This window comes from Lynx canadensis, chromosome D1 (assembly GCF_007474595.2).
Source record: "Lynx canadensis isolate LIC74 chromosome D1, mLynCan4.pri.v2, whole genome shotgun sequence".
Lineage (NCBI taxonomy): Eukaryota > Metazoa > Chordata > Mammalia > Carnivora > Felidae > Lynx > Lynx canadensis.
This window is the reverse complement of record NC_044312.2, coordinates 63438617-63497772: the sequence shown is the minus strand read 5'-3', so window position 1 is coordinate 63497772 and position 59156 is coordinate 63438617. Positions and strand designations below refer to the sequence as shown.

Genomic DNA, 59156 nt, shown 5'->3' with positions numbered 1-59156 from the left:
GCATGGAAACCCAGACAATTCACAATGGAAATTTACTGGCGCAAGGATATACACGAACATCCATGCGGAAGAGTCCTCTCAGCAGCAGCAAAATATTCTAGGTCCCCATTCCCCCCATCTTGGAATTGTTACATTTACAAGTGGTTTCACCTGCACTTGTACTTTTCGAGGACAGAATTCTATTGAGTAGACATGAAGCCACTCAGTAGGGAAGTTCCTGGTCAGCAACTTCTACATTCCTAACAAAACCTTCTGTTCAAACTATAGCAGCTAAAGAGGCAAAAAGCTGTTTGGAGCCACTTTTCTCAAGAAGTAATTATGTATAAGATGGGGTTCTGGTACATTCTGGATTCTTGCTTCTTCATCCATTAAATGGGAATAATACCTCTTGTAGTTTTGCTATAGAGATTAAGACATATCAGTATCAGAACCCATACGAATTGGGTGGTTTAATGGATATTTTGAGGCAGCCTGGTGTAGTAAAAAGAACATGGATTTTAAAGTCAGATCTAGGGGCACCTGGGTGGATCAGTCGGTTAAGCATCTGACTCTTAATCTTGGCTCAGGTCATGATCTCATGGTTTGAGAGTTTGAGTCCCACATCAGGCTCTGCACCGACAGCACAGAGCCTGCTTGGGATTCTCTCCCTGTCTCTCTGCCCCTTCCCAACTTGTGCTCTCAAATATAAACAAACATTAAAAAAAAAAAAAAAAGGTTAGGTCTATATTTTAAAATAGGGTCTGCTACTAAAGAATTTCAACTTCCTGATCCACACAGGGGAGAAAAATGTCTCTTTTGTGCATGGTTATAAAGAGTTTAATTATTGTGGGAGCCAATGTCTAAGAGCTTCCATTTCCTCTGTAAAAAATAGAACATGGTCACCTGATGGGGGGTAGTTGAGGGTGAAATGGGGGATGAGAGCAGTGAAGGTGTAAAATAATTGCCATGGTAATTATAGGAGATGAAGGGCACCTGGGTGGCTCAGTCGGTTAAGCCTCCAACTTCAGCTCAGATCATGATTTCATGGCTTGTGAGTTCAAGCCCCACATGGGGCCCTGTGCTGACCCTCAGAGCCTGAAGCTTGCTTTGGATTCTGCATCCCTCTCTCACTCTGCTCCGTGTCTCTCTCTCTCTCTCAAGAATAAATAAACATTAAAAAATTTCTTTAAAAAAAAAAGAGAGAGATGAAACACACCACGAACTGAGAAAGGATTGATTGCCTGCTGGTAGTGAGGGCTTGGTTGAGGTTGGAGACCTTGAATATTTAGTGGCATGCATTACACAGCCGTGTTTTTCTCTAGCAGTCTGAATAGAGGACCAGAAAAGATAAAACAGCTGGAATGATACAACAAGGACACAGAGGAGGCAAGAAAATGTGGTGACAGAGTGATAGGCCATTCAGGCTGGTGAATACAGAATAAATTCCATAAGGAGGGCAATAATGAGGGAAAAATGGAGAGGCTCAACATGGAAATAACAGAACAGAGACAGTGGAAACAATGTGGGATAGAGGATAGAAGAGCTGGAATTAGATTATAGACATGCAGGTAACATTAAAGAGGTCCCAAACATTTGCATTATCCCCTTTGCCCCCCATAACTACCATCATCTACTTCTCCCTTGGGTTCTCTCCCTCAGATCTGGCTGTATTGCAGAATACGGTCCCTCAAGTTTCCCCTTTCTGACCGCTCCTGAAGACAAGCACACAGACCTTCTCTATTTAAACACTGTACTGCTTATCCTGGGGAAGAGGGAAAATCGTAAAAAAGTAACAACTTGGGGAAATGGTTGAAGTTCCACAACACCCCAAAATTCATATAGGTTTCATCTCTGTTCTGGGACTACTGACTTCCCAAGAGGCAGTCCCTAGAAGCCCTGTGATTTCTTGATCTGTTGTCCTTAGAGATCTCCTCTTTTCCCTAAATTTAGCAGAATTTCTTCTTGAAAGATAGAGTCCATGAAAAAATAGTTATGAATGAATGCATACCTGGCTCACAAATGAGCCATTTAAGTCAGACAGACTTAAGTGAAGGACAGCTAGAAAGAGCTCTCATTTTCTCTGTCATTTGGGCAGGAACCAGCTTCCTGTTGCTATTACCAACATTAAAATTGTACCCACAGACCTTGCTTTAACCAGGCACCGGGGAATCTTCTACACATAGAAGGCAATTTCTCCACTGCCAGGGCTGAGGCCAGCAGATATGCAATAACTGACAGAATAAAGGATGTTGCCAACAAAGTGGGCAAAGCTTCCTGCCCAGAACATAAACCAAACAGAGTAAAAGCGGGTTTATTGGCTCCAGGAAAAGGAGCAATAGTACCCAGCTCTCAGGCAATCCCTCACTCTACATACAGGCTGCATTCAGCCCAAGGTCCACTGGCTCCTTCAATTTGAGGGTCCATCCAGTGCCTCCCTTCCTGGGGTTGAGGAGGGCTAGCTGCCTGATGGTGAGGTTCCGGGCTGTTCAGCAGCAACACCTGGCCCAGCTGAGGCAGCCTCGTAGTCTGCGATGCGGCGCTGTACCAGGGCAGGCATGAGCTGCACGTAAGCGGCCATGAGGCGGTGGTTGGAATGGATCAGCTTTCCAGCACAGCTGTGCAAACAGGCCTCCTGGAAGGAAGACAGGGTGAAGCAGAGGCCAAAGGTGTCCTGTCGGGTCCGCCTCCTTCTTTCCCATCCCTAACCTAAGGGTGAGGGTCGTAGAAAGGCCAGGGCCAGAGGCAGGGGGAGTGGCGGTTGGGAAGGATCTACGGCGCACCTCCCTACTGAGTTTCCCGCCTAACCTCCTCAGCATCCAGAGCTCGGTGGTGCAAGCTGGGCACGCAGCGCTGGAAGCAGAGTTCCGTCATCCGATTGTAGACCAACAGGAAGTCCCGCAACTAAGAGAAAAGGGGACAAAGAACTCAGCGGGAAGGGGGCAACTCAAGGCCGCATCGCCCGAGATTTCCCAGGACCCTGTGCCACAGCCCGACATTCCCAGCCCTCAGATCTCCAACCAAACGGACAAGGATGCTAGCTGAACTTATGGCCCTGCAGCGACTTAGCGCGCACTCACGTTTCTCAGCTGCTGCTGCTGCTGCTGCGGCTGCTGCGGCTGCTGTGGCTGCTGCGGCTCCATCGCACCACCCGCGCACCCTACGTCACTTCCCCACAGCTTCTTGGTAACGCCCCGGAAGTGATCTCTCCTCCCTCCCCAGAGAATGAGGGGTTGGCTCAAGGATCGCCCTGCCCCGGGCTTTAACGTCATCTCCGCCCTTATAATCTGCGACGTGGCCGGCTTCTTCTGCCCGGGAGGGGACGTCACTTCCGCCGAATCCCTGACCTGCTGCTAGGATCGCGACGGGAACTGGAGCCCGAGGTCCCCGCGCGGCCCGGGCCTGGCGCCCTGAGGGGAAGAGCGGCCCGGCCCGAGGTGAGGAGGACAGACTTGGGCGAGGGGAAGTTGAACGCACGAACCTGCCCTGAGGGAAAGATGCCACTGAGCTTTGGGGAAGGATGAGGACACACCTGATGCCCAGGTGTGAGGGGTGGGGGGGGGGGCGGGGACTCACACACCTGGGGGACATAACTGACTTTGGAAGGGATCACCTATGTCTTGGGAAAAAGAGGCTTTACTCAGAGGCCGGGAATATACACCAACTGATTCAACTAAGGCCGGGGGGGGGGGGGGGGGAAGAGGAGGTGCATGAGATGGAGGAGAGGGAGACCCCTGAAGAAAAGGGGAAGAAACACTACAGGAGTGTGAAAGGCCAAGCAGCAATGGAGAACATACCTGAATGGGAGGAGTAGGCTCCTGAGCCTTGGAAAGGGGTTAATCGGATGGGGGGAAACAGCTGCATGGGGATAAGCTTCAAGACAGCACAGACTTTATCTCTCTTGGTCACTGCTGTGACCTCAAATAATGCATGAGACATAGTAGGCACTCATTAAATATCTGTCAAATGACTGAATGCATGAATGATCACCGGGGCCCTGGTGGGATTGAGGGTTCACAAGAAGACACCTGGGGCCCGGGTGTGCATGTGTAAAAATAATGCACCTTGGAGAGGAGAAATACATATCTGTGAGAAGAAAGGAGTCGTGGCCAAACCCCAGAATACTCAAGTCCTAGGACAGCCTCCAAAACTTCTGAAATGGTGGGGAAACCTTTCTTTCTGGAGTACTGGCCAGTTTCCAGAATTGTCTGTGTTGGGCTTTGCAGGGCGCTGGGGTGGAGACTTTGACTCCAATCCCTTCCCTAGCCATGACGGACGGGATCCTAGGGAAGGCAGCCACAATGGAGATCCCCATCCACGGGAACGGTGAAGCGGGGCAGCTTCCTGAGGATGATGGGCTGGAGCAGGTGCTTCTGTTTGATTCTTCTCCATATTGTTTCAATTTAGGAATCCCAAATCATAAGCCCTGGCCTTTCACCCCATTCTAGTAGACTTCCCCTAATTTACCTAACTCCCTCCAATCTTTTTACAAATCTTCGTTCTGATTCTATGCAGACTTCCCTTGTGTGCTCTCTCTGTGATGCTTCAAGCTTGTTCTCACCCCCCAAATGCTTCAGCTGCCCCTATGTTCCTGAAGCCCCCCTCTTCTCTGGCCTATAGGACCTCCAGCAGGTGATGGTGTCAGGACCCAACCTCAATGAAACCAGCATTGTGTCTGGTGGCTATGGGGGCTCTGGTGATGGACTCATCCCCACAGGTATGAATGATCAGAACAGGACAGGAAGCTTGAGTGGAGAGAGGGAGAGGAATGGTTCTGGGGAGTATAGGATGTGTCAAAGAAAGCTTGAATTATGACTGGAGATCTTGGGAACTTCTGCTAGTATGAACCTTATGGACTGTCCTCAGCCCAGGGTTGTCCAGTTGCTCCCACTTGCCATTTAGCCCCTGAGATGTGTCCATTTGCTCTTTCTCTGCTGCCACCACCCAAATCATGTTAAGAACTCTGTTTCACAGAAGCTCTCCCTGCCCTAGAGCTTGAGCCTGATTTGGAACTCTGAAGCTTCGTAGAGTTTTACTTTAGACTCTAAAGCTTAGAGGAGCAAACAGCCCTGAATCTCACACTAAGATTCCACATGGGAATGTTAGTGAGGTTTCTTGCTATCAGGATCCACCATCCTTGACCTGCCACCCTATATTCAGTGTATTTTTTTCTGTTTCCTCTGTCCCCGTACACCAGCAACTCTCTCCCCCACTCCAGCCCCCATCACCACCTCAAAAGGAGGCCAGATGTATATTGGGATATGGGTCTTAGGGCATAAGGTATGAGTTCTTCCTAGTGAGTAGGAGAATCTCATTGTCCCTAGTTTCTGCTACTTCAGGGAAGCAATTTTCATATGCTGGGTGGGAGGTACGGGTGGAGCCACAGAGACATCTGATTATGTCTGAGAGAGGCTGGTGTCAGAGAACTTGGTCCTTTAGGGTCTGGCCGCCATCCATCTCACAGTACCACTCCTGCTGGCCCCGGAGATGAGGTGGCTCGGGGCATCGCCGGAGAGAAGTTTGACATCGTCAAGAAATGGGGCATCAATACGTATAAGGTGGGATTTAAATACCTTTCCCTTCCCCCAGACTCCCCCTGGGTACCTTTTCCCCATTTCTGAATTCCACTATCCCATCTACGGCTGAGACTAGGAGCCTGGGGATGCTAGGGTAGATACCTGTTTGGAGGGGCGGCAGGGGGCAGGGTGCTAGGGCTCTGACTTATTCTCCCACTTCCCAATCAGTGCACAAAGCAGCTGTTGTCAGAAAGATTCGGCCGAGGCTCCCGGACTGTGGACCTGGAGCTAGAGCTGCAGATTGAGTTGCTGCGTGAGACGAAGCGCAAGTATGAGAGTGTCCTGCAGCTGGGCCGGGCACTGACAGCCCACCTCTACAGCCTGCTGCAGACCCAGCATGCACTAGGTGACGCCTTTGCTGACCTCAGCCAGAAGTCCCCAGAGCTTCAGGTGCCTTGGTCAGGCCAAAGAGGGTGGGGAGACTGGGCCCGGGCCCTCCCAGGCAGTCAGCCCTCAGCCTCCCTCCCTCCCTCCCTCCTGCAGCCCAGAGGGAGAACCCCTCCAGGGTGGGCTCAGCCCTACCCCCAGCAGCACTCACCTGTGGAGGCAGCCTAAGGGTTTGTACAGAGGTTCAGAAGTTGGAGGGGTGGGGGAGATGGCACACTAGATGCCTCACAAGTAACCCTTCTCTGCATCAGTGCTCGGCCTAATCAGAGCCCCTCCCTTGCCTGCTGCACTAGCTTTCCCTATTCCAGTCCTGTGAACTTATCTGAGAACCCCACTCCCACATTCCTACCCTAGGCATTTCTGGGTGGTCCCACTAACTTTCTGGCTAAGAGAGCCTTGCTGGAGGCAGTCCTTGGTTGTTCCAGTTTCAATGGCTGTTTCCTTCCTGGGGAGGAGGGGAATGAGGGCCCTACAGCTTGATTCAGGTAGGAACTGTTACTCAAGGCCTGTCCTCCCCTTCTGCCTTCAGGAGGAATTTGGCTACAATGCAGAGACACAGAAGCTGCTGTGCAAGAATGGAGAGACACTGCTAGGGGCTGTGAACTTCTTTGTCTCTAGCATCAATACATTGGTCACCAAGACCATGGAAGACACGCTCATGACTGTCAAACAGTATGAGGCTGCCAGGTGTGGGCACCAGCAGGGCCCAGGGTTTTGGGAGTTGGCTGGCATGGGTGGAAGTTTGAGCTTTGGGGTCGTAAGAATTGAGGAAGGAAAGGAAAGTATATGTGGACACAGGGGTGGAGACCAGCCTGTATTACCCTTCCCCAGGCTGGAATATGATGCCTACCGAACAGACTTAGAGGAGCTGAGCCTAGGCCCCCGGGATGCAGGGACGCGTGGTCGACTCGAGAGTGCCCAGGCCACTTTCCAGGCCCATCGGGACAAATATGAGAAGCTGCGGGGAGATGTGGCCATCAAGCTCAAGTTCCTGGAAGAAAACAAGGTGCCAACCCCACCCCTTTGACCCCAGTCCACTTTCCCATCTATAACACTGACCTTCTACCCCTAAGACCCTCCCCATCACTGGATGGGGAAATGCAGCCTGGCTAAGAAGTGGGATCTTTCCTCCAGCCCCTTCAACTTCTGAACCTTTCCAGTCACCTACCCTCCAATCCCTGGCCCTTTTCTATTGGAGGATTTGGTTGCTGATCCCAGGAACATAACTGGGAAAAATCGCCCCACCCTGGGCTGGGGTACCAGAATGCCAGATCCAGCAAATCAAGTCAGGTTTCTCCCATCAGATTGCCCTTATCCTTTGACTCCATTAGTGGCGGTCAACCCCCACCCTGAAAGCACCATCAGAGCAGAATCCATGTACCCCTGGTCTGGGCTCAGGCTCAAGAAGGGCATCTGAGTCCAGTCTCAGCTGACCCTGCTGGACCCCCAGATCAAGGTGATGCACAAGCAGCTGCTGCTCTTCCACAATGCCGTGTCAGCCTACTTTGCTGGGAACCAGAAACAACTGGAGCAGACCCTGCAGCAGTTCAACATCAAGCTGCGGCCTCCAGGAGCCGAGAAGCCCTCCTGGCTGGAGGAGCAGTGAGCTGCTCCTAGCCAAACCTGGCTATCAAGAAGGACATTGGGAGAGGCAGTCCCAGGGTGGGAGAGATTGGACATGGGACATCCCTTGCCACCTGCCCTCTGGCTTGGGTTCCCTTTCCCTTGCTGGGGCCTCATACCAGTTTTGCCCACACTGCTGTGGTAGGGAGGGGGCCTGCAGGCCCAGCAGCTGCTGCCCTGTCCTTTATCTTCCTGGCCACTGGGCTTCATTCCCAGATCTTTTCCTTCCACTCCACAGCCAAAGGCTATGACAAAACCACTCCCTGGCCAATGGCATTACTCCTCAGGCCTATCCCCAGCTCCTGGGGTGTGCCCCCTGACCAATGGCAGAGTCTCAAAAGGCCCTGTCAGCCAATGGCAGCTCTTCTTGGGCTCCCCTGAGCCAATGATGTTGCCTCCAATACCCTTTGTCCCTCCTCTATGCGTCCCCATTGCAGAGAAGGGGACTGGGACCAAAGGGGTGGGGATAATGGGGAGCCCCATTTCTGGCCCTGCATCTGAATGGGCTTCCCCTCACCAACCCACCCAGTTTAATTGTGCTTAGAGCCCTGGAAGATTGGGAACTAGCACTAGGAATAAACCTTTCATAAAAGCAGGCCCAGTGAGGTCAATTTGTGGGGGGGACTCTAGGAGGGTGGGCTGGGTGGAGAAATACTCAGTCTAATCATACACCAAAATCCTATCAAGTCAGAAGAGCAGAGGCCAGATAGCTGAAGTCACAGGTTTCAGGAACAGTCTGAGATCCTACTCTTCCCCCAGCCCCAGCTGGAGCTGAAGCTTTATTTGCTCTTTAGGCCAGCACTGAGATAGCTATGGTCTTCAGAGCATGGGGCCTAGAGGGGGTTGGGCCCGCTGACCTTCATCATCCATTCATTCATACAGCAAATATTTACTGAGTGCTTTTATTTGCCAGGCACTGCACTAGACCCTGGGGAAACATCAGTGAATAAAACACAGTCCCTGCCCACAGCGCTCATGGCCTAGTGGGGGATAGAGACAAGTAACCAGGCAACTACAATACAGTAATGAGTACTAGGATACAGAAGTTCAGGGAGCTATGGGAGTGCAGAGGAGGGGTGTCTAGCCCAGTCTGCAGCGGAGATGGGATGTCAACTTGAAAACTAGGAACTGAACAGCAAGTAGGCACAGCCAGGCAAGCAATAGGGAGAAGAGCAACCTAGGCAGAGAGGCCAGCATATGTGTAAGCCCCGATGGGACCAGGGTGCAATTCACTTTGGAATGAAAAGTGGAAGGGGAGTGGCTAGAGGAGGGCTAGGGAAGTGAGGCAGCAAGGAGTCACACTGGGCCTGTTCAGGCTCATTAAGGACTTTTGCCTTTAGAGGAGACAGGTAGCTGTGCTTTTTCAAGCGCAAGTTTGATGGGATGGGAGAAATCTAAGGTTGAGGAAAGTAGTCCTCATGAAGCTTGAAATAGTGTTATAGAGACCCTGGCTCCCTTACATTGGATAGTCTAGTGGCCCTGGCCCAAAACCCCAAAGCAAGCATGAATGCTGAGGCTCATTCACAAACATTGGAGCACCTGTGCTGGGTGCCAGACCTCATCAGGTGGATGAGAGGTTGAGGGTGCACCCAGGTGTTGAGCCCTTATCAACTTTGTGTGGGGCAAGAAAGTACCCCCAACAGCACTTTGATTCAGTCAGGGCCTTGGTACCATCACTTCTGTGCTTCTTGGCCAAGGAGAGCTCCAGAATTTTTCAACATTCTCCCCTACCTCTCTCAAGAGCTGGAAGAAGGGGACAACCCAGTCAGCAGATTGTCATAGCACTGAGATCCATGCAGCCTGATTTTGCTCTTTGTCACTGACTCTGCAGCTTCCAGGCAGCCTTTCTGGGTTTTGGTCAGCCTACAGTCATCTGACTGGAGCTTGATTATTAGGTTGGGTGGTCCACATACAACCCCCCCACTTTATGGGCCACTGGGGACTTCCAACATGAAATGTGCTGAATCTCTAGGTGATTGGGAGCAAGATCTAAAGCAGAGCTCAAACCATAGCTACACCACTTTCTAAGTGAGTTAGCTGATCAGGGTTAACGTCTGGGGAGCCAAGGGCCCTCAGTTTCTTCCGCTGTAAAACACATCTAATAAAAGAGGATACCTATTAAGATTATGAGTATTAAGGAGATAATATATGTAAAGTGATTCGTTATGTGTCTGGCACATAATAAGCACTCAGTCCCTGTTAACTGTTATTATAATTTTTATTATTTACCACCGGGGCTGCTTTTCCACAATGTGATGATTCTGAATTGCTCTGGTTTTTTGGAGTGTGGAAGGGAGTCGCTGGATGGTCTGAACCATAATCTCCTCGCGAGGGGTCTCCTCACCTACAGCCAAATCAAGTCCCCCACCTTTCACCACCCCGTCCGCCCCTTCTCCTAGCGCTTTGGGTGCTGTGCTTCCACCTGGAGGCCCTTCCGTCGCCCAGAGATCCATGCCGAGGTACGGACTATCCCGTATCCCCCTGCCGCAGCAGAGAGCACACTAGCATATTCCCAAGGAGCCCCCGAAGAAAGCTGGGAAGTGCACCTCCTGGAGGGCCCGGACCGGCTCCCAGAGTCCGAAATCTCTGCTGCCCAGCTGCGTTTCCTTGACGGAGCCTCAGCCCAGTTCCTGAGACCTGCCCCGGAGCGGTCGGGAGCCAGAGGCAGCTGGCAGAGATCGTGGATCCGGGATCCGGCTCACGCGTTCCCCAACCCGCCGGCTGAGGCAGCTCCCGTAGGAGCCTCGAGGGGGTTGGGGGAGCCCGGCGGGTGGGGTAAAAGGGGGCGGGGCCTCCGCGGCGGCGGGCGGGCCGTGGGTGGGTCTTCAGCACCCGAGCCGCCCCCTCCCCCGGCGGGTCTGCAGCCCCGCCCCGGCCCCTCCCTCCGGCCTGTGCGGCGGGTCCGGCGGCGGCGCCGGCGCGGGGACAGGCGGAGGCGCGGGACGTGGGGCGGCGCCGCGGGCAGGGCCGGGCGGACGGGCGCTGGCAGCGGGGGCAGCGCCGCGGGCCGCTCCGAGTGGCCGCAGTCTGGGCCTTGGCCCTCCCATCCTGCTCCGCCGCGGTGAGTGCGACGGGCGGCCCCCAGGGGTGCGTTTGTGTCCCTGTTTGCTCGGGTCCGCGTCCAGGTCCGAGCCGCGGTGTGTCTGTCCGAGTGTCTGTGGGTGGGGGCACAGATGCTTTTCAAAAGCTGTGCCTGTCTCTGTCCACGTGAGGCGTGTCCGTGTCTGTGAGAGCAGTGGGGGGATTCTTCGGGCTGTGGCTGCTCACGTGAGGTCCATGTTTGAGGGGGGAGGCGCGGGTGGATGGGTGATGGTTCCTTGGAGGAGCGCGGGGTTTGGGAGCTTGTGTATGTTGGCGGAGGGTGTCGAACGCTGCGGCCGAGGGTGGTGGTGGTTTGGCGGGTGGGGTTGCTGAATGGAACTCTGGATTCTTGTGGCCCAGCTTGTCTGAAGGGTTCCTTTCTCCCTGGGTGCAGACACTTCCACCCCTAGCTTCCCCCACCATCCTCCTCAGCCACCCAGAAGCCCACCAGCCAGGGTGGAGGACACTCTTTCCTCCTCTAGAGCTGCTCCTTTGACAGGAAGCCTGATCCGGAGGCTGCTTGTTGTAGGAAAAGACCCCTCTGGTTCCCCTTCAGCCTGGGCCCTGCCTGGAGGACCCCAGGCCCCTCCCTGGTTCCAGCCTCCTCCCTTCTGGACTTGGCTTCAGATCCTGGGCTGCAAACCTGCAGGGACAGATGGTTGCAGGTTGGAGGGGCAGGCTGCACCCCAGAGAGGTCGGTCTGACTGAAGGCAGGTCCTGGGCTTGTTCCTGGTGTGGGGGTCTCTGATGTGGATAGCATACGCCCAGGACTAGCCCCAGTAGGAAGATGAAATCTGGAAGGTTGGAGTCGGTGCAGAGGTCTTTTTCACAGGTCTCTCCCCCTGTTTGTGTGTCCAGCTCACCAGTGCCCATTCATCCCCTAAGTAGGGCTCTGGTTTGCTGCAGAATTGGAATCAGAGCTGCAGGCCTGACAGGTGCCCTGCCTCTCTTGGCTTACATGCCACCAGTGACAGAGCACTTACTACCTTATGCTGTGGGGAGGTTTTTGTATGTTAAGTAGAGGTCTTTTTCCTTGGAACTTTGTTCACTTGTCTTGTTATTGCCTTTGCTTTTGAGTCTCTGTCTGGTGAGAGGGAACTGCAGTGATTTAAACATGGCTCTCCTGTCACCAACATATACTGAGCACCCTCTGTGCCAGGTGCTGCCTCAGCCACTTAGGGGACAATGGCATTCTTGCTGAGAGAAGAGCTTGAGCAAAGGCCCATGGTTGTGATAGTACAGCCTGTGTTCAGAAAAACAGAGCAAAACCATATGGCTAGAGAGAGGGTGTCCAGAGGGAGTGTCATGGGTGCCCTAAACTTAGCAAATGTTTATTCTGGAAGGGTGGTGGAAGCAGCTGCACACCTAGCCTTACCGTGGAAAGCAATCAAATCCTCAAGGTGGTACAAGATAGGATTTAATCATGGCACATATTAGAGTCTGTAGGGACCTTTGGCTGGAAAGAGAACCCAGGGGATTGCAGATTTGGAGAACAAAAAGACCCTCCCCATCCCAATTTACAAGTAAGGGGCTGGAGTAGAAACTTGCCCAGTGTCTTACCTTGCCTTAGTGAGATTAGTGTCAGAGTCAGGATTGGCTCCTAAATCTCCTGACCTTTTAACTTTGACACATTTTAGAAGCAGAATATAGGATATAGTCATAGCTGGTATCTGAAAGGTGAAAGAACAGGAAGAATTGAGAAGATTCCCAGGGTTCTGGCTGGTGTGGCCAGGTGGATGATGGTACCTTTTGTTGAGATAAGAAACGCCAGCAGGAAGAGTAGGTTAGGGGGAAAATCAGTTTTAGACTAATCTCTATGCATCATCCGCGTAGAGATGTTCAAGATATAGCTGGGTATATGGGTCTGGTGTGCAAGTAAGTTTTCTGCACAGGAGATAAGGCTTTGAGAGTCAAGTGGATGGTTACTGAAGCCATGGGAGTTGATGAGATTTCCCAGGCAGAGTATGAAACTAAGAGAAGAGGTCCTGGATCAAAGACCTTAGGAACTAAACATTTAAGGAATGGGCAGTGAAGGCACAGCTAGAGAGGCAGGTGGAGAGCCCTCCTTGAGTGGGTTGTGAAAACATCTAGGACAACCTCTGCCCTTTCAAGTCTTGCTCTCTCAGTCTTGCTCTCTTGCCCCAACTGGTCCATGTTTCTTAATTTTTCATGCTTCTGTTCCTTTACTCACTGTTTTCCCAATGTACCTGTCAAACTCCGTCAAGAGTCAGCTCATATATCTCTTCCTCTGGAAGCCTTCTTTATTCTCCCCCACCACCTTCAGAGTTAGATACTTCCTCCTCTTTTTGTCCATAATAGTTACAGTATATCAGTATCATGACACGTACCACATTATAGTACTGTATTTCCGTGTCTCTTTCCCACGCTAGTCTGAGAATTGGTGAAAGACCGGGAGTGCAGCTGTTTCAGCTCTGTGTCTCCAGTTCCAAGTTTAAGAGCCTGGTCCAGGGTATGCCCAGGGAAGTTTGATTGTTTGATAGGTTAATCAGCTGATTAAATGGTTCATCCACCTGCTCATTCTGGCAGTGATGGGGGAGATGGCACTGTGAATTGCATCACTTTCCTTCCCTGCCAATCTTATTGAAAGGATTCCTTTGCTTTCAGGACTCTATCCTTCCAAGGCTTCATCTGTCCCAGAGAAGCCCCAAAACTGTAACCTGTAGTCATTTGTCACTTTTCTGAGGCCTCCAATGATCAAATACCCTTAGGGGCTAGTGGACGGGAACGAGTCATTTTAGGAAGCAAGTGAGCCTAGATGACCTCTTGCATTGTTTTTTAACAATGCCGTGGTCACCTACCTCCAGTCACAGCTGTGTGAAGCATGTATACTGGGACTCTCGTAAGTCTGTAGGAGGAAGTCATGGGGGAAATTGGATGCTGTTTGAGAATTTGGAGAAACTGAAAAGCCTTGAGACATATCCTTTGCAGATGCCAAGGATCTAGTGGAGTCAGCACTGGCTTTCTTCATCTGCTCAAAATCAACTTCCTCCTCACCCTCTGGATCTGGCTTCCTTTCCTCCAGCCCCTGGAAACCATACTCCCTAAAGTTAGTGACAGCTTCTTTTTGGCTTTAGATCCTGGGGATTCTCTGCAGTGTTTCACAATGAAGATTGTTCCCTTATCCATGAAGCTTCTTCTTCCTTGGTCTTCATGATATCTCTCTTTCCTGTTTCTCCTGCCTCTCTGGCCATAACCTTTTCAATTCCTTTGCAAGCTTTGTTTCCTGGACCTATCCGTTGAATGATGAAGTTCCTCAGAGCACAGTCACAGTCTCTCCTTTCTCTCCTTATGCTCTGTCTGGGTGATGTCAGCCAATACCATGGCTTCGGGCATCATGTCTACACCAGTAACTCCCAAATCCCTATCTCCAGGCCGCTGTCTTTCCTAGGCTCCAGCCTAACTTTCCCACTGCCAGCTGGAGCTCTCCACTCAAAATGCCCAATAGGCTTCTCAGATCTGTCTTATTAAAACCCTGAACTTATCCTCTCATCCAGCTGCTCCTCTCCTAGAGTTTCCAAGCCAGAAAACAAGGAATCATCTCCAGTTCTTTCTTCTCCATCTACTGTTCACATCACACCAACCAGTCATCAATTTCTGTTGATTCCTCCCTGTGAAATCTACTTCTCTCCACCTCCCCTTTGCTTCTCCCCTAGTCAAGGCCATCATCACCTCTCCTGTGGAATATCATGCAGTCTCACTTTTCCCCTGGTAACTTCTCTAAACAGTTTTTCACACAGCAGTCAAAAAGCTACTCTTTTGACTCTATTACTTTCTACTTAAACCCTCTTTGCCCGCCTAAACCCCCCACCCCCCCACCCTACCCAAGGTTTCCTTTGCTCTTTGGATGATGACTTAATTCCCAAGCAGGGAAGAGTAAAGTCTAAACTCTTTAATAAGGCCAATAAAGCATTGTATGATCTAGGTCCTGCCTATCACTCCATCTCATTTCTTAGCCCACCTCTGTCACAGTGTGTGATTCAGTCTCCTGATGCAGAAGGCACCATGCTTTGTAACTCTTACACATCCTGGAGCTCTCAGCATGAAAGGCACTTTCTTAGGAGAACTCCTTTGACCCCCAACCTCTAGTAACCCCCCTCCCCTGCCCCAGCTCTAAGTTAGGTGACCTCTGTGCTCCTGGAGCAACCTGTGCTTCCCCACAAAGCCTTCCATATTACATTGCAGTCATCTATTTGTTAGACTGGAATCCATGAAGGCTGCACTGTGACTATTTATGTTTGTGTTCCCAGTTCTAACAGAGGTGTTGAGTGAATGCTGATTGGGGAAATGAAGTACCTTTAGAACTGAGCTATAAAAGATGGGTAGGATAAGGGATGCAGGGATGGCAGTGGCAGCCTGAGGAAGGAGGGTTGAATCTCAGGTTTAAGTTCAAGATCCTCCAAGTTTCTGCTGTGATAAACAGTCCACTTAAACCATTGCCTAGAGGACTTTGGGGGCAGATCTGTAGGACACGGTGGGATGGGAGAGGTGGGAGTAAGAGCCCAAGAGAAGAAGGGATTCTTAGTGATTCAGTCTGGGGTATGGCCTCAGCAGTTGCATGCCTGGCAAGTCTGGGTGGGGAACTGAAGCAGGAAGGGGAAGGGAGGGAGGAGCTGTCCGTCCTGGATGTAGCCCAGTCCCCGCCCCTGTGTGACAGGCTGGGAGAGCCCCTTGGGCTTGGAGAGAGGCGGAGCCTGACATCCAGCTGCCTTAGCAGGGCCCAGTAGACCACTCCTACTCTTCTTCCCAGCCCTCCCCTTCATCAGACAGAAGCTTCAGCTTGGCTCCCACCTCCTGTTCCTTCCTCCAACCCTCAATCTGTCCTCTTCCTGCTATGTTGTCCTGGTGTTAAGTCTCTCTGGAGAGAGAACCTCTGAGTCCCAGTGCCCACATCAGGAGAGGATGCTCTCAGGGATGCCCTTCCTATCCTGTTCCTACTCATTCCCACCCTTCTACAAATATAAGACACATGCATTTCAGCCCCCTGTTCCTCCTCAAACCTGGAGAGGGCTCTGGACTGGCCCCACTGCATGCATGTATTCATTCATTCATTCATTCATTCATTCATTGTCTTTACAGAAGCCCATGATACATCTAGCTGGGCACAGATAGTTGTTACCTGATTCTAGTCATCTCCTATTTTGAAGTAGTCCAGCTATTTTTCTGCCTTCCTTCGTGGCCACATTTCTGTCATGAATTGTCTATGCCACTGTGTTAATTTCTTCATCTCCATTCATCATTCAACAACTCTAACCTGGTTGCTGTCCCTACTGTGCCACCAGAAGCAAACCTGGTGGGCATTCCAGTCTTCATCTTACTTCACCATCTCTTCTTTCTGGAATCATTCTCTTCTTTGGAAGAGTCCCACAGTCTCTTGGTTTTTTTCTATTCCTTTGGGTTCTCCTTCACTCTCCACTCTCTGTCTCTAGGAGGCCTCATCCATTCTCATTGCTTTAAGTGCTGTTAATATGCCAATGCTTCCAAAACCAGACAGATTATATTCTATTCCTTACTTTACATCTCTACCCAGATATCATATAGCGTCTCAAACCTAGCATGCCAAAACCGGAATGCCCCAGATCAGTTCTTCAGCTTTTACTATCTCTAGGCATGGCCTACCACTTCCTTAAGTGAAAAACCTGGGAGTCATTACTGGCATTCCATTATCCCTCTCACACCCAATCCGTTGTGATGTTTTTTTGATTCAACCTCATGAATATTTCTCAAATCATTCTACCTTTTTGCCTATATCTCTGCCAGTACCCAACATCATCTGACCCAAAGAACTGAGGCAGCTTCCTAACTGGTCTCCCTGCTTCCACTCTAGCCTCTCCTCAATCCTCATAGCTACCAGAAGAGCTTTTTAACTTTGTTTTTATTTTTTTGTAAATTGGACCATCCCTCCTCCTCACCCCCAATCAGGATAAAGTCCAAATCCTTAACCTCAAGGTCCTTGGTGATATCATTTCAGCCTCATTTCCCGGACTTACCTCTTGTCTTTTATTCACTTCGCACTGATCACATGGTCCTTTTGGGTTCTCAGTGAGCCTTCTGCCTAAGAACTTTCATTCCTGCTGTTCCTTCAGCTCAGAATGACTTCCTTCCCTCAGTCTTTGATGCCCCCACCCTCATCCCTACCATTTTCCTTCCAACCCTCAGAGCTCGGTTTACAAGTTACCTGCTTGGAGAGGCTTTCTCTGATCACCCAACCAAATCAGTGTTGTTTCTCACAGGATCCTTTCTTTTTTATAGCACTTCCTTCCCCTGCAGTTTATAAGTATGTATTTGCTTATTTACTTTTAAAACATCGCCATTACAAGGACAGTGACCATATCTGTTTTGTTTATGCTCTATCCCTAGTGCCTGTACAAAGTAGGCACTTAATAGATATTTGTTGAACTATGGAATAATTATTCAATAAATATATATCAATCCTTTATGTCAGGCTTTCTGCTAAGTGTTAGGGATAAAAAAGTAAAATATCATGCCTGCCTTCAAGAACTCTTCATGCAGTGGAAGAAGTAGAGCAGTTACAAGGATATTATAATATAGCATATATGGGCTAGAATGGAGGAAATACAGGGTATGTAGGGATACAAAGATGGAATACCTAACCCAGACTTCAGGAAACCAGGGAGGACCTTCTGGAGGAAGTGACATTTATGTGGAGACCTGAAAGATCAGTGGGAGTCGGCCAGACAAAGGGGGGCTTGTAAGAGGATCTCAGGCTAAGGGAACAGAATGTTTGATGGCCCAGAAGCAAAAGAGAACAAGGAGTTTTCCAGGAACTGAAAAGAAGCCAATGTGATTTTTTAAATAAATGTTTATTCATTTTTGAGAGAGAGAGAGAGAGCATGAGTAGGGGAGGTGCAGGGAGAGAGGGAGAGAGAGAGAATCCCAAGCAGCCTCTGTGCTGCCAGCGCAGAGCCTGAACTGGGTCTCGAACTCATGAACTGTGAGATCATGATCTGAGCTGAAATTAAGAGTTGGACACTCAACTGACTGAGCCACCCGGGCGCCCTGTGACTGATCATATATAATCATGAGACGTGAGGTAGTAGAGGGAGGTATGGAGCAAACAAAGCTAAACCTTGTTGGCCAACATAAGGAGTTTGGACTTTGTTCTCTGGACAATGGAGAACCAGTGAGGGATTTTAATAGGGAGTAAGTGACAAGATAGAACCTGTGTTTTAGGAGCCTTGGTCTAGCTGCAAGGGAGATAGATGAGAATGCACAAGCAAGGAAACAAGGATGCCAGTTAGGAGGCTGTTGTTGTATCACAGGAGAGACTCAGTAGGATGAGGATTCGGGGAAGGCAGAGGAAGTGAAAGATGGGTGTGTCATTGAAAGTGGGCATCCTTGTACTATGTACTCAATAGGCACTATCGCAAATTCTCAAAACATCCATTTGAGGTATGGATTATTCCCATAATTCCAAATCAGGAGACTGAGGCTCGGAGAGGTTGTATGAATTGCCCAAGGTCACATAGCTGGTAAGAGGCTGAGCTGGGTTTGAAACTCAGTCTAACCCTAAGTCTGTGGTTTTAACCAGAGCACCATGCTCAGAGGTCACTCAGCCCACCTCCCTCACCCTGTTCCCTCCCAATCACTGCCTGTCCTGCCTCTGTCTGGAAAGAAATGGGGTTAGTTCTCTGCAGGGGATTTGAGTGGTGAGATTAGGTGGGGAGAGGAAATGTGAGCTTCCCTAGGACTGACCATGTCTCTGTACACAGGCTGGTGTGAGTGGTAGGAGCCATCCGTGAACACCATGGCGAAGAGGGAGGACAGCCCTGGCCCAGAGGTCCAGCCAATGGACAAGCAGTTTCTGGTGTGCAGCATCTGCCTGGATCGGTACCGGTGCCCCAAGGTCCTGCCTTGCCTGCACACGTTTTGTGAGAGGTGAGAGGGTGTGTGTACCAGGGAGGGATGAGGACCTTGCCGCCTCCCCTGAGAGGGGGTGGCATGTATAAACCTATAGGAGGTGAGGAAAATGGGTATACATGTAGGGGAGCAGATGTACCCCAAACTGCAGGAGGTGAGGGTTTGGTGCAAGAACGTGTGAGAGAGGACCAGAAGCTGCTAACACTGGGCCGTGGTCTCTGCCCCTTCCCAAACCAAGGCAGCTTTCATTACCATCAGAGAAATCAAACAGAGCCCAGACTCTCAACAAGCTGCAGCCTCAGAAGAGTTTGTCACCAGTGGGAGGATAGAGGAAGGCCTGTCCTTCCTTCCCTGCTTATCTTCATGGTTGTTCTGAGGCGCTGAGTGAAAGGCAACCACCCCCTTTAGGCTTTATCCGTTATTTACTCATTCAACAAATATTATTTATTGAGCATTTCTATGTGCCAGACCTGTCCCAGGCATTGGGTATGATAAGGAAACAGGTATCATACTTGCTTTTAGAGTATAGTTAAACAGAAAGCCAGTGATCAAAGGATCATACAGCCAGACTATAGATAAATGTAAGTATTGCCCCCTTCATAATGCTGCACCTGAAGTGCTAAGATATGAGAGTTTAGGTAGGATCTATTGTAGTGTGGAGAATGAGGGAAGGCTTACCTAAGGTGTGATGCAGAGGGTGCACTATAGTGAAGGGTGCACTAAAGTTAGCTAAGCGAAGGGAGTGCTACGAGCATCCTAGGCAGAAGGAAGAACGGGAGAAAAGGCGTGTGGCTTGAGGAAATGTGTCAGGTAAGAGGGCCTGGAGGAAGCCAGGTGAGTCTGGAGCACAAGTGTGACTGAGGTGGTGAGGGTGAAGCCAGACAGGCAGGTGGGGCCCATACTACAGGGGCTTTGTACACCTGTTAGGGAACTCTGCCTTTGCCCTGAGAGCTTTGGTCCCTGGGTCTTCTTGCCACTGCCTCCACCCACACCTTCCCACTGATTCCTGCCTTCGTGGAAAGCTGGCTCTGCCACAGGGACGCTGCTCCCCTTCCAGTGCCCCCTCTCCCCCATGCTCTTTAAGATTTCAGCTCTGCTGCTCTCTCTCCTTTGTCAGCTGGAAACACTCTCAGCCTTCTGGCCTATTCCAAGCTCTTCCATCAACCTGCATGGCTTCACGACTCACTTTGGCCTCTTGGTTCTCGACTGTTTCTCCAGGAACATCCTCCTTACCACCTCAGTCATACTTTCTCCCAGTTGTGCCTGGACCTTGCTATCACCCAGAATAATATCACTTCTGTGGTCATAACTCTGGCATCCCACTCCTGGCTCCCATTACTCCACTCCCACTATGACATCTTTGAGTGGGTGTAGACACCTAGCCCCCTCAACTCTTCCTTTTCCCAGCTGACCATCTGACTGGCTGCCATGGTTCCCTCAGGTCTTTGTTCTTTTCAGAACCTATGCAGCAAACATTCAAAACTGGATCAGAACTGTAATTGGACATCTCTGTGCCTCCTCATAGGCCCAGATCACTGACAACTCCTGGAGAAAACTAGTGCCTGAGAAATTATGATAGTAGTAGCTACCATGTATTGATTGCTTATTATGTGCCAGGGACTGGCTAACCGATATACATGCATTGAATTACTTAATCCTCACAACAGATACATTATTACCCCCATTTTACAGGGGAGTAAACTAGGGTTCAGAGCCACTGAGTAATTAAGAAGTATTTCTGAGTCTCTGTAGTAAGTAAGTAGCCAAGGTCTGAATCCAGGTTTGATTGTAGGGCCTTCACTGTTAATTACTACTCATTCATTTATCTCTTGGTCCCTGCTCTCAAAGAGCTTATGCTCTAGTGGATGGTGACTGACAGTAAGCAAGCAAACAATCCAACAGGAGAGTCACAGCTTGTGCTAAGTGCTTTGCAGGAAATAAACAGAGTGTGTGGGGATGGGTGGGCCAGGGGCTCTTCTACATAGAGTCATCAGGGAAGGCTTCCCTGAGGAGGTGACATTTGACCTCAGACCCAAGGATGAGGAGACAGACTTGCAGATTGTTCCAGGCAATGGGAAAAACCCATGCCAAGGCCTTCAGGAAGGAGTAGACTGGGCATGTTCAGAGATCAAAAGAAGCGAGTGTGGCTGAAAGAGGAGGATGAAGTGAGGTCCAAAAGCATCAGGACAACTCATGGAGGAACTTGGTTTTAGGGAAGTGTTTACATTTTATTTTTAAACACAATGGGAAACCATGAGAAGAGATTTTTTTTTAAGGCAGGGAAATAATGTGAGATAAATTAGATTTTTAAAGCTCACTCTGGCTGCTGTGCAGACAATAGATTACAGAGGAGCAAGAATGGAAAGAGGAAACCAGTTAGGAAGGTAGTGTAAGCCAGGTATGCTCAACACATAGGAAGGAGGTCTTGACGAGTTTGCAAATATTTTGGCTGAAATTCAGATTTCAGGGTTGATGCAGTGACTGGAGATGAGAAACAGGAGGTGGGGGAAGCATGGGAATAGACAGCTGAGGTGAAGTGGAGGAAAAGATTACTGGGTGTGAGGAGGTCAAGGAATTAAGAGATCCTGTTGGTGGATGGGTCACGTCGTGGATGTCAGAGCCCCTGAGAATGATGGCAGGAGTGCATGGATGGAGGGCCTATTATGGGGGTGGCAGTAACAGAAGAAGAGAGTGAGCCAGAAAAAAGACTTCAGTAACTGGGGAAGCACCCATGAGGTCAGTGGAGATAATAACAGGAGGAGTGGTAGAGACAGAAGGCATGAGCTTCCAAGAAGAATAGAAATGTCCCAGTTGGGGGCAGGGAGGACTCAACCCCACCTGGCCCTAAGGAAAGTGGAATGTGAGACAAGCCACTCTATACTTGAGAGGACTGCAGGGAAAACTAGGTCACAAATAAGTTAATATTTGTGAAGCACTTAGAATCGTGCCTGGCACATCATGTTTGTTAAATAAATAAAAATTAATTAATGCAGATTCAGAGGTGTAGAGAACATTAAGAGGAGAGACTGAGGATATAGGAAAGTGTGCACCATGCAGATCTTCCCTCCACAGATTCATGGTCTCCCAACACAGCCACAGTCTGTGTGTTTCTAGCAAGCTGTCTCTCGTCCTCCCTCCAGTGACTAATCCCAGCCCTCACCAGTCTCCTGAACCCCTCCTTCACTCTCAACAGCCGATCTTGCCTGAGGCGAGTGAAGCATGGTGTCTAACTTCACCCCTGTGCTCAAGTGCATTCACCTCTCTTTCTCTCTTCCCCCATTCACAGGATGGCCTCTTCAGGCCAACCTGAACCATTACCCCCTCTCAGAGACCTGTCCACACTTCTTCTTGTCTCTTCTATGTCTCCCTCTCTACTGGCTTCTCAATGCATAAACATGCTCAAGGCTCCCGTTACAAACAGATAAGAACTCTCCTTTGTCCCTTTGTCCCAGCTAGCGGCCAAGCAGTCCTTCATTCCCCTTCTTCCCCAAACTCCCAACCTCCCATTCATTCTTCAACTGGCAGCAGTCAAGCTCTCCTCCCCCCACCCCTACCCCACACTCACTCACCCAGTTTTCCTTACAGACGAATGTACTCTCACGCTGGCCAAATTCAGGGGGCATTTTCCAATCCTTTCCTACCCTGACTCCTCAGCTGCTTTTGACACCAATGACTGCTTCTTCCCTCCTTCTGGAAATGCACTAGTCTCTTTGCTGTCTTGATGGTGTCTCTCCTCTTACCTCTCTACTGGTTCCTCTTTACTCTCCTTGTTCAGTATTTCCTGTGTGCTCTGCCCTGCTCTTGGCACTGAATCCACCTTTTGGGCTGATCTCAACCTCTTCTGTGGCTACAGAGGCCTTCTCAGTGTTGATGGCATCCCCATCTCTCTGTAACCTGCCTTTTCCCCAACTGTCTGCTGCGCCTCACCTCCTGGATGTCCCACTGTTCCAGTAAACTCAGCCAGGTCAAAGCTGAAAGCCTTTATAAACCACTCCTTTTTCTGTGTTTCTCATCTTAGTGATTGTTACCACCATCCACTCAGTCCTCTAAGCTAGGAATCTGGGAGTCAACCAAGACTCATCTCTCACTCTCCATATCTACTCAGAGCTAACACCTCCCACTGCTTTACTTCTTAAATACTTCTTAAATTTGTACCAGCTCATAGTCTACATTGCTACTGCCTAATTCCAGGTTTTTCTCATCTACCGCAAGATCTTTTACAAGATGATTGCAAGAGTATCTTGGCTAAACACATGTTTTGTCTTGGATTTGAATCCAGGCTCCAGTGCTCACTAGCTTTGTTACCTTGGATGACTCACCCTTTTTTAGTCTATTAACATAAACATAAAGCACAAAGCATAGCACCCAGCACTTAGTACTTAATAAATGGCAACTGGATGATGATGATGATGATGATGCTACCATACCCTGTCTGCTGTCTCACCACGTTCAAATTCATCCTCCACACAGAGGCAATGAGGAGGATAAAATGTAAACCTGGCTGTACCATGCTGCTACTGCTCCCTATTGCTATTGGGATAATTTCTAAGTTCCTCATGTGGCCCATGTGGCCCTCCATGACTGGCCCCTGCCTCTCTCTCCAGACTTCTCTTACATTTCTTGCCTTGGACTTGGTCTCCAGCCATCTCAGACTGCTTCCCTACTTACATGATGCTGTTTCTGGCCACCTTCTGTGTCTGGAACACCCTTCCTCTTCTCCCTGCACTTCTCTTTGGTTAGGCTAACAATGATTTATCCAGGAAGATTTAGCTTACAACATTTCTTCTGAAGCATTTCCTGGCTGTTCTCTTCTCCCACCCTGGGCCAGATGCCCCTTCTGTGCATTTCCTTATCACTGCATGTACAGTCTTCTTTATGTTAATAATAAATAATATAATACCCTGCAATACATAGTGGTTGCCATGAGTCAGCATGTGAGCACTTCATATTTAATCCTCCCTCCAGCACCCTGTGAAGTCTGTGCTGTCTCCATTTTACAAAGCAAGGATCCTTGGCTCATAAAAGTTAAGTAACTTGTCAGGGGTCATGCGGTATAATAGATGACTGACCTAAGAATTGAACCCAAACAGCCTAACTCCAGGACCCATGCCCTTATCATTATACTATTTACTTCTCTAAACTCTTTCTGTGACTTTTTTTTTTCTCTGTAGATTTGGAAGTATTTTAGAGATAGGCACTGTGTTTTATCTTTGTATCGCTAGAGCTTTGCACAAATTTGGCAAGAGTAGGTAGTAAATGTTTAATGACTTAATGGGTGGAGGGGCTAGTTGCACATTTTCTATGAGAAGGGTTTGTAAACACCTGTGGAAGGTGAGCCTGTGTTTGTACACACTGTGAGGAATGCAGATCTGTCTGCTCTCCTGAGAGAGATCAGGGATGTGTTTCCACTCAGTTGTGAAAGGTGAGGCCTTTTACACCTGTCGGCAGGACAAGATGTACGTGCCAACCAGAGAGGTTTCAAAATGAAGTGTACAATTGCAAGAAGGATTGGCATCCTTGGACAGCATGAGGAGGGATACACTGATTTTGCCCACCCCTCCTTCCTTTGACTCCCCCTCCTCCCTGGTCAGATGCCTCCAGAACTACATCCCTGCCCAGAGCCTGACGCTGTCATGTCCGGTGTGTCGGCAGACGTCCATCCTCCCCGAGCAGGGTGTCTCCGCACTGCAGAACAACTTCTTCATCAGTAGCCTCATGGAGGCCATGCAGCAGGCACCTGATGGGGCCCACGACCCCGAGGACCCCCACCCCCTCAGCGCGGTGGCTGGCCGCCCCCTCTCCTGCCCCAACCATGAAGGCAAGGTGGGCCCAAGCAGGCCCAGTGAGGCCAGGACTTGGGGTGGAGGGGGAGGAGAGGTTGGGGGAGGGGCTGAGTGGCCGTGGGTGAGAGGGTGTTTCTCTGGATGAGTGGTCCAGGTAGGGGATGCACCTGGAAGGCGAGGGGCAAGGAGGGCAGATGGGGAGGGGAGAAGACAAAGAAGCTTGGGGTATAGCCGTTGCCTGACTAGAGTGCTTATGCCACCAGACGATGGAGTTTTACTGTGAGGCCTGCGAGACGGCCATGTGCGGCGAGTGCCGCGCGGGGGAGCACCGAGAGCACGGCACCGTGCTGCTGCGCGATGTGGTGGAGCAGCACAAGGCGGCCCTGCAGCGCCAGCTCGAGGCGGTGCGCGGCCGGTAGGAGCCTGCTGGGGACCTGGGCTGGGGGGGGGGGGGGGCCATCGGCGAGCGTCTCAACCGGGGCAGCGGGGCAGGGGAGGGACGTTGGGGAGGCTAGAAATAAAATTCTTAGGGAAGGCAGGGAGGTCGAGGTAGGGCGTCTCCTAGAGGGCACAGTATAGGGTGCCCCCTGAGAAGGACCGGTTTGGTGAGGGCATCCTCAAGCAACCCGGGTATGAGATGTTTCCCTTCCCCAGACTACCACAGCTGTCCGCAGCTATCGCCTTAGTGGGGGGCATCAGCCAGCAGCTGCAGGAGCGCAAAGCAGAGGCCCTGGCCCAGATCAGCGCAGCCTTCGAGGACCTGGAACAGGCGCTGCAACAGCGCAAGCAGGCTCTGGTCAGCGACCTGGAGGCCATTTGTGGGGCCAAGCAGAAGGTGCGTGTGTTCACCCTTCCCTACCACCACCCACTGTGACATGGCTGTATTGCCTCCACGCCTTCTCTGCTTTCCACACCTGGGCAACCCTTTCCCTAGACTATACGTTCTGCCTCCCGACACGGTCCCATTGGTACCGCGGTATCGGTCTCCTGCCCATACTCACCTTCTTGCAATTCTTTCATGCTATAGTACCGTAAGTTCCTAAGGAATCACAGAGACCCTCTCTGCGCGACCAACCTTCCCCTGTCCCCTCCTCAGGTGTTGCAGACCCAGTTAGACACACTGCGTCAGGGGCAGGAACATATCGGCAGCAGCTGCAGCTTCGCGGAACAAGCCCTGCGTCTGGGCTCGGCCCCGGAGGTGTTGCTGGTGCGCAAGCACATGCGAGAGCGGCTGGCCGCGCTGGCGGCTCAGGCCTTCCCCGAGCGGCCACATGAGAACGCGCAGCTGGAACTGGTCCTCGAAGTCGATGGGCTGCGGCGATCGGTGCTCAATCTCGGCGCGCTGCTCACCACGAGTGCCACTGCACATGAGACCGTGGCCACGGGCGAGGGCCTGCGCCAGGCGCTCGTGGGCCAGCCCGCCTCACTCACCGTCACTACCAAAGACAAGGATGGGAGGCTGGTGCGCACAGGCAGCGCGGAGCTGCGCGCGGAGATCACGGGCCCCGACGGCACGCGCCTTCCTGTGCCGGTGGTGGACCACAAGAACGGCACGTATGAGCTGGTGTACACGGCACGCACTGAAGGCGAGCTGTTCCTCTCAGTGCTGCTCTATGGCCAGCCGGTGCGTGGCAGCCCTTTCCGCGTGCGTGCCCTGCGTCCTGGAGACCTGCCACCTTCCCCAGACGACGTCAAGCGCCGCGTCAAGTCCCCCGGCGGCCCCGGCAGCCACGTACGCCAGAAGGCGGTGCGCAGGCCCAGCTCCATGTACAGCACAGGTGGCAAACGGAAGGACAACCCCATTGAGGACGAACTTGTCTTCCGAGTTGGTACAGATGGCTGAGGGCTGAGCCAGATGGGGGCGGGCAGTGGGCAGGGTAGATCTGGGAGGGAGGCTCAAAATGACCTAAGAGTGAATTCTTTTTTCCCCCCTCCCCTGCCTTCCCCACAGGAAGTCGAGGAAGGGAGAAGGGTGAATTCACCAATTTACAGGGCGTGTCGGCAGCTAGCAGCGGACGCATAGTGGTAGCAGACAGCAACAACCAATGTATCCAGGTAAGCATCTTTCCTGCTCTCCCCTGACCCAATAAAGGTTCTCAAACTATAGCCTCCTGAAAAAACAGGGTACAGGTCACCTCCTGAAAGGTGAACCAGTCCTTAAAGATAGTATCAGTCCTTAAAGAGCAATGAATCATAGCACCACCCCGCACCCACCCACTTCCACTGGCCACACTATCCAATACCCTGGCAGTTAGGCCCCTGGGTTTTCCTGTGCTTGCAGCCTCTACCTCCCAGGCTGGGGCTCAGGCCAGACCAGCTCCTGGACCCCGAATATCTGGTTCATTCTTCACCCCTCTGTCTCCATTTGAGCCTCCACCTGGCTGGCTTACTTTCTCCCCTTTTCTCTACGTGGTCAGGATGCAGGCTCTGCCCTCCCCTGCTTCCTTCTCATGCCAGCCTGCCTCCAGGGTATCTGTGTGGGTCTCTGAAAACATCTGGTTTGGCTACCCCCAAATGGGGGTAACTTGTGAAAAGAGGTGTCTTCCAGAGGCTGCAGTGTAACCTCACAGGTGGTCCTGCTCTCCGTGCTCCCAGTCTCTCACATACCTGATTCAAGCATCTGCCATACAAATGGACGTGGCCATGCTGCGCTTTGAGCTCCTTAAAGCCAGGAAGCGTGGTTTTCTCTCTGTATTCCATAGAGTGAGCCCAGAGCCTAGTGACAGGCACCAGCTTGGCAAACACGGTATAGCAGTTAAAAGCTCAGGCTCTGAAACCAGACACCTGGGCTTGAATCCTAGCTCTGCCACTTACTGACAAGTCATGTGACCTCCCTAGCTTCTGAGAACTCATGTGTAAAATTAGGAAAAGAATACCTCATGGAGTTGCTGGGAACATTAAAATGACATAATGCACTGTGCGTGACACCTGGTGAACCTTCTAATGTTAGCTATTGTTAAAACTATCATTGTCCAGGTGGAGACTGTAAATAAAAGCCAGGAGGTGGGAAAGTGCTGGAGGAGGTTGTTCAGGGAACTGGAAGGATCCCAGCTGGCTAGAGGTGGATTACTATTAGAAGCCCAGTAGCTGAGGTAGCGTTGTAAATGGTTTTAGAGAGGATGCTGTGGAATTTTAATTTTATCCTGTGCAGGATTGTTTCTAACTACCATGGACTTCATTCACTTCTTGCAAACATTGTATCAGGTGGCAAAACTTTTCTTGAGGATTCTTACTTCACTACACCTATACATTTAAAATGTTTTTAATGTTTATTTATATCTGAAGGGGAGAGATACAGAGCATGAGTGGGGAGGGGCAGAGAGAGAGGGGAACACAGAATCCAAAGCAGGCTCTGTCAGCACAGAGCCTGATGCGGGGTTCGAACCCACAAACCACGAGATCATGACCTAAGCTGATGTCAGACGCCCAACCAACGTGAGCCACCAGGTGTCCCCCTACACCTATACATTTAAAGTCCTTCCTAACCCTGACTGAGTACCCCTGTCACACTTCCAGCTCTGCCAAAGGTCTGTCACCTTAGTGTCAGCTCCTCCCAACCCCTGCTTTCCATGTAGCAGGCTGAAGGTGCCAGGAACTTTTCCATGACCACATTCCCTGTACTGTCCCACCTGCTTTGATTCCTCTGCTATTCCTAAGAGCAGAGGAATGAAGAGGTGCAGGGTAGCACATGGCAGCATTTGAGTCCAGCCCAGATAGCGAGGGAGGGATGAGGTGAGTAGGGCTGGTGCCAGGTCCCTACTCAGTCCCACCCTTCACCTTCTAGTTATTTTCCTTCTTCTTATGCCAGGGATGCCTTCTGGCACAAGAGCTGAGATTTGGGAAGCCTTCCCAGGTGTGCACACACATGAGTGCTCGCATGCACACAAAGATGCATGTTGCTTTGTCTCCCTGATGAGGGGCTGGGGAATTGAGAAGGAGGGCCTGGAGCAGCCCCCCTCCCCTCCAGACACCCGCCACTCCTATGGCAGCCCTTCTTCTCATTCCTATTCCCATCAGCACCCCAGCGGCATAACCACTATAGTGGACCTGAACTCTCAGATCCCCGAGCTGAGTTTCTGCTTCTTTTATTTTGGGGTCCCCCAGCTTGGTAGGGACCGGGCCCCAGGTGGATGTTGCCTTCCCACCTCACTTCCCAAACAGTGAGATTTGGTGACCTTGTGAACTTTTCCTCCTTTGGACGGTCTGTGGTGACAGCTGAGACAAATCCCTTCATTGTGCTGAATCAGCATCAGCTGACAGAAGGGAAAAATATTTTGTGATTTTGAATGAAGAATTTTATTTGTATATATTATATCCGTGTGTAATCATCTTAGTCCAGAAATTTTATCAGCTCTTCTGTGAAGACTTCCTCGTTTCCTTCAGGAAGAATATTAATCACATTCTCCTTTGAGTTCCCTCTGCCTTTGCTATCACATTTTTCATACTTTACCAGAATCACTAGCTTGTTTTGTTTTGTTTTATTAGTCTGTCTCCCCTCAACTAGACTCAGATCCTGAAGTTACTTAGTGCTACTGTGGTATAGGAGAGAGATGTTAAGGACCAGACTAGGGCACCAGCAGATTCTAGAGAGGTTAAGAAAACAAATGTGTCAGGTGATAATGGGCCATCACATGTCAAAGGAGAAGAAGGGGTCAAGAACGGCAGGACTTGGTGCACCGGGTAGCTGGTGCTGCCTTTCAGGAGCAAGCCTGGGTATAAGTTGATGAATTCTCTTGCACACATGATGAGTGTGATATGGCTGTGTGGCACCCTAGTGGTGATGGCCAGTTCTGTCTGAGCTTGAGCTGAGGAATTCATGTACTTGTTGCTGTACCAGTGCTGCAAATGCAGTAACAAATAAGGCAGACAGTCCCTGTTCCACCTGAGACTTACATCCTTTGGAGACAAGGGTGTTTAGCAGTTAGTTCCAGAAGTGTCATTTGTTAGCAAAAGAACTGTAAAGCATGTATCATGGAGGCCTACCTTTATGCGTATATATTGATTTAAGGGCTGGAGTTGGTCATTAAAGGCTTTTCTGAAGAAGCGACCTGGAAATTTCTAAGAATCAAAAGATGAGTAGGAGTTGGCTAGGTGTCAGGGGTGGGATAGGATAGGATGGGAAGAGCCTACTCCATTCCCCCTCACCCCTACTCCAAGCCTCAGCGTTGAGCCGGAGACTGAGCTGTTCAGACTGGAGGAGGCACACGTGCAGCCTCATTGCTGATCTGGCAGCACCTTTAGTCCCACTTGCAAGATGGTGCCTCCCTCTCATGCTAGCTAGTGCTGGCCTGCCACAGGGGACCAGGGCAGACCCCCAGGCTGTGCTGGCCTGCCAGCTGAGGGCATGATAGAAGTCCACATCAGGAGGGAGGACTAGTTCAAACAGCCCTGCAGGCATGAGAGATGGAGCAGGGGCAGGGAGCCTAGCCCACTTAGGGGGAGCAGGTCTGGATGGAAGAGCAAGGGCAAGGCCCAGAACTTGAGTTCCCCAAGGCTGCTCCTGGCTCTGACTCATCTTGTGTCCCTAGAGTCTATAACAAAGCAGATCATGTGAGACTTGTGTAGTGAGTGATGTTTTGGCTGTGAAGGAGAAGCAAGAGGCTATAGAGGGAGGGAGAATTGAAGGATGGGAAGACCTGAGTATGTTGGGTGGCTAAAAGAGAAGGTAGGAGAGGGGAAAAGGTCAGAAGGTTCACTCTGTCCAGGAGGAAGGTTACCTTGTCAGCCCCTTGGCCTGTATGTGCTCATCCTTGTCCACCGCCCTGCCCTTTCTTGTGTGCTACCAAGTCCTGTTGTCTTCCTCCCATGTCTCCTGAGTCCATCTTCACTCCAGCAAGTACCCTGGTCAAAGCCATCATCATCACTTCTCACCTGGACTAGTGCAGTGCCTCTGGCTACCCAGCCAGTGTCCAGTGTTGACCCCTCCCTGCAGCCAAAGTGCTCTTTCTTAAAAGCGCCCATGTGGTTTTGTCAATACCACCAAGCAACTCTCAGTGGACATTGACCAGGTGTCCTGCAAATTTAACTCCATTTTGACACTGTTTACCTATAGAGATAGCATCACTTCCCACAAGACTGCCCTCACATCAGATGCCAGTCACAAGTCTGGGTTGTTACTTGTGCTTCTTACTGACCAGCTATAAATTGGAGTGTCATATGACCCCCTCCTCAGGTTCTATTAATTTGCTAGAGTGACTCATGGAACTCAGAGGAGCATTTTATTCCGTTTGCCAGTTTACTACAGAGGATACTATAAAGCATACAGACGAACAACCAGATAGGGAAGTACAGAGGGTGAGGTCTGGAAGAGTCACTACTGCAGGAACTTTGGTCCCTGTGGAATTGGGGTGCGCCACCCTCCCGGCACCAACATGGAGGCACTTCAGATCTGTACCATTCCCCTCTTCTCCTTCTCAGAGGTTGGTGGATAGGGCTGAAATTTCCAACCCTTTAATCATCAGGTCTTTCTGGTGACCAGCCTCATCCTGAAGCTTCATAGGGGCCCCACCCTAAGTCACCTAAGTCACAAGGGGCTCCTTGTGAATGACAAAAGACAATCCTATTAATCAGGAAATTCCAAGAGTGCCAAGCACTGGGGACAAAGACCAAATATATTTCTTGTTATACCACAAAAGCAGATCTCATCTTGTCACTCCTCTGCCTAGAAATTTTCAGTGAATTCTCATTATACCCAGGGGGAACTTTACTCCTGCTGTTCATGGGAGTGCTCCCTGCAATCCAGCCTCACTGGACGAGCAGTGCCCATACTGCACCCTGTGCCTTTCACACACTGTTGACTCTGCTTAAAGTGCCTTTCCACCTCCTTTACTGGCCAGCTTTGGTTCATCTCTTGGCATCTTTATTAGGCTATTAGCTCAGATATTCATCTTTCAGAGCCTTTCCTGGCCAGTCCCCCTCATCTCTCTCTTATTCTTTTTTTTTTTTTTAAGAGACAGAGTGTGAGCCGGGGAGAGGTAGAGAGTGAGGGAGATACAGAATCTGAAGCAGGCTCCAGGCTCCGAGCTGTCAGCACAGAGCCCAATGCGGGGCTCAAACCCACGAACCATGAGATAATGACCTAAGCTGAAGTAGGATGCTTAACTGACTGAGCCACCCAGGTGCCCCATATTCCCTCTCATATTCTTACAGCCCTGTTCATACCTGTGCTACATGTCACCTCAGGTCTGCGGCCTTGTCTGATTCTTCACTGTACCCCCAGCATGGTGTCGGTAAATGTTTGTTGAATGACTGAATGAACGGGGGGGGGTCTCCTCCCTCAGGATCTTGCTCCCTTCCCTCTGTGCCCACAGTCTCTCCCCTCCTCCCCGTTCCCTCCCTTGCTCCTCTGCTCCAGGTTTTCTCCAATGAAGGCCAGTTCAAGTTCCGCTTTGGGGTCCGAGGGCGCTCACCTGGGCAGCTGCAGCGCCCTACAGGTGTGGCAGTGGACACCAATGGAGACATTATTGTGGCAGACTATGACAACCGTTGGGTCAGCATCTTCTCCCCTGAGGGCAAATTCAAGGTGAGAGGCCTACTGTCACTGTGCTCTGCATTCCTAATGGCCAGCTCAGGTGACCATTCTAGTGCCTCCTGCTGGTCAGGGTCTGACCATCCCCAGCCCAAGGTTCTCCTTTAGTGTCCATCCCCAGCCCAAGGTTCTCCTTTAGTGTCAGGCTGGGACTACTCTCCCGACAAGGCAGGATAAAGGCCCTAATGGGTATCCCCTTCTTCCAGACCAAGATTGGAGCTGGCCGTCTCATGGGCCCCAAAGGAGTGGCCGTAGACCGGAATGGACATATCATTGTGGTCGACAACAAGTCTTGCTGCGTCTTTACTTTCCAGCCCAATGGCAAGCTGGTTGGCCGTTTTGGGGGCCGTGGTGCCACTGACCGCCACTTTGCAGGTATTGGGGAATAATTCAGAGATCTATTCTGATACCCCAGTCCCAGAGAACTACCCCGGATACCCCAGCTTCAACTACCCCCCCTATATCTTGGCTCCAGAGGACCCCCTCCCTTCACTATACCTTGGTACCATAACTGTCAGCCTCTGAGACCCCACCCCTTTTCCAATGCCCCAGCTTTATCATCCCAGATATTCTTCTCCATCCCATGCAGTATCCCATTTTACTGCCCTAGAGACTGCTTTGTATTTTCAGGGCCCCATTTTGTGGCTGTAAACAACAAGAATGAGATTGTAGTGACGGATTTCCATAACCATTCAGTGAAGGTCAGTGTCTTTCTTCCCTCTATGACCGCTGTCCTGACATCTTTTCCTCTTTCACAAGACTGCTCTCTCCCTCACCATTTTCCCCCCTTGAGATCATTCATTTGAACAATAAACATTTATGGCATGGCTACTTTGTCCCAGGTGCTATGCTAGAAGCTGGGGATACAGCGATGAATAAAGCAAATACGCTGTGTTCTTTGTTATGGTTTAGTAGGGGAGAGGTAAAGCAGCATATTGCTGTGTATTATTATATTACAGTATGATGTGATAGATTCTGTGGTAGGGCAGTGCAGGGCACTGTGTGAGGGCATGGTAGAAGAAATTGATTCAGGTGAGACTGAGAACCACCTAAAGCAGCAGGGGAACTAACCGGAAGGGAGAGAAGGAGGAAAGGATTTGAGGCAAGGAGGACAAGAGGACCAAGATTTGGAGATGGTCCCTTAACAGTGTGTTCGAGAAACCACCAGTAGTTCAGACTGGGTTTGAAGAGGGGAGTATGGATCAAGTGTGGATGAATCTTGTGAACCCTGTTAAGGGGCTTGCTCTCTTCCTAAGAGTTATGGGGAGTCACTGAAGGGTTGCAGGCAGCAGGGTAATACAGTGCTATGTCTTAGATCACTCTGGCTGGGGTGAGACTGGTGTTGGGATGATCCGTCTTTTGTAGTAATCTAGATGAGAAATGTTGAGGACCGCTGCAGGGGCAATATATACAGTAGGGTGCAGTTTTGAGAGAATCAGCAATTTGTGTTAATTCACTGGCCGTCAAGCAGAGGAGAAGGTGGAGTTGAGAACGACTCATGGCCAGATGGGCATTGCCATTAAAAAAAAAAAGAAAAAAAAAAAAACGCGGGGAAGTTGAGCTGTTAGATTTGATAAGCCCAAGGTACATTAGCTGGACCTATTCAGTAGGCAGTGGGAAACATGGATGTGAAGCCTGGGATGAAGAACTGGGCTGGAGCTGTAGACGTGGGGGTCCCCAGCCCTGGGGCTTCGCCCTCTCCTCCTTGAAGGCTCTGTCCGAGGCCAGGTCCCCAGTCCCCAGCCCTTTCCCCTGCCAGGTGTACACTGCCGACGGAGAGTTCCTCTTCAAGTTTGGCTCCCATGGAGAGGGCAATGGGCAGTTCAACGCCCCCACAGGAGTAGCAGTCGACTCCAACGGGAACATCATTGTGGCCGACTGGGGCAACAGCCGCATCCAGGTAAGGCCCAGGGATGGCATGGGGCTGAGGCTTCCTGCTGTGCTGCGTGCACCAGCCCCCCCCCCCCCCCCACTCCCCTGCCACACCCCTGCAAATGCCTCTCATCCACCTGATCTCACCTCTCCCTCCATTGTCCACTCATTCCCCAGGTATTCGACAGCTCTGGCTCCTTCCTGTCCTACATCAACACGTCTGCAGAGCCACTGTATGGCCCCCAGGGCCTGGCACTGACCTCAGATGGACACGTGGTGGTGGCCGATGCTGGCAACCACTGCTTTAAAGCTTATCGCTACCTCCAGTAGCTGCACAGGGGCCCTGCCTGGCTCATGGAGGGACAGACATGGGGGGATTGGACAAGAGGGTCTGGCCGGGAGTTGGGCCGGACCTGGCAGCACTGAATGTGGGCTGTGGGCGTGGGTGCGCCCAGTGCCCTCCCTCTCCCCGTCTCCCAACCCCACGGTTGCACTTTATTTATTCGGTTCTTGCTTTGGTGACTGGGTGGGCCTGGACTGTGGTCCCAAGGATGTGTGCAGAGCTTCACCCTTCCCCCTCTCCCCACCTTACACGCCTGCCCTGTCCCCTCAGTCTGCCCCCCACCCCCCAGCCTGGGGCCAGAACAGCCTCTCACTCCAGGGCAAAAGTCCCTCTGGTTGTCTCCCTACCACACCATACACACTGACAGAGACAGCAATACCCCACCCCCCATATTAAGTAAATGTGTTCACCAAGATGGTTTTGTTGCTTTCTTGTGGGGTGGGGCTGCAAGGGTATGGGAGGGTGGGACTCACTCTGAACTAAAAGGTGGGCAAGCAGGCAGGCAGGTGATCCAGAATCCTAAGAGCCCTGATGTCTTAAAGTTTCAGGAGTAGAACACAAGAGAGGGTGAACCCCTGGGACTCTTAGCCACCTGCCAAGTCCCTGTCCCTGGGCCCATGTCTCCTGCAGAAATAGTAAGTCCTTTGGCTGTGTGCCCTACAGCTGAGAAGGAGCTTGGGAAAAAATGACCCTTGCCCAGAACCCAGCCAGCAGCTGCAGGGAGAACAGTTTGAGGGTATGACAGTAATTCCTGAAGCTCAGGCCTGGGTTGGGGACCTTGGGGCTATCCCAGGTGGAAGCCAGGTGTGGGAGACTCCATGGCCAATTTTCAAGCTCACTGCTGAAGCTGTGGAGCCCTGCTTCATCCTCCTGTTCCCCATTCCATGATCATCGCCCCTTCTCCACAGTGGAATGAGAATCCTCATACCCCTCCTGAGTTCTAGTCCCCTGGAGTTGACTACCAGTTCCAGAGATAATTATAACCAGCACTCAGTGATTTGGGAGTCAGGGGCTCTGACTTCTCCCTCTACAAAAGGCTGAGGCTCAGAGGAATAGGGCATATGGCTGATGAAGGGCAGAGCCCGGACTGGAATCTGTAGCTGTCATACTCCTAATCTGAAAGCTGTAGCACTTAACTCATCCTTACATTCCTTGCACCTGGTGTAGTAACCAGCAGAGAAGGCACTCCACAAGGTTTGGGGAAGGACAGATCAGGGAAGGTTGGTTATGAGAAGCCATGGGAAAGCTCGACATTGTCCTGGTGTATGATTCCTGGGACTAGGATGGGAGGACCTGTCCACGGAGACCATGGGGGCTTTATAGAGATCAAGGGAGCACCACGCAGACCACATGGAAGTCTTGGTTATTTTCACCTCCCTGAGCCTCTTTGTCCCCACCAGTTGGGACCTGCTAGGCAGCTGTAGGGACAGATGAACTCTCTGAAGTTCTAGGGCAAGTGTTCTTACGGGGCCTGCACTTCTGGCTCCAATTATGAGTAGGACTGCCTAGACCCATGCCCTGACCAGCATGGATAGTGTGCTCAATTATCAGTCACTCGGCACCAGTGCAGTCTTCCCCTGGGAGCTCTCAGGTGATAGTTTATTCCTCCTGCATTCCCTTCTTTATATTTATTTTTTTATTGAAGTATGGTTGACACATAATGTTATCTTAGTTTCAGGTGTATGTACTCCCTTCTTGACAAAGCACCAGCAGTGGCATTGAGGATGGAAGCTCAAAGTTCCCAGCCCTCAACTCTCACACGCTTACATCTTGACACCTAAAAGTAGCAGGGGAATAAAATGGCAATAAAAATGAAGTCCTTTGGGTGGGAAGCCCCAGATGGCTTTCCTACCAGCACAAGAATAGGCTGCTGGGGCTGATTTCCATAGATACCAGATTAGGTTGTCTGCCTAAGCCATGCAGAAGATGTCTCAGGGTAGGGTTACTCACTTCCTCTTAGACTTGATCACAGTGGGCATTTTTTCTCCCAGTTCAGGCCATGGGTCCAGAAGTAGGCAGAAGTGGTGTCTGGAAGTGGAGGCTATGCCTTCACTTGGTTGGCATGTCTTAAATAATCTTTACAGACTTGGATATTGCAGCAGAACCCTTGCTGGGACAGGTCAGAAAGTTATTCTGTGGTCCTGCAAGGACTCACACCTGCTTATGTAGGTCAATCAGGTGATTGCAGAACAGCCTTCTGGACATATGTGGCCCGTGGGCTCATGTATTCATTCAGTAAGTGCTTGTATGCACTTAGTATCAGTCAGAGTGGTGGGCCCTGAGAGTACAGACAGAACTGTTCTTTGCCCTTATGAAGTTGATAGTATAGTGGGGAAGGCAGGCAAAAAAGTAAACACAGGAAGTAAATGTATAGTGGCAGTTTGTGTTAAAGCTGTGATGGAAATGAATAGAATGCAATAAATAAAAGAATGTGATGTTAAATGGGGTAGGCAAGGAAGGCCATATATATATATATATATATATATATATTTTCTTTTCTTTTTTTTTTTTTTAAAGAGAGCACAAGCAGGGAAGAGGGGCAGAGAGGGAGAGTCTTAAGCAGGCTTGACACTCAGTGGGAAGCCCAATGCAGGGCATAATCCCGCAACCCTGGAATCATGACCTGAGCCAAAATTAAGAGTTGGTCACTCAAGGAGCACCTGGGTGGCTCAGTCAGTTAAGTGTCCAACTTCGGCTCAGGTCATGATCTCACGGTTTGTGGGTTTGAGCCCTGTGTTGAACAAAGAGTTGGTCATTCAACCCACTGAGCCACCCAGGTGCCCCAAATAACTCCTCTTTGAGCAGTGACCTGCAGCCTGGGGTGGGTGGTGGGTAGGGAACCACCTGTGTTAAGAAGAGGAGGTAGAGGGGCATCTGGTTGGCTCAGTCGATTAAGCATCTGGCTTTTGACTTCAGCTCAGGTTATGATCTCACAGTTTGTGGATTCAAGTCCCACATCAGGCTCTGTACTGGCAGTGTAGAACCTGCTTGGGATTCGCTCTCTTCCTCTTTCTCTGCCCTTCCCCTCTCATGTGCTCTGTCTCTCTCTCTCTCTCAAAATAAATAAACTTAAAAAAGAAGAAGAAGAAGAAGAAGAAGAGGTAGAGATTTCCAGATAAAGAACAGGTACAAAGGTCCTGGGGAATCAAGATCTCAGTGTTTGGGAGGACCTGAAAGGAGGCCTCCGTGTTGGGGAAGAAGGAAGGTGGAGGGAGAGAGGAAAGGAACAAGTTTGGAGAGTCAGGCCTGTGTTGGATCATTTAACTCAGATAAAGGGTTTGAATTTGATCTGGAGTTTAATAGTAAACCACAGAAAGAGGTGAAAGGGTGTCTTTTGGGATGGACTGGCAGCTGGACAATGACTCTGTGGGGTGGAAAGAAAAGTGAGAAGAAAGAACAGAAGAAAATCCAACATCTCTAAACTATTCCCCTCGTAGACCAGAGATACTCTAAAATCATCTAGAGTCTTCCAGTTCTAGGATGTTTTCAAAGGAAATAATTGGGCAAAAGCACAAAGAGGTGTGTGTACCAATGTGTGTCACAGCTTTATTTATAATAGAAAATAATAATCCCAGAGAAACCTAAATGTCCACTAGCAGGGAATGGCTATATCAAGTTTTGCTTAAATATATAATGGAATATATGCATCCTTTAAAAATGCTAGTGTCCAAGATACACTAAGGAAGAAAAAAGCTTTATAAAATTATATCTTTGTTTCTGAAGGGATGTTGAGGGAATAGAAAAAGACTGGAATAGATAAAATATTAATAGTAGTGTTCCTGGTTAGTAGAATTAAAATTGATTTTTGTCTTCATGGAAAAAAAACTTTTAAGCAGAAGCATAAGGTTGTTTCAGGTATGTTTTTGAAAATTACTGTTCTTGCTATGAAGACTATTGTAGAGGGGCAGAAGTGATTTCAGTGATCAAACAAGAAATGATAATGTTTGCACTTCAAAGGAGGCAGAGAAAGTACATAAATACATAAGTACATAAGTACTCAGAAAGTAGGAACAGGATTCAATATTTATTAAACATATACTGTGTTTCAGGCACTGCTCTAAGTACTGCAGATACAATGGTGAATAAAGCAGATGACATCCCTTGTCCCATTCATTAAGGAAGTCTGGTGGGCAGTGGCGTGCTGGAGCTGGCTCATATGGCTCACGAGGGCTTGTTGTTGAATTTTCAGGAATTGTGACAGCTGGTTGTTACAACCCAGCCATTATTAAAAATTAAATTATGTAAATTTGAGGTTAAGTACATTTTATGAAAATCAAATGTAGTACTTAAAACTCATCACTTCCTAATATTTTTACTGCATTTTATTATTACCTGTGCTCTTGAGGTTATTTACATCTATTGTATCTGTGTGGTGGAAATGCCCTATAGTAAGTAGTACGTTACTGTGCATTTTTTCATAATTCCACTTTGATGGTGTCATTTGTAGCTTGACGGTGGCCACAATAGGAGATTTATACCACAGAAATTAGCAAATGCTACAATCAGGGCTTTTCCCATTCTGGAAAGCTGGCTCTTATGTACTAGTATACCCTTTGAAAGGGTAATGAGCATACCCCAAAAGGTCAGGCAGCCAAAACTTAATCAGGGTTCTACCATTTGCTAACAATGGGATTTAGCTACAATACCTAATATTAGTTACCTCATTTATAAAATAGGACTAATAGTATCCTGTATGTATATATGTCATATATATGATTTAATGAAATAATCCATGTCAAGAACACTGCCAAGCGCATACATGTGTCCAATAGATATGAGCAAATTATTACTATATTTATTCACAGAGAAGCAGGAATAGACTATGCAGGAAGGCCCATTATGACAGAACAAGAGAAAATGTGCATGTTGGAGGAGTCAATTGGGAGCAGCTAGCTCTTTTTTTTTTTTTAATGTTTATTTTTTTTTTTTTTGAGAGAGAGAGAGAGAGAGAGACAGAGAGTGGGGAAGGGGCAGAGAGAGGGAGACACAGAATCCAAAGCAGGCTCCAGGCTCTGAGCTGTCAGCAGAGAGCCCAACGTGGGACTTGAACATGAGATCATGACCTGAGCCAAAGTCAGAGGCTCAACCGACTGAGCCACCTAGGTACCCTTGGAGCAGCTAGCTCTTTTTGGTGCCTGGAGCTTTATCCCAAGCCTTCTAAGTCAAGGGAAAGGAATTCAGGCTCTGCTCCCAGGAGTACACAGCTGGGCTGCAGGCCCAGCACACCCAGCATTCAGTGGGCCCCAGGAGAAATGACTGAGATCAGAGAACTCAGACCAGGGGTGGGACCGGCTAGACAAGCCATTCCAGGGGATGGTGGGTGAGTGTCCAGCTTAAATGTAGCCCGTGCAATGCAAGAGGAAATTCTGTCCATGAAGACGTTTGCAGACCCACATTCAGACCCCCTTTGTGGGAAGTCTGAAAGTTGCTGGATAAGAGGATTCAGAAGACCACAAGGAAGGGATAGTTGGCTCTTTCTGGGCTTGAATTCCCCAGGAAATCAAGCAAGAGACTGAGGTTCCCAAACCTGCTCAGGGCAGCAGAGGTTTGCAGAGGAAGGGATGTACCATTAAGGCCCCACAGCCAGACTGAGAGGAGGGGGGAAAGAAGGCTGTGGAGAGGAAAACTGGCCTCCGGTTGAAGGGTGGGTGCACACTAAATCCTGTGGCCTCCAGGGGGCGCTCTGGCCCAAGTATGGAGGAGCCCTTTCTCAGCCCAGCCCAGAGGGCTGGGAAGGACTCCGGATAAGCAGAAATGGCCACCTCAAGTGAGCAAAGAAGCAAGGCCAGTCCTATTTGAGTCCCCTGAGAAGAGTTGTCTTGTGCCCTGTGACCAGCACCGGAATGATCAACATACATATCCACAGCCTGGGTTCCCAAATGGACACAGTCCTCTGCCTCTTAGCTCCTGCTCAGAACTTGAGCTTGAACAGAACTGCCTGCCATGCAGAAGACTCTGCTGGTCTAGTCCCTGGGACGGTGGGGCAGGGGAAATGGGGTAGGGGGATGACGGGGGGGGGGGTTGTGGGGGGCAGGGAAGGAAGAGAAAGACTCCTATAATGGTATCTAAGCCCCCTTAGGGTAGACAAGAGAATTAGGAAACAACAGTGAGAAAGTGCCACAAATCACTCTTCTAGGATAGATAGACCCAGGGATGCTGTGAAGGGGACCAGAACTGTGTGGAGAAAAAGAGCCCAAGCTGAAAAACCACCATCCAGTATGTATGCTGTCTCTCCTCAAAAAGTCCTGCTAGGCCAGAGGGGAGGCTGCTCCCCTGGGGCAGCAGGGCCATGCAGGGCCCTGATAGTACAGCTATTGAAGACCCTCACTGTGGATTTTCTGAGGGGTGTTTGTGACTCAATGTGAAAACCTCCATTCCCCTGGTAGGCTCAGCAAAATCTTGTAGGGCATGTAGGCACAGGTCTGGAGCTACAGACAGTGGTTTGAGGGGGTTTCTGAGGAAGAGTCACTGGGTGCTCAGGAGGGAGAATTCCAGGAAGGTTATATGAGGTTTTAGAGACTGAGAGGCAAAAACAAAAAACAAAAAACAAAAAAACAAAACAAAATAGGTGAAAGCAAGTCTGCGGGTAGTGCTCCCTGTGTCCAGTGCCTAGAAGCTGGGGCAGAGCAGGTCCAGCCAGGGATGCCCTGCAGTGGGGACAAGGTGGGTGTCAGGCATCTGCTATAGGAGCTCTGACCTTTTTTTTAAGTATATATATAAATTTGTATTGGTTATATACCTTGAAGTGGCATTGCAGAGTATGCATCCTAGAGTACGCATATAATTACTTTTGGTAGACATTGCCAAGTAGTTTTCTTTTTTTTTTTTAATTTTATTTTTAAAATTTTTTTTTTCAACGTTTATTTATTTTTGGGACAGAGAGAGACAGAGCATGAACGGGGGAGGGGCAGAGAGAGAGGGAGACACAGAATCGGAAACAGGCTCCAGGCTCTGAGCCATCAGCCCAGAGCCCGACGCGGGGCTCGAACTCACGGACCGCGAGATCGTGACCTGGCTGAAGTCGGACGCTTAACCAACTGCGCCACCCAGGCGCCCCTTTAATTTTATTTTTTAAAATTTACATCCAAATTCATTAGCGTATAGTGCAACAATGATTTCAGGAGTAGATTCCTTAGTGCCCCTTACCCATTTAGCCCATACCCCCTTCCACAACCCCTCAAGTAACCCTCAGTTTGTTCTCCATATTTATGGTGTCTTCTGTTTTGTCCCCCTCCCTGTTTTTATATTATTTTTGTTTCCCTTCCCTTATGTTCATCTGTTTTGTCTCTTAAAGTCCTCATTTGAGTGAAGTCATATGATACTTGTCTTTCTCTGACTAATTTCGCTTAGTATAATACCCTCTAGTTCCATCCACGTAGTTGCAAATGGTAAGATTTCATTCTTTTTGATTGCCGAGTAATACTCCATTGTATACGTATACCACATTTTCTTTATCCATTCATCCATCAATGGACATTTGGGCTCTTTCCATACTTTGGTTATTGTTGATAGTGCTGCTATAAACCTGGGGGTGCATGTGTCCCTTCAAAACAGCACACCTATATCCCGTGGATAAATGCCTAGTAGTGCAATTGCTGGGTCGTAGGGTAGTTCTATTTTTAGTTTTTTGAGGAACCTCCATACTGTTTTCCAGAGTGGCTGCACCAGCTTGCATTCCCAAAGGAGCCCTGACATTTGCCTATACTGCCAAGGGCTTGGGAAGTCCCGATTTTCCCACTAAGGAGGAATGATATTATAAAGGCACATTTTCATCTGTAAGTCAGGGGAGAAGACTGAGCCTGAGGGCAGAGGCCTAGTGATACATTGTTCCAGAGGTCCCAGAAATCTTTGTTTTTCTGTTGGGAGGAAACTTTGCAGAGTAGGAAAGGGATCTGAGACTTTTGCTAGGGTTATATAGGGGAATGTCAGGGGCATAGGGCCATCTGAGAGGAATCAGGCCCCTTTCAGGGGGGCTAGGGAATAGGGGTCCTGGAACCTCAGCCTGGCCCATACCAGACTGCCTATATTTGTCTCCTGACTCAGCAGCCAAGTCTCAGATGGAAATGGGGCAGGCTTTGGGAGTGGCCCCAAGGAGTACTGAAGATAGCCGATACTAGAGATAGCAGGTGAGATACCAGGGCTGGAGAGAGAGAAGGATATAGGGCTGGGACACTGGAGAGAGAAACAAGACCATCAGATGAAGGGCAGTGACAAGGGGACATATGACTCCTTGATCACAATATGCTTCCCATCATTAACACACCCCCAATTCCTGATATACCCCTTTCCCCAGAAGGAAAACAAATTGTCAGAAATTTGACTGCAATAATAGCAACAGTAGTCAGTACTTGAAATCCGGTTTTTTCCCCCATTCAACAAATAGTTATTGGGCATCCATTATGCACCAGGTACTATTTTAGGTGGATAGAATGTAATGGTAAACAGGATGGGCAAAACAAACAAACAAAGCAACAAACAAATAGATGAAATAATTTCAAGATTTAATAAGTGACATAAAGGAAATATGCAAGTGTCTGAAATGGCTAGATAAGGTGGTCGAGAAAGACTTCATTCAGAAGATAGCATTTAAGCAAGACTCAGCAGTAAATATTGTGAAACCCCAGTTACAGTTCTATTTATTCTGTGATGGGTAAATAAAGTACTTTTCCCTTAAGGTGGAAACTACCAAGAAAGACTAATTACTAGAAATGCAATCTGGGAGAGAGACACCTCTTTCTGCCCCATTTAGCCCTTCTCTCCCAGGTGATTCTTCAAAGCTCTTTACCAGTAGGAGTGGGGCTGGGGGCAGGACTTGGACATTTGGCGACAGCGAAATATTATTGGCGACAGCGAAATATTATTGACCCATTAAGGGCAAAGCTGAAGAGATTTGGGAATGCCCCCAGAAAGATCCTTGATAAAGCTTGGAAAAAAGCTGTTCTCTGAGTATGTCTAAGTATGTTTGTATGAATGTCTGGTTGCTAAATATGTGTAAGTATCAGTGTCTTTAGCTATCTTAGAGCAGGGCTTGACACTTAGTACACAAAAGTGGTAATTTCCTCTTCTCTCCTCCCCCATTATAGAGGTAAATCCAACCACAGAAAGGTGCTTCTCAATCCATCTATGCCCTTCCTTGACCTTATGGGCACCTGGACCCATCACCAAGGTGATGAGAGTCACAACTGGGCATCAATGGCAGGGGCTAGTTACTGCTCAAAAGTCATTGAAGGGGGATGGGGCCTCTTGCCGGGAAGAGTTAGTCTTGGACTCAGATTTCTGTCCAGACCCTGACCTTATTTGCGCTGATGTAATCAGCCAATATTGGCATAGTTCTGACAGACAGGACTTGGAGTTTCAGCAGGCTCGTGGTGGGGGTGGTGCTGCTGCCATCTCTATATAGGGGGCTCATCCAGGTGCCCAGAGCTATCCTGTGGCATCTCAGCATGGCTCGTGCACTGGGAGTACCAGTTGCACTGGGGTTGTTGGGCCTGTGCTGGTCTCTGACCTTTGCCCACCCTCTTCCTCCGTGAGTAAAGCTAGGGTTGGGGAAGGACTGGGGACTGGGCTAAAGTGGGATAGGGCCAGTTTTTAGGGCCCTGCAAGTTTGAAGACAGGAGCTAAAGGAGAGGGATTTGGCCCAGTGGATCCAGACAACTATCTGTCTTGTCTCTAGGGATGGTACCCCTGGGAACGGAGCTGAAGGTGGGAGTGGGGCCAGAGTGAACCCAGATGTGACAGGTGAGGCCCCAACTCCCTGAATCTGTCTGTTTGTCTGTGTCTCTGCATTGTATTACCTGACTGGTCTTTTACTTGTATCTCCCCACCTCCATCCCAGAACCCTGTTCAGATGGCTGGAGCTTTGATGCTACCACCCTGGATGAACATGGGGCCATGCTCTTTTTTAAAGGTAGGAGGGGCTGGGTTTGGGGCATTTGGGACTTCAGACTTGGTCCCATTCACTGAGGGTGTATCTGTCTGTGGAAGATCTCAGAAATTATCTGAGGGTATCACACACAGCTTCTCTGTAACTATCTCAGTAGGCCAAATGTTTGTTCTGGGTCCCTCAGAGTGTGTGTTTTTCAGGGGAGTTCGTGTGGAAGAGTCACAAATGGGTCCGGGAGTTAATCTCAGAGAGGTGGAAGAATTTCACCAGCCCTGTGGATGCTGCATTCCGCCGTGGTCACAACAGTGTCTTCCTGATCAAGGTACTTCTGGGCCAAGGTCAGGGCTGGGCCGGGAAGGGCTGGAATGGACATTATAGAGCCTCCCACAGGTGGCCCTAGCATGGACTCCTTACCTGTAGGTTCCAGATTTCCTCCCCCTGTGCCTCATTTTCCTGAAGAAGCTCAAGCCAAGGGAGTGTATGTGCATGTGGGCCTGGCAGGCACAGCATCCAGGGGCTATTCTTCAGGCCCAATCTTTATACAGATTTCTCTGCTACTCCTGATGCTTTTGTCCATCCTTTCCTTCCTGGTAATATCTTCCCTTGATTTCCATGACTCTGCATCAAGTACTCTTTGTATGGTGGCCAGGCTGTTCACAACAATGGCATCTGACTAGGGTGTGAGTGGAAGATGAAATCAAGTCTTCTGTGCTCACCAAGTCCCATGCCCTGGCCCAGGCTATGTCTGCTCAGAGGAAGGGGCGCCTTCTCCTAATTTGCATAAGGTGCTGTGTGCTTGGGGCAGCCCTCGCTGCCAGCTTGATTTCCCCTCCTGCCTCTTTCTTGCTCTTTTGAAGCTTCTTATCCTCAGCCAGTCCCTGTATGTTCCTTGGAGATCTGTCCCAGATATACCCTCCCTGGGTGATCTCAACCATTGCTACAGCTCTGAGGACTCTCTGTGTTGTGGACACCAGATCTGGATATCTCCCAGAGCTCCAGACATCTCGTTCCTATTTCCTGCAGACATCTTCAACTTAGATGTTCTGTAGCACCTCAAATTCAATATCTCCCAAACTGAACTTAGTATCTTTCTCACAAACCTACCCTTCCTGCTGTGTCCCCTGTTTCACTAAGTGGTACCACACTGTGCCAATTCCTACAAGTCAGGTACACATGGGGCTCGAGTTCTGGCCTTTGGTTATCTTTCCAAGCTTTTCTCCTCCCCCACCACATTCACTGTGTGCCAGCTACATGAGACCACATGAGTTGTTTGTGCAGGCTTTGTGCCGGCTGCTCCCTCTGCTCCCTCTGCTGGTAACACCCTTTCCACACTTGTCCACCTGAAAAATTCCTACTCAGGCCTAAATGCTTCCTCCTCTGTGAAGGCTTCCAGGAATTCTCTAAGTAAGCTTAAACACTCTGCCTATATTCCCAATGCATTTCACATGTTTCCACTTTGGTGGCTGCATGGCTAGGATTGTAGGAACCTTTCTGCTTTTCTACAGTGAACTCTTTGAAGGCAGAGACAATCTTGTTATCCTTTTATCCTCAGTGCCTTTCACAATATCTGGCATATGGTAGTCATTTAGCAACTGTTTCTTGAGTGAATGGATGAATACATAGATAAACAAATGAATGTATGAATGGATGGATGACTGCAGGATGACTATGTGTGGATGTGTTTGCCAAGACTAATGGTGTTACAGATAAGTGTGCCATGGGAGTCTCTGGTTGTACACAGCCAGATGTGTGCATGTGTTATAGCAACAGTGGTGGGATTTGCACAAACTAGTATTTGTGCAAGGGGTCAGCACATTGTTATCCACAGGTGGATCAAAAGTGTGTAGGCCTACAGGAGGACATTGTATAGATGCAATATATCAAAGATGTTGTGTGTAAATGCAGAATGGCAGCATGTGGAGGTGCACAGTTAAAAATAGAGTGATCTATATGCAGGGGGACAAAGTCTGGGTGTACCCTCCGGAGAAGAAAGAGAAAGGATATCCTAAGTTGCTCCAAGAAGAGTTTCCTGGAATTCCATCCCCAGTGGATGCAGCTGTGGAATGTCACCGTGGGGAATGCCAAGATGAGGGTGTCCTCTTCTTCCAAGGTCAGTCGAGGCAGGAATAAGAGAGACTGGAGTAATGGTTGGTGGTGATTGAGGTAACACAGGGATGGTAGAGCCACCATATGGCTTCCCAAGGAAGGGAAGAAATAGAGATGCCAGTTATGATCTAGAGGTCAAATAGGGAAAGGAGAGGAAGTCATCCTGGGTGAGGTAATGGTGCAATTTTGCTAAAAGTTCTTCACTGTTCCCCATGACCCTTAGGATAAATCTGTATTCCTTAGTCTTACATATAAGGTTCTCCATGAGCAAGTTCCTACTGACCCTCCAGCCTCGACACTCATCATGCCCTTACCTTGAATATGAAACTCCAGAGACACTATGCTGTTCCCTATACACTCAATCTGCTTCATGCTTCAGACTTTCCTTTCTCTGGAGTTCCTTTTCCTCCTATTCTCTGCCTTGTAACTCCTGCTTCAGGTATTAATTTAAATATCACCTTCTCTGGAAAGTTTTCCCTGTCTCTCCTCACCATACTTGCTGAGCCAATCATGTGCATTTTCCTGCTGAATTTTATTGTATGATCATTCTCAACTGTTTCCCTGTGGGCTGTGAGCTTCACATGGCCAGGATGATATCTGGCCCAGGTTGGGCCCAGTGCAAGTGTAAGGGAGGGTGTAGCCTGGCCCACTGAATGCTTGTTGATTGATCGGACAAAGGTAACCACACATGGTTCTGGGACTTGACTACGGGAGCGACAAAGGAGCGTTCCTGGCCGGCTGTTGGGAACTGCTCCTCTGCCCTGCGATGGCTCAGCCGCTACTACTGCTTCCGGGGTAACCAATTCCTGCGCTTCAACCCCGTCACGGGAGAGGTGCTTCCAAAGTACCCTCTGGATGTTCGAGACTACTTCATACCCTGCCCTGGCAGAGGTGAGAAAGCTCTAGCCCCTGAAACCTACTGGAATTCATCTACCTCCCCTGAGTTTTCATACCCCAGCTCCTACCTAAACTCTCTGGTATAGTACTTTGGCCCTTGCCCTAGCCCCATCTCCATGCTGGATCTTCCCAGTTGTCCTCCTGTGGGAGAAGCCTACATTCCCACTAATCCTTGCCATCTCTTCCACCTCAGACTGCATTCTGATCTCTGACCTCCCTCTGTGTTCCCCCTCACCTATTTCTCTTCCCAGGCCATGGACACAGGAATGGGACAGGCCATGGGAATGGTACCCACCCTGGCCATAGGGATGTGCGCTGTGGCCCAGATCTAGTCTTATCTGCACTGCTGACTGACAACCATGGTGCCACGTATGCCTTTAGTGGTGAGAGATACCCCTAATTCCCCCATCTCTGCCCTCCATTCCTCCCATCTCTTTCGCATGTATCTCCCATCTCTGATGTACTTCCTCCAATTTCATCACTGCATCCCTTATTTGTCCCCCTTGGACCCCATCCTTAGCATCCTCAGCATGCAATTTTTTATCCCTCATCTCTTCTGATGCATATTGTTCAACCTTGTCTCTCATTGCCCAGGCCTCTAACTTCATCTACCTGTCTGCTTCCCAGTACCCTCTACTCTCAGGTCTGTGCCCTCTGTGGGTCCATATAACTCCTTATATTATATTCCCTTTGCTCTTGCACATCTTGCCAGGTCCTCTAGCTCCCCCTAAGTATATCCTTAGGAGTTCCATCTTTTTCCAAGTTCTTGTTCTTAGTTCAGGCCTCTGGGCACAGCATTACCTGGGGAGGTGTTCCTGTTGCTGAGGACCTGCAACATGTTTTGGTTCCCTTAGACCTTCACTAGCCCGAGGAGGTTTCTTCTTTTAGTGACTGGGGAGACACCTCTCTCCAGACCTGTGGCATTAATTGGTAAAGGCCATGTAATGATACCTAGGGATGTTCTGGGTTTAGTGAGGCACAAAGTGATGAGTCTTGATCCACACTTGAGGATAGCTCCAAGAGAAGGAGTAAAGCAACCACGTTACATTCAGCCCAAGATAAATGTATGATCAGGTACAAATGTAAAATAGTTGTGAGAACACAGAATGGTGAAAATCCTGTTTTGCTCTTAAACCCTGGACAAATCTGATCAGACATGACTACCAAGCTATACTGAAAAAGACACAGTCATGAGGAGAGTATATCTCCACAACAGAAACGCATGCTATAATGAGAACATTCATCCATGATGAAACACACACCTTCAGTGAAAATAGAGACTTATACTGTAAATACATGCCCATGGTAAGAACACATAACTATCAGACCATGAAGCTATGGTGAAAGCATAGGATCACCAGGAGAACACACAGAAAAAGTGAGACAGAGATAAAGGAAAGGAGGTAGAGATCATTGAGAAATCAGGGCCATAGGGACCACATGGGGATGTAGAGAGAATACCCAGCCATGGAGAGATTATAGAACCTCCAGGCCATGTGGCCCTAAATAGAATTTAGCTGTACTCCAAAATCAAAAGTATTAGATATGTTCCCTAGTTGATGACAGAGTACCAGCTATGGAGAGAATACCATTATGTTAAAAATCCCCAGCTGAAGTGAGAATTCACTATCTTGGTGAAAACACTCATGTGACTCAGCTACTTAGCATAGGGCTGGTCCTCTCTTCTCTCCGATATATCTTTCTTTCTCTGCATCATAGCTTCTTACCTATTCTTCCCGCCTTTTCACAATGTTGGCTTGAACGAGGACCATCATGCCCTCTTCCTTCTCTCTATTCATGATCTTTTAGCCTCAGATCCAACTGGAAACTGCCTCACTTACTCTTTTTCCTACTTGGGTCGCCAGAGAGCAAATCTGACCCAGCCCATATTTTTATTCCAGACCACATTGAAGTGATTGCTGGTCAGTGTGTGCATTGGCTAGTGATGGAAAAGGGGCTCATCACTTATTTCCTCTGTACAAAGAGCACCACAGCCCATTCTCAAAATAGGGGCCACGAGCAGGGTAGTTTCATAAGGAGGTGAAGGTGGATACGGAGTCTCCATGACATACCCAGTAAACAACTATAAAGAGAACTTGTGGTAGAGTGGGTAGAGTGAGAACATCAGCTATTTATTCAACAAATAATGATTGAGCACCTGAGAGGCACTGGGCATTTTTCTAGGCACTGGGATACAGTAGCCAACATAGCAGATGAGACACATGCCTTCATAGAGCTTGACTAAGGAAAACAGGGCAATAAGAAAGAAAAAGAAAAGAATAATTTAGGTAGTTGTGAAGTGTTCTGGGAACACCAGAATGTTTCTTATTCTCAAATACCATTTGGTATGGATTTAAAAATTGTTGATGTTTTTAAATATGAAATTGAAAATGTTAGGTGTCAAAAAAAGCTGCGAAGAAATTAGGACAGGATAATGAGATAGAGGTGAGGAAAATGAGGGTCCCCTTCTTTGAAGAAATGCTTTTGAGCTGAGATTTCAGTGATACAAAGGCATTAGGTACATAAAGCACTGGAGGAAAAGCATTTTAGGGAAGGTAGACAGCAGATACATTGATGAATCAGGAAAAGAGGCCAGTGAGGCTAAGGAACAGTGAAGGAGGAGGTGAGTGGTTTGAAAAGAGGGAAGCAGGGGCCAGATTAAATAGGCCTGGTAAGGATTTTCAACTGTGAAAGAAAGCCAGGAGGGGGCCTTGAGCATGACTGTGATATGTTCTCACTTATTTTTTGAAGATCATCCTGGAGTACCCAACTCATTAAAGATATAATTGTATAAGCAGGGAATCCAGCTAGTACTTCTTGCAGTTGTCTGGATTAGACACAACAACAGCTTGGACTAGGATAATAGCAGAAGTGGTGAGGAGTCATCGTAATATATTTTGGAGGTTGAGCCAACAGCATTTTTTAAAAAAGTTTATTTATTTTTGAGAGACAGAGAGCGCTCATGAGAGAAAGGGAGGGGCAGAGAGAGAGGAAGAGAAAGGATCCCATGCAGGCCCTGTGCTGTCAACACAGAGCCCAGTGAGGGGCTCAAAGTCACAAACCGTGAGATCATGATGTGAGCCAGAATCAAGAGTCAGATACTTAACTGACTGAGCCACCTAGGCACCCCTCGAGCTGACAGCATTAACCAATGGATTAAATATTGGTTGGAGTGGGGAAGGGAAAAGAGAGGTTTCAAGAAATGACTTAGCTTTTGGGGCCTGGGCAACTAGGTGACCGGTAGTTCCTTTTCCTAAAATTGGGAAAGACTAGGGAAAGAGTAGGGGTGTGTGTGCGTGTGTGTGTGTATGTGCATGTGTGTGTGTGTGTGTGCGTGCATGCGCACATACGTGTATGTATTTGGCAGGGGGCAGAAATCAGTTTGCATAGGGTAGGCTTTTGGTGCCTAATGGACCCACATGGACATGTTGGGTAGGCAGTTTAGTTTAAGCCTCATGCTCAAAGGAGAGGTCCATGAAAGCTGAAGAAGACAGATCAAAAGTCATCAGCATAAAGATGGTATTTAAAGCCTTGGACTGGGTGAAATCACCAAGGCAGTGAGTGTAGGTAGTGACAAGGCCCAAACTAGAGGATTCCAATATAAGATACCAGGCTAAAGAGAAGAATAGTCAAAAAAAATTTAGAAGAACACTGGAAGAGGCTGGTATCACAGGAGCCAAGATCCAAAAAAAGATCTTTCAAGAAGGGAGTCGTGAGCAGTCAAATGCTGCTGAGAGGCGGAGCAGGATGGAGACAGAATCGACGATTAGATTTGGCAAGTTGGAGGACACTGACGACCTTGAAAAGTACAGTTTCAATGGAGGAGGACATAAGTGTAAGTGAAGTGGGGTAAGGAAGGAAAGATAAATGGGAACTTAGACAATTCCTTTAATAAGTTGTTATGAAATGGGGAGAAGAAAATGAGGATGCTGGTCTGGCTACTCCCTCATTCTCCTGTCACCTCAAGGGATTAGAGAACACCACCAAAATGAGAACACTCAGTGGGAGTGTGCTGTGGTGCTTCCCTTTCAACTTCTGGTCACTGTGTCTCATCTGTAGTACTTTTGTACATGGATGTCTGAGATGTGTAGGGAGCATCCACCAACCTTCTTGGGACTTTGGCCACTGTTCTCCATGCTTGCCCTTCTGTCAGGCCCCCAGTGACTCCAGCTCCAATCAGGTCACCATGCCCAACTTTGCTGAAGTCCTGCTCTAGCTCCTCTCACCTGGCCTCTTCACTCTTGGCCTCTGGATGTTCTCTCCTCCTTCTCAGGACCTATTCCTGTACCTGTTACTTGCCTGTTCACTGCCTGGCCTTTTACTACCAGCACTAAAGGTACCTCTGATACCCCACAGGGTCCCACTACTGGCGTCTGGACACCAGCCGGGATGGGTGGCACAGCTGGCCCATTGTCCATCAGTGGCCCCAGGGTCCTTCAACAGTGGATGCTGCCTTTTCCTGGGATGATAAACTTTACCTGATCCAGGTATGTGTTGGGAGAGAAGCTTGAAATGGTGACTGGGAGAATATCCAGCTCTATGCTGATTAATGTCCTTTTTCCTCCAGGGCACTCAGATATATATCTTCTTGACTAAAGGAGGCTATACTCTAGTAGATGGTTATCCAAAGAGGCTGGAAAAGGAATTTGGGAGCCCTCATGGGATCAACCTTGAGGCTGTAGATGCAGCCTTTACTTGTCCTGGGTCTTCTCGGCTCCACATTATGGCAGGTGAGGGGCATCTGGCTACTAAAGGGTGACTTATTCTGCTATATCTCCATGGCATAGATCCCCATCAGGGCATAAGAAGGGCAAGATCAGGATCCCCATGATGTGTAAGCCATATTATGTCTGATGCCTTCTTCCCAGGACGGAAGCTGTGGTGGCTGGACCTGGAGTTAGGAGCCCAAGCCACATGGACGGAGCTTCCTTGGCCCCATGAGAAGGTTGATGGGGCCCTGTGTGTGGAAAAGTCCCTTGGCCCCAACTCATGTTCTGCCAACGGCCCTGGCTTGTACCTCATCCATGGCCCCGATTTGTACTGCTACAGTGATGTGGAGAAACTGAACACAGCCAAGACCCTACCCCAGCCCCTGAGAGTGGACAGCCTCCTGGGCTGCAGTCATTGAGAGGAGGGCTCTTGACATGAGTCTGGCATAGCCCCTTCTGCCTATTTTCTTTACAATAAAGCCAGAGTGCTTCTTTGCTGGACTCAAGGGGCCCTGGTTGTGGAACAATCTCACTTCTTCCTTTGAATTAAGAAGCTAATGACATCTCTTTGGAGGCTCTCAAGTTCAAATGAGGCTGTGGGAAGCAAGGGAGGGGAGGGCTGAGGGACAAATCCCTGGAAGTAGATCCACACTCCAGACCACGGCCTTTTCTGGTTTAAGGCCAACCCCTCCTGACCTGGGGGCCCCTTGTTTTGTGGGAATTTGGTGGCTAGAACAGCAGACTGACAAGCTCCAACTGCCATACAGGGCTTTGCACTGGGAGGCCAGGTCATAGAGTGGTTCTTGATATGCACCAGTCAGTCCTACTGGACCAGGAGACTGCCTAAGGTTCCTTCACCAGCTTCAGTGGCTGGGAGGGAGGGAAGGAGATGAATCTGGGCCTCTTAGATCAGGATGGACCCAGGACTTGAGGTTGGCTGGGGCTGGGAACAGAGGTTAGGGGTGAGGCACCAGAGCTGTGGGGTCCACTCCCAAGAAGAATCTTGAGCTTTCTCCTTCATCCCTGATGATGTCTGGATGATTATCCTTATAGGGCTGGCTGCCCTTCCTTCCATCTGAGGGGTAAGGATAAGGCCAGAGTCTCAAGTCTGGGCCTCATTCAGTTGATGTACTACATCTAGGGCCATCACTGTATCATACTAGAGAGCTTGGAGGTGTCTAAACAGTTATCCAGCAATTCTGGTACTCAAGGTTAACTTTCTCCTCTCTGAGGAGGAAATCTAAGTCTCTTTATTCTCTTCTCCCACCTGCTCTGTCACTTGGAAGCCTCTAGCTTGTTTCCAAGGAACTCACAGAAAAGATCCTACTCATGCTTCTTTCATCCACTTACCTCCTATGTGCAGAGCAGTGTGTCAGTCAATGAATTACACAGTCCCTGCCCTCAATAATCTCCAACTCTATATCACGGTCAAGAGGGGGCCCCAGAGAAGGCATTAGACAAATGCAATAAAGTGAGATAGAGATTAAGGTGGAAGACTGTATATACAAAGGAGAGTGGAGCCAGCAATGCCTGGGATGAAGGGGTTAGGAAAGCCTTTACACATAACACTTAATCTGAGTTTCAAAAGAGGAGTAGAACGTATGGAATCCCTTTAGCAAATATATATTCACTGCCTACTATGCAGTACCATTCCAGGAGCATTATAGGCAGGAGGGAACACAAGCAAAGAAAAGCCAGAGCAGAAGAAATAGCCAGGATTGGGAACCACAGTAATTCAGGGGAGCTAGATGAAGGGCTGGTGGGAGATGAGGTTGGAGAAGGAGGCAGGGGCTTATGAGTTCATGCCAGGCTAAGAAGCTAAGATTTTGTCTGTCTTTGGGGGCAATGAAGACCTACTGAGGGATTTTAGACATGGGTATGGAGTGTTGAGGTTTACATTTTAGAGAGATCACTGTGACTGGGTGAAAGGAGGCCACAATGGATGTGAGATCACTGAGGAGACTGGTGCTGTTACTAGATGGTAAATCACATAGACCTGGACACTGGGTGGTAATGGAGATGAAGAGAAGTAGGTCGATCAAGAAGTATTTAGAAGACAGTCTATAGGGCTTGCTAAAATACTGGATAGAAGGCTGAGGGGGAAGTGAGAAATCTCACCTCCAAACTGCTCTGTGGCCCTTTTTCCCCACTCATAATTGCACCTCTCCTTCCCAAACTTCTCATGGCACCCTCTTGAATTCACCCAATGGTTAATAAGCTTCTCTATATTCTCTATACACTCCATAGTTAATACACTTCTCTATCTCTTTACCTCCAGCTTTAACTGAGATCAGGCTCTGCTCCAGGGTCCCCCCTCCTTTCCCTATAGCTGTCCCAATAGATGGGCAACAATATCAGTATTAGTATGACTCCCATACACATGTGTACCATTTCTCTTCCTCTTTAAAAAAAAAGTTTATTTTGAGAGAGAAAGAAAGAGGGTATGTGCATGCATGCACAAGAGTTGGGAAGGGGAAAGGAGAGAGACAGAGGGAATCCTAAGCAGGCTCCATGCTGTCAGTGCAGAGCCTGATGTGGGGCTGGATCTCATGAACCATGAGATCATGGCCTGAGCCGAAATCAAGACTTGGATGCTTAACTGACTGAACCACCGAGATGCCTCTTTCTTTCTTTCTTTCTTTCTCTTTCTTTCTTTCTTTCTTTCTTTCTTTCTTCCTTCCTTCCTTCCTTCCTTCCTTCCTTCCTTCCTTCCTTCCTCCCTCCCTCCCTCCCTCCCTCCCTCCCTCCCTCCCTCCCTTCCTTTTCTTTCTTTCTTTCTTGTTTAATATTTATTTATTTTGAGAGAGAGAGAGGGAGAGAGACCGAGAGAGGAGGGGGAGGGGCAGACAGAGGGAGACATAGAATCCAAAGCAGGCTCCAGGCTCTGAGCTGTTAGCACAGAGCCCAACGTGGGGCTCGAACTCACGAACTGTAAGATCATGACCTGAGCCAAAGTCAGACACTTAACCGACTGAGCCACCCAGGTATCCCTCTTCCTCTTTCTATGCAGGTTAAATTCCTAAATTCCTTCTTTGACATCATGCAAGTGAGCCATACCTCTCTTTTTTTTTTTTCTTTTTATGTTTATTTATATTGAGAAAGAAAGATAGAGAGTGAGCAGGGGAGGGGCAGAGAGAGAGGGAGAATCCTAAGCAGGCTCTGCACCTCCATCAGCTTGGAGCCTGACATGGGGCTTGATCCCTCAAACCACAAGATCATGCCCTGAGCCAAAACCAAGAATCCGACGCTCAACTGACTGAACCACCCAGCTTCCCCAAGCCATACCGTTCTTTTTTTTTTTTAATGTTTATTTATTTTTGAGAGAGAGAGAGAGAGAGAGAGAGAGAGACCGTGAGTGGGGGAGGGGCAGAGAGCGAGGGAGACAGAATCTCAAGCAGACTCCAGGCTCTGAGCTGTCAGCACAGAGCCTGATGTGGGGCTCTAACCCACGAACTGTAAGATCATGACCTAGCCGAAGTCGGACGACTAACCAACTGCACCACCCTTGTGCCCCCATACCATTCTTAAGGCCATCATCTACCAACCTTCTGCTATGTCCTCTCAGTTGGTGAAGCCATCCAATTAGTATGACCAAACTCTGACCCTACTCATTATTCACAATTGCTCTTCCTGTGAAAAAATGCCTTAAGTTCCACCATCGCACTTGTGACCACAACCTCTTATCCTTGTTTCTGCCTCCTGCACAACTACATTCTCCTTCTCCACCTCCTTGATTTTATAGAGATGTTTGATCCCTTAATTATCTCCCAGTCCTCCATCCCCTCAAAGCCATTCTTTCCTTACCCTAGGTGAACATCAAGATTGATCACCTGAACAACTTACTTAACAATACTTTTATTTCTCTGTCCCCTCTAATTTCTACTTAATCTAGCTATAAAAAAAGAAAATAAAAAGAAAAGAAATACAAAAACCAATGTTAGGTCAGAAAAAGAGTGAGAACTTTAGAATCAGTCATGTCTGAATTCCAATCCTAGCTAGGCCACTTACTAACTCTGTATATTTGAGAAATTTAGCCTCTCTGAGTTTTGTGAGTGGTGTTATGTGTGTGTACATGCATGTGTGTATGCAAAAAAGGAATGCATATTGTATTGATGGCTGTTCAATAAAAATACAGAAATCACTCCAGATATAACAAGTAGAGGAGGATTTAAAGCAAAGAATTTGTTACAAAGTTGTAAGGGAGGGGGGCAGCTGGCTGGCTTGGTCAGTAGAACATGTGACTCTTGATCTTAGGGTCATGAGTTGAAGCCCCACATCGGGTGCTGAGCTTACTTAACAACAACAACAACAACAACAACAACAACAACAACAACGTAATGGAGATCTGCAGAAGCATAAAAAGGAAAACAGAGTTATTCAGAGACCAGGAAACTACCATTCACCTTGGTTTAGAGGGGGAAAAGGGAGAAAAGTTATTGCCCAAGAACCAAGGAGCTGGAATGTACACATCTACATGAGTGGATCAAGGAGCTGGAGCCTACAAATCTGCACTAGCTGCTGATGCACCTGGAGTTTGCACTGCTGATGCTACTGGAATCACCTCTGCTTTTGCTGGGCAGGAACCACTGCTGCTGATGTTGCCAGAGGCACCTCTCCCTTCCCCCTACTCTCCTCATGCTACAAAGGCATCTGAGAAATGTGGCTTTCAGATTTCCAGCCCGGTTAGTACAGGGAAGGCTACAGAAGAGTGGGTGTGGGGATGAGTACAAATAGGCAACATCTGCCACATATATTCATCATATATGAGTTGGGTGATAAAACCTAACTCAAATTAGTATTAATTAAGCACAAAGGAAATTTACTGACTTACGGGACTTTAGGCAGAGGTAAATATAGGTATTAAATTGATGTTGTCAGGCATCTGTCTCACTCCACCCCTTAGCTCTGCCTTGAGTTGGCTTTGTTCTCAGGCAGGCTCATCCTTCCCTGTGGCAAGATGTCTACCAGGTTTGCCTTCTATGAACACCTCTTGCCCAACAGTTGCAGGAAACTGCTCATATTCCATCATGTACCCATTTCTGAATTGATCACTTTGACCTGACTCTAGGTTAGGGATCCAGCACTGACATGGATATGGGACTGAGATGATTCCCGTCTGAACCACATAGAGTGGGGTGGGGATGGATCTTCAGAGAAAACTGATGTGCTGTTACCAATAAGAAGGGGGTGGGTGCCGTGCAGATAACAACAATGGCAACAACATGTTCACGACAGGGTAATACTCACCTTATAAGGTTTTTCTTGTTCTTCATCCAAACGTATTGCTTCCTCAGATAAAGATTTTGACAATATTGATATCACCAGGTGCAAAATCCCTCAACCTCTTGCCTGCTCCACTTTATTAATTACCCTACCTATACCCTTGTCTTCATTTCTATCCATTCAGCCCATAAAGTTAAGGTGTCTAATTCTTCTCCATGAACTCTTGATCTTACCTCCTCTTATTGCCTCCAGGATTTCCCTCCATCTCTCATCATCTTTTTTCTTTCCTTTTTTTTTAAAGTTTACTTTGAGAGAGAGAGAGAAAGAGAGAGAGAGAGAGAAAGTTGGGGAGGGAGAGAGAGGGAGAGAGAGAGAATCCCAAACAGGCTCTGTCAGCGCAGAGCCTGATCAGGGGCTCAAACTCACCAACTGTGAGATCATGACCTGAGCAAAAGTAGGATGCTTAAATGACTGAGCCACCCAGGTGCCCCTCATCATCTTTTTTATTTTCAAATTCATCTTCTCCACTGGTATCTTTTTGTAATTTATACCCATGTTCAAGTCTCTACCATCTTAAAAAGACAAAACCAGAATCTTTAACTTCACATATCACTTTTCACCTGTCTATTCCTTCTTCCAAATTTCTCGAAAGAGGGGGGGGGTCTGCACTTATTTATTCTACTTCCTTATTTTCATTTGTTCAATGTTCTTGCATTGTGGCTTCTGCCCTCATTTTCTGCTGACACAGATCATATCATGAGGATCCAGGCCTTCAATGTTGCCAAATTCAAAGGATACTTTTTTATTGGAAATCTTTGCTGCATTCAATGCTGTTGACCACTTCTTCCTCCTTGAAAGTCTTTCCTCCCTTGGATTTCTTCCATGACATTACTCTTTGCTGATTGTTCTCTTACTGTGTCTTCTCAGTTTTCTTCTTAGCCTTCTTTTCCTCTGCTGGCTCCCCAAATGCTGGTGGTACTCCTAGACTTCACCTCAGTCCTTTTCTCTTCTCACCCTATATCCTCTTCCCAGGAATATACTAAAATAGTTCTGTTCAAGAAGGGCATTAAGTAAGTCCTTGCTAGGCCTAGCATCTGACTTATGAATGCCACTCCATATAATATTTGGAAATATTTTACTCCTTATAGATTTTTCAAATCATAACAACCACCCAGAAGAGGGTTTATTGAATAAACTACAAGAAAAATTGCAATATCAAAGCAATACTTATATACAGTGGTATAAACGGCTGCCTTTGCATCTTTAAGTGTCTTTGCTGCTAATAGAGATGAAGGATCTATTCTTCCATATAGGTGACACAGGTGCCAACTGCCTGGTAATGTTAAATGGCTGGTTTATTAATCAAAAAAGCGTAAAGCCAGTATTCTTGGTATGTGACTTTGGATAGATTTGCTTTTTTTTTTTTAAGTTTATTTATTTATTAATTTTGAGAGAGAGAGAGAGGGAGGGAGAGAGGTGTGTGTGTAAGCAGGGAAGGGGCAGAGAGAGAGGGAGAGAAAATCCCAAGCAGGCTCTGCGCTGTTAGTGTGGAGCCCGATGCAGGATTCAAACTCACAAACTGTGAGATCGTGACCTAAGCTGAAACCAAGAGTTGAGTGCTTAACCAACTGAGCCATCCAGGTGCCCCTGGATAGACTTGCTTCTAAATAAAGTTTTTTCCTAATAGTTTCAAAGTAATAACTTTAAAAGATTGCTGCCTCAGAGGGACCTACATTGGTCAGAACCACACACTGAGCATCTGAGGCAGTTCATAGGCTATTGATTGCTCTGAGGCCATGGAGGGCATTAGAAATTGAGAAGAGATACAATAGAGAAAGGATGGGTGAAGGACACAGTTTGACTCCCCATTATTCAGGAAGCTTTGCAGACTCACGAAGGGATCAGGGATTCAAGAAGACTGTGTGTAGGTCAAACTGCACTATGTGTGAACTGTACAATTTCCTTTTTTACATGTTAGGTAATTAGACTCCTTTCCCCACCTTCCCCACCCTGTACTGTGTGCCTCTGGTTATCTGAAGAGATTTCCCTGAATACTGCAGCCATCCTACTCAATGGGATTGGGAAGGCAAGTATTCTGATTTGTAAATGGGTGATATTTCTGGATTTTTTCATTTGCTCCAGCAGAAATCCAGAAGTCATCTCTTTATTCATACTTCCATAGCCAATCAAATGATCACTATTTTTGTGAATTCTACCTACTGAATTTTTGTTAAACCTATGCAACTTTCTCCATCCCTACTCCCACCACT

At 48.7% G+C, this 59156-nt stretch overlaps 4 protein-coding genes across 4 annotated transcripts; 3 read left to right on the top strand and 1 right to left on the bottom strand.

Annotated features, from left to right (window-relative positions):
* Positions 1 to 2274: 2274 nt before the first annotated feature.
* Positions 2275 to 3143, bottom strand: TIMM10B (translocase of inner mitochondrial membrane 10B). The gene is made up of 3 exons (XM_030331398.1): positions 3057 to 3143; positions 2785 to 2880; positions 2275 to 2611 (listed from the first exon to the last, which is right to left on the bottom strand). Exons 1-3 carry the CDS (start codon positions 3117 to 3119, stop codon positions 2435 to 2437), a joined length of 336 nt encoding a protein of 111 aa, XP_030187258.1. The 5' UTR covers positions 3120 to 3143; the 3' UTR covers positions 2275 to 2434.
* Positions 3144 to 3306: 163 nt separating this feature from the next.
* On the top strand, positions 3307 to 8158 carry ARFIP2 (ADP ribosylation factor interacting protein 2). The gene is made up of 8 exons (XM_030331396.1): positions 3307 to 3413; positions 4203 to 4343; positions 4597 to 4693; positions 5416 to 5534; positions 5721 to 5942; positions 6469 to 6626; positions 6771 to 6945; positions 7390 to 8158. Exons 2-8 carry the CDS (start codon positions 4245 to 4247, stop codon positions 7543 to 7545), a joined length of 1026 nt encoding a protein of 341 aa, XP_030187256.1. The 5' UTR covers positions 3307 to 3413; positions 4203 to 4244; the 3' UTR covers positions 7546 to 8158.
* Positions 8159 to 10558: 2400 nt separating this feature from the next.
* TRIM3 (tripartite motif containing 3) lies at positions 10559 to 34483 on the top strand. Its single transcript, XM_030332958.1, has 12 exons — positions 10559 to 10623; positions 18395 to 18560; positions 24134 to 24365; positions 24589 to 24740; positions 24980 to 25160; positions 25422 to 26154; positions 26277 to 26380; positions 31680 to 31847; positions 32060 to 32228; positions 32484 to 32554; positions 33613 to 33753; positions 33903 to 34483. The coding sequence occupies exons 2-12, from the start codon at positions 18430 to 18432 to the stop codon at positions 34053 to 34055; spliced, it is 2235 nt and encodes a 744-aa protein (XP_030188818.1). The 5' UTR covers positions 10559 to 10623; positions 18395 to 18429; the 3' UTR covers positions 34056 to 34483.
* Positions 34484 to 43439: 8956 nt separating this feature from the next.
* Positions 43440 to 52191, top strand: HPX (hemopexin). Its single transcript, XM_030333215.1, has 10 exons — positions 43440 to 43594; positions 43742 to 43806; positions 43904 to 43975; positions 44152 to 44273; positions 45908 to 46061; positions 46736 to 46948; positions 47206 to 47337; positions 51311 to 51441; positions 51522 to 51684; positions 51823 to 52191. The coding sequence occupies exons 1-10, from the start codon at positions 43512 to 43514 to the stop codon at positions 52080 to 52082; spliced, it is 1395 nt and encodes a 464-aa protein (XP_030189075.1). The 5' UTR covers positions 43440 to 43511; the 3' UTR covers positions 52083 to 52191.
* The last annotated feature ends 6965 nt before the right edge of the window (positions 52192 to 59156 follow it).

Bases quoted from the DNA above. Each gene is read 5' to 3' on its own strand.
- TIMM10B (XM_030331398.1), bottom strand. From the start codon at position 3,119: ATGGAGCCGCAGCAGCCACAGCAGCCGCAGCAGCCGCAGCAGCAGCAG. The intron at 2,881-3,056 runs GTGAGTGCGCGC...CTTTTCTCTTAG, and splicing joins AGCAGCAGCAGCTGAGAAAC to TTGCGGGACTTCCTGTTGGT. The intron at 2,612-2,784 runs GTTAGGCGGGAA...TCTTCCTTCCAG, and splicing joins GAGCTCTGGATGCTGAGGAG to GAGGCCTGTTTGCACAGCTG.
- ARFIP2 (XM_030331396.1), top strand. From the start codon at position 4,245: ATGACGGACGGGATCCTAGGGAAGGCAGCCACAATGGAGATCCCCATC. The intron at 4,694-5,415 runs GTATGAATGATC...TTGGTCCTTTAG, and splicing joins TGATGGACTCATCCCCACAG to GGTCTGGCCGCCATCCATCT. The intron at 6,627-6,770 runs GTGTGGGCACCA...ACCCTTCCCCAG, and splicing joins AAACAGTATGAGGCTGCCAG to GCTGGAATATGATGCCTACC.
- TRIM3 (XM_030332958.1), top strand. From the start codon at position 18,430: ATGGCGAAGAGGGAGGACAGCCCTGGCCCAGAGGTCCAGCCAATGGAC. The intron at 24,366-24,588 runs GTGGGCCCAAGC...TTATGCCACCAG, and splicing joins GCCCCAACCATGAAGGCAAG to ACGATGGAGTTTTACTGTGA. The intron at 26,155-26,276 runs GTACAGATGGCT...CCTTCCCCACAG, and splicing joins CGAACTTGTCTTCCGAGTTG to GAAGTCGAGGAAGGGAGAAG.
- HPX (XM_030333215.1), top strand. From the start codon at position 43,512: ATGGCTCGTGCACTGGGAGTACCAGTTGCACTGGGGTTGTTGGGCCTG. The intron at 43,807-43,903 runs GTGAGGCCCCAA...CCTCCATCCCAG, and splicing joins AGTGAACCCAGATGTGACAG to AACCCTGTTCAGATGGCTGG. The intron at 47,338-51,310 runs GTGAGAGATACC...GATACCCCACAG, and splicing joins TGCCACGTATGCCTTTAGTG to GGTCCCACTACTGGCGTCTG.